The sequence below is a fragment of the Bos indicus x Bos taurus genome, chromosome 13 (assembly GCF_003369695.1).
Source record: "Bos indicus x Bos taurus breed Angus x Brahman F1 hybrid chromosome 13, Bos_hybrid_MaternalHap_v2.0, whole genome shotgun sequence".
In the NCBI taxonomy this organism is placed as follows: domain Eukaryota; kingdom Metazoa; phylum Chordata; class Mammalia; order Artiodactyla; family Bovidae; genus Bos; species Bos indicus x Bos taurus.
This window is the reverse complement of record NC_040088.1, coordinates 10,557,829-10,614,192: the sequence shown is the minus strand read 5'-3', so window position 1 is coordinate 10,614,192 and position 56,364 is coordinate 10,557,829. Positions and strand designations below refer to the sequence as shown.

At 46.1% G+C, this 56,364-nt stretch overlaps 1 protein-coding gene, 1 long non-coding RNA gene and 1 other non-coding gene across 5 annotated transcripts; 2 read left to right on the top strand and 1 right to left on the bottom strand.

Annotated features, from left to right (window-relative positions):
- The first annotated feature begins 16,381 nt into the window (after positions 1 to 16,381).
- LOC113903777 lies at positions 16,382 to 16,484 on the top strand. Its single transcript, XR_003514314.1, has one exon. It is a non-coding gene; the product is annotated as a U6 spliceosomal RNA (small nuclear RNA).
- A 15,157-nt stretch (positions 16,485 to 31,641) lies between these two features.
- On the bottom strand, positions 31,642 to 32,824 carry LOC113902770. The gene is made up of 2 exons (XR_003513909.1): positions 32,295 to 32,824; positions 31,642 to 31,790 (listed from the first exon to the last, which is right to left on the bottom strand). It is a non-coding gene; the product is annotated as an uncharacterized LOC113902770 (long non-coding RNA).
- Positions 32,825 to 35,674: 2,850 nt separating this feature from the next.
- On the top strand, positions 35,675 to 50,394 carry TTPAL (alpha tocopherol transfer protein like). Of its 3 annotated transcripts, none has more exons than XM_027558479.1 (6): positions 35,675 to 35,777; positions 39,604 to 39,641; positions 40,225 to 40,684; positions 44,004 to 44,197; positions 45,845 to 45,955; positions 48,698 to 50,394. In XM_027558479.1, exons 2-6 carry the CDS (start codon positions 39,627 to 39,629, stop codon positions 48,974 to 48,976), a joined length of 1,059 nt encoding a protein of 352 aa, XP_027414280.1. In that variant the 5' UTR covers positions 35,675 to 35,777; positions 39,604 to 39,626; the 3' UTR covers positions 48,977 to 50,394. The 3 variants fall into 3 exon arrangements, with proteins under 3 accessions (XP_027414280.1, XP_027414282.1, XP_027414281.1); XM_027558481.1 differs by lacking the exon at positions 39,604 to 39,641 and adding an exon at positions 36,579 to 36,805; XM_027558480.1 differs by lacking the exon at positions 39,604 to 39,641.
- The last annotated feature ends 5,970 nt before the right edge of the window (positions 50,395 to 56,364 follow it).

Genomic DNA, 56,364 nt, shown 5'->3' with positions numbered 1-56,364 from the left:
GCCCTGTTCTGGGTCACTGCCAGGGACCTGGGTCAACCTGCCAGCAACGAGGAACAAGCAGGCATAGGAAATCTCATAAAAGTAAGCATTGTTTTCAAAAAAGAATAAATGTATTTAAAAGAGATAATCAAGAAGGTCCTACCATATAGCACAGGGAATGCAACTCGATATTCTGTAATAGCTTAAACGGGAAATTCAGTTCAGTTCAGTCGCTCAGTTATGTCCAACTCTGCAACCCCATGGACTGCAGCACACCAGGCCTCCCTGTCCAACTCCCAGCGTTTACTCAAACTCATTTCCATTGAGTTGGTGATGCCATCCAACCATCTCATCCTATGTCGTCCCCTTCTCCTCCTGCCCCCAATCCCTCCCAGCATCAGAGTCTTTTCCAATGAGTCAACTCTTCGCATCAGGTGGCCAAAGTACTGGAGTTTCAGCTTTAGCATCATTCCTTCCAAAGAACACCCAGGGCTGATCTTTAGAATGGACTGGTTGGATCTCCTTGCAGTCCAAGGGACTCTTAAGAGTCTTCTCCAACACCATAGTTCAAAAGTATCAATTCTTCGGCACTCAGCCTTCTTCACAGTCCAACTCTCACATCCATACATGACTACTGGAAAAACCATAGCCTTGACTAGACGGACCTTTGTTGGCAAAGTAATGTCTCTGCTTTTTAATATGCTATCTAGGTTGGTCATAACTTTTCTTCCAAGGAGTAAGGGTCTTTTAATTTCATGGCTGCAGTCACCATCTGCAGTGATTTTGGAGTCCAAAAAATAAAGTCTGCCACTGTTTCCACTGTTTCCCTATCTATTTGCCATGAAGTGATGGGACTGGATGCCATTGTCTTAGGTTTCTGAATGTTGAACTTTAGCCAACTTTTTCACTCTCTTCTTTCACTTTCATCAAGAGGCTCTTTAGTTCTTCTTCCCTTTCTGCCATAAGGGCTGTGTGATCTGCGTATCTGAGGTTATTGATATTTCTCCGGGCAATCTTGATTCCAGCTTGTGCTTCTTCCAGCCCAGCATTTCTCATGATGTACTCTGCATATAAGTTAGATAAGCAGGGTGACAATATACAGCCTTGACATACTCCTTTTCCTATTTGGAACCAGTCTGTTGTTCCATGTCCAGTTCTAACTGTTGCTTCCTGACCTGCATACAGATTTCTCAAGAGGCAGGTCAGGTGGTCTGGTATTCTCATCTCTTTCAGAGTTTTCCACAGTTTATTGTGATCCTCACAGTCACAGGCTTTGGCATAGTCAATAAAGCAGAAATAGATGTTTTTCTGGAACTCTCTTGCTTTTTCCATGATCCAGTGGGTGTTGGCAATTTGATCTCTGGTTCCTCTGCCTTTTCTAAACCCAGCTTGAACATCTGGTATTCACATACTGTTGAAGCCTGGCTTGGAGAATTTTGAGCATTATTTTACTAGTGTGTGAGATGAGTGCAACTGTACGGTAGTTTGAGCATTCTTTAGCATTGCCTTTCTTTGGGACCTAAATGGGAAAAGAACTTCAAAAAGAATAGGTATGTGTTTAACTCAATCCCTTTGCTGTACACCTGAGACTAAGACAACATTGTCAATCAACTGTACTCCAATATAAAATTTTGAATTCCCAGCCAGGTCTGCACCCACCTTGTTCCCCGGATAATCCAGGAGGCTGGGCTTGTACCTCGGCCACCACAACCTTGCTTTTGCTCAGGGGTGTGCTGGAGCTGGCCTGAGAGATTTGATTTTTTAGTTGCTCTTTCCAATTCTGTGATAGGCGATGCTACACGGATAGCAATGGTGGAAGCATTTACACCACAAAAAATGGCAAACACTGCAATTCAAGGTGTTTCCTGGCTGGCCAATTGTTCACCATTCACCAGCACAACACAGCATTTGGTGATGGTGGGATGGAGGCTTGCTTATGGCTGGGCAGTGGATGCCTAGGTGTGGTCAAGGGTGACGGTAGAACAGGGTGACCCTTTCTGTTTTACAAAGGGAGGGGACCAAAGCTCTGAGCTGGGAGTCACATATCTCGGTGATTGACTTTCAGGTCACTCCTCTCTGAGCCTCATCTCTAAAACGGAAATGATCCCTCCCTCCAGGGGTGTTGTCAGGATTGAACTGAATGAGATCACAACAGCTATGACAGCTGCCATGTATATAAGGTGTACAGAGTGCCCGCTCAGGAGGGGCTTTGTGAGTGTAGACTTCACTCAGCTCCTGTCTAGTGAGAAGCTAACCACTGAGTTCTCCAGCCTCAAAAGCACACTTTCGCTGCAGCCTGATCCCCAGGGCCACTCCTACCGTCCCCTGGGCCTTTCCTCTACTCACGAGCACCAGGAAGTAATCTCTCTAATGTTGCATCAGAAACCTCGTCCATGCTGCTGCCAGCATGGACGCGGGGGTGGGGGACAGAGCAGGCTATTGCAGTCCTAGAGCGTGCTTAATAAATCCATATCAAAACCATAAACCCTGGGCTGCCATAAATTCCTCTGGCCTTGGCTCCTCCAACCTCATCAGCCCTTTGCCCTCGTTAATCTCAAATCTCCACCTGGGCAGCCAGAGTCGCAAGCTTGGTTTCCATTTTCGTTGCAAAACAACATCAGCTTGAGTGGCAAACACCACATCCCATGATCACCATTTTAGACATGATGAAACCGAGGTTCAGAGAGGTGAAGGAACTTGTCCCAGGCACAAAGCCAGGGAGCAGTTGAGCCAGGACTCAAACCCAGCCTTCTTCAACCAACCCACGTGGGCCCCCAAGAATTGGGAATTCACCTACCCACTACAGAGGCTCCTTCACCAGCCATGACACTGGGTGCTTTGATCTCTTTATCCCAGATGGAACCCCTCAATAAACGGGAAGAAGTGGGAGGGACTCTGGGTGATGGGTTGTGTGACCATCCAAAGGAATGTCCATGCAATCACCCCAAACTGGTGGGACCACCCTACTTCCTCTTCTGTGGAACCCAGATCACCTTTGTCCTACGTTTCTTGGATCAGTGCATCATCTGTAAATTCCAAGGCAAGACCCAAGAGACCTGTCTTACAGGATTCTCTGCCACCATCTAATGATGGAGAAGCTACAACCACATCCTGTTTCAAGACCCACATTTATTGACCACTTCCTCTCTGCCAAACATTGTTGGGCATATGTTCATCCCCATGACAACACCCTGAGTCAGGTGTTCCTATTGTTCTATTTTACAAATGAGGATGGCATTTGTCCACGGTTCAGAGCTGGCCCAACAGCCGAGATTCAAACGTCCATTGTCTGACCCCAGGAGCCACCATGATGGGACCTGGGAGGATGAGTCAGTCACTGTATGCTGACCACAGAAGCAGTGCGAACGGATAAAAGTTCATTATTTGACAAATACTGAGGGGCGGAGCCTTGTGCCAAAGCATCCTGGGGTTTACGGAGGGGTAGAACCATGAGGTACCTCCCTCTTAGTTTACAATTTTTTCTTATAGAAGGGAAAATTACAAGCAGGGACTTGTAAGCAGGGACCCGGGTGGTCCAGTGGTTAAGAATCCACCTGCCAACACAGGGGACACGGGTTCCATCCCTGATGTGGGAAGACCCCGCATGCAACAGAGCACACTTACCATACACCGCAACTACCGAGCCCATGCGCCTAAAGCCTGAGCACCGCAACGAAGAGTAGCGCCCTCTCACTGCACTAGAGAAAGCGCGTGCACGGCAAAGAAGACCCAGTGCAGCAAAGTCAATCAACAATTAAAAAAAAAAATTACAAGCAGTTGAATATTAAGAGCCAAAAGAGAGTGACAGCAGTGGGGGTGGTCCTTTGAATGGGGGGATGACGGCAGTCTGGGAAAGTCTCATTTGCTGGAAGATTTAGAGGCAGGGGTGAGGCAGAGAAAAGATGGGTGTGTGTTTAGGGAGAAGGAGGGAGATGGAGCAGTGAGTCATGGCAGGCAGCAGGTGGATGGGAGGAAGGATGGAGACCAGTGTTTCCCAACCTGCAGTCACTGTACTCGTCACATCTCCTCCACACCCGAGTACCACTGCACCTTACTTACCATTTTTCTTTATTTTTTAAAATAAGGTAGTCTGATTTTACTTAATTAATGATTTTTTTGGCCACACTGCGAAGCCTGGAGGATCCTACTTCCCTGACTAGGGATTGAACCCCAGCCCTTGGCAGTGAAAGCTCAGAGTCCTAACCACTGGACTGTCAGGGAATTCCCACTGTGTTTCTTTCAGTCAACTCATAAGCATTCTCTTTACATTGATGACTGATGTAAATGGAAAACCAGTATCACTTTGCCATGTAGATAGACGATGACTGCAAAATTACAGCAAAAAATAAGTGATTTATTTTTAAGGTGGAGCCAGAGAGGATCACCCAGGGGAAGTTCTGTACTCTCCTCTTCAAATGGGAAATTGACAAATATTTAAAGAGATGTGCTATCCAAACTTTCTCTGTAAAGTTTTTGAAAGGGAGGAAGACTTGTAAAGAGACAGGCTTTGGTGGCAATGGCATTGAATGCCATCTCTGTGTAACCCTGAAGTCACTAAGCATGCCCACTGAAGTCTTCAATCCACACCTGGAAGCATGCCATGTTGGATGGTCTGGGCCAGGGGGTGGGGACCTCAAACACTGGGCACCTGGAATTTCTTTAGGGGAAATAGAAAAATCACTGGAGATAGGAGACTGGGGGAAGGTTGTGGCCGGATCTGTGTTTTTTAAGGGGTCACTCTGGCAGCTTTGTCAAGGATGGATTGGATGGGGTGCAGCTGTGAGGAGGAAGACCAGTGAAGATGCTCGTGTGCTGGACCAGGTAAGAGATGGTGAAGCTGGTACCATATGGAGGCAATAGAGATGTAGAGGAAGGGACCAATCCAAAAGAAATGGTCATTCATTCACTCACTAACAAATATGTAGTGAGTGCCCATTATGTGCTGGGTCACTGTCTAGGCACCAGGTACACAGGTGGGCAAGACAGATAAAGTCCCTGACTTCATGAGGTTTACGTCCTAGAGGGAACAGACAGACAATACTTGAGTGAATACATTTAAAAAGGTAATTTGAGGGACTTCCCTCATGGTCCTGTGGCTAAGACTCTGTGCTTCCAATGCAGGGGGCCCAGGTTCAATCCCTGGTCAGGGAACTATATCCCACATACTGCAACTTAGAGTTCATATGCTGCAACTAAGACCCAGAACAGCCAAATACATAAATAATTTTTTTAAATAGAAAAATGCAATTGCATTTTTTAAATTAAAAAAAATGCAGTACTCTTTTAAGATAATTTGAAATAGTCAAGAGCTGTCAGACGGTCCAACAGTCAAGTTCTTTGAAAGTAAAACAAGGTATTGTGAATGAGTGAACAGGAAATAAAAAGTTCAATTGAAAGTGCTGAGGATGCGATGACATCACGTTAGTGGGTCAGGGAGAGCCTCCCCAAAGAGGTGAATCTGGGCTGAGATCTGGAGGCTGAGGAGGGGCTGGGGGAAAGGAACGCCAGGTAGCCGCAAGTGTAAAAGCCCTGCAGCAGGAGCCAGCTGGGCATCTTAGGGGCTGAGCACCATGGTCCATGTGTCTGGAGCAGAGTGGGAGGCAATGGAGTCTGAGAGGTGGGCAGGACCAGGTGGGGCCATGAGAATGAAAACTCTCAGACGTTTTCCAACAGGGAAGTGATGTGATCTGATTCACGTTTTTAAAAGATCACTCTTCACTGTGTAGCGCACAGACTCCAAGGAACAAGAATGGAAGCAGAAAAGCCCAGTGGTGCTTCTGTGCGGTGGTTCAGGGGAGACACAATGACAGCTTGGATAGGCTGGTGTGGTAGGCGAAATTCTAAGGTGATTCCCACCCCCTGGTCTCTGCGCACTTCTCTATACTTCTCAATCAGACACAAATCTAGGAGCTGCCGTGAAGGGATTCTGCAGACGTAATGAAGGTCCCAAGCCAGTGACTTTATGATGTATAGATTATCCTTGTTGGGCCTTCCCTAATCAGGCAAACACTTGGGGTTAGGAGGTCCTGGGGAGCTCTTTCTGGCAAATAAAATTAGAAGCAGGAGAGGGATTTGATGTGAGGGCAAAAGCTCTTGGGACAGACACTGTGGTTGCCAGGGGTGAGGGCTGGGTTGAGGGGTTTAAATACAAAGGAGTATAGGGGAGGGGTCTTGGGGTGATAGAAATGCTCTGTATCTTGACTGTGGTGGGGGTTACATCACTATATACAGTTGCCAAAACTTGCAGAGCCATGCATGAAAAGAAGTCAGATTTAGAATATGGAAATTAGTACCTTAGTTTTTTTTTTAATGAAAGAAAAAAAGCCAGAGTCTCTTGAACTTATTTAAAAGAGGATGTATACGCAGTAGAGCACTGTAGTGGTGACTGTAGTCTGGGTCCCTCCACCATCCTGGTCAGAAAGAGGAAAAGGAGGACTTCCCCAGTGGTCCACTGGGTAAGATTTAGCCTTCCAATGCAGGAATATGGGTTCGATCCCTAGTCAGGGAGCTCAGATTCTACCTGCCTTGCAGCCCCAAAACCAAAACATAAAGCAAAAGTAGTATTGTAACAAATTCTTTTCAAAAAATACTTCTAAAAAATATTTTTAAAAAATACTTTTTTAAAAGAAAGAAAGAGAGAAGGAGGAAAAGGGACCAAGGACAGGTGAGACAGATGTCGATGGAGAGGGAAAGCAATTCAGGCAATGTTGGTTGCGGGCCTACTGCGTGCTGAGGGTGCTGCCTTACTCCCTGTCTCACGTGGCTGGCTTAACAGGCAGGTTCAGTGAACCGTACTTGATTTACAGATGAGAGTAAGTGACTTGCCCTGGGTCCACACAGACCGTCACAGCGGTGTGCCTTGCACTCTCTCCTCTGTTTGTCGAATGAATGAATGAACACGTGAATGAACGAATGAATGAATGTCACTGTGCTCCAGGTGCTGAGGTGTCACCAGCAAGTTCAAACTGAGGATATGAGAACACAGTGTTTTTAGAGAAGTCGGGGCCATAAAACCTGTTCCGTTTCCCCGACTTGTGCAACACTGGCCCCTCCCCCTGTGGCTCTGAAATTGCTCCCCGGCCTTGAGAAGGGCTCCCTGAGCTTATCTCAGGGGAGAGTGAAACTGTAAAAGGCCTTTATGGCTTTGAGATCACGTCTGGCGGCAGCAGCGATTGTCGCCATAAACCTGAGCAGCCGTGCTAGGGCGATGCCCCAGGCAGGAGAGTCAGGGGACAGTTGAGAGCTGCCCAGGGATGGCTTCTGCAGAGCTGGTCCCATGCTTTCCACCCTTCATCCTTGCAGAAACCCAACAGGCAGCAGTGGCTGTGATTTTTTTTTTTTAATTCTTCAATGCATCTTTTTTTTCCCCATGACGTCTCTGAGGTTAGGATATGTCTTTAAATCAATCATATCTGACTTCACCGCTGGTCAAATCAGGTGGCAGTCATACCTGGTTGGTTCTGGTCATCATTTCTGGTGGCCTGACTGACCCACTGCCCCCTCTGTGTATTCCTCACAAACCACTGATTTAAGGACCGTTTGAGTCCTGGTTGCTTCCTGAAAACCTTCCATTGACATCTTCCAATAAGAGCAAGAAAGCCCCAGGGTCAAACCTGCAGAATTGGACTAAACAGGTTGGAAGAAGGTCCTGAAGACCGTCGTGGAGCCTTCTTTCAAGGAGTGGTGGGTGATCAAATCTTTCAACAGTAATACAGGAAAAAATATGGACAAGGAAGGTGTTGTGCTGAAAAGTTATCTAGGTGAGCTGGATGCTGACTGGAAAGAAGTTTTAGGAGTTCTTAACTAATTTATTTCACTTAGATTCTCCTTTATATCTATGTGCAAGGGTGTTGTATGCTTTTAAAGATAACATCTAAATAAGTCTCAGAGCTCTTTAATAAAAATAAAATAAAAATTCTAAGTGATGAGAAAGCATTATGTCATAACTTACTTGTCAGTGTGTTTTCTTTCATGCTGCTGCTAAGTCACTTCAGTCGTGTTCGACTCTGTGTGACCCCATAGACGGCAGCCCACCAGGCTCCCCCGTCCCTGGGATTCTCCAGGCATGAACACTGGAGTGGGTTGCCATTTCCTCCTCCAATGCATGAAAGTGAAAATTGAAAGTGAAGTCGCTCAGTCGTGTCCGACCCCTAGCGACCCCATGGACTGCAGCCTTCCAGGCTCCTCCATCCATGGGATTTTCCAGGCAAGAGTACCGGAGTGGGGTGCCATTGCCTTCTCCGGTTCATAATAGTACACAAAATGCTAGGGCCTCTTACAACCGTAAAACATCTTAGGTTGGATTCTACCCATTTCACAGGTGAGAAAGCTGGGGATAAAAGAGGGCATGGGTTAAATAAGGGGGGAGGGGGGCTCTCTGATAAACAGATCCTGTGCTCTGTCTAATATCCAAAGCTGACTTGTACATGGACACTGATTTCCCATCTCTATCCACAGTCTCGCCCCCAGGCAAAGTCTGCCATCCCTAAGGGGATCTGGGAGGCAGCAAGCTTCCCTGTTGTTCAAAATTTAATCAGGAAAGGGCTTGCCAGAAGCCTTTTGCCCAATGGACCAATGGCCTTTTTTACCCATCACCCAAGTCAGCAACCTCAGCCTGACCAAGCCCACCCCATTCTGGGCCAATACATGTCCTTTGGGCTCGGCCTAGAACTATGGTGCATGTGTCCAGCACAACCCCACCCTTAATCACCTGTCTTGCCCCAAGCAGACCGGACTCTCACTTATTTTACAGAAGAGAAAACTGAGGTCCGGAGGGTTTTCCTGATTCTCTCATGGTCACAGGTAAGTCAGTGTCAGGAAAAGTCTGGAATCCAGGACTCAAAACTGAATGGCCTTTCCAATTTCACAGATGTCCTAGATCCAGAAGAGGCAAGCTGGGATGAGAGATCAGAGACTCCAAGCAGGTCAAGGGAGAGGACTTTCTGGCCAGAGTGATTCCTGAGCCCTGAGCATGTAGTTAGTAAAATACACTGAAGGTCTTTACCTGGATCTTCTAAGACCCACAAGTTCTGGGACAGCTGCGCTTACAGGAGCAGTAGAGGCACTGTCTTATTCAGAGGATGGGGCCAAATTATACTTGTCATCTTTCCCTTTCACATCAGATCCAACCTCTCCCTCTTAAAAGCCTCCAATGGCTTCCCATTATTCCTAGAACAAAATCCAACCTCCTCACTAGGGCCCCAACATTCTACATAAAGTGGCTCCTGACTGTTTATCTGAGATCCTCGCTTATCACCCTGCCCCTTGTTCACTCTGTTCCAACCCCTTGGCCTCCCCTTTGTTCCTCAAAACACCAAAACTGTTCTCATCTCACAGCTTCACAGCCTTTACCCTGATGTTCCATTTTTCTGGAACATTCTTTCAGCTCTCCTCCTGGCCAGTTCCTTTTAACCATTCAGGTCTCTGCTCAAATGTTGCCTTTGGAGTGGCCTTCTCTGACCAAGTTAGCTAAATAGATGAAGCATTGCAGGCTAGATGGTCTCAGTTGCAACTACTTAAATCTGCTGTTACAGAATGAAGGCAGCCATAAACAGTATGAAGGTGAATGGGCATGGCTGAGTTCCAATAAAACTTTATTGACAAAAGTCGGCAGCAGGTCAGATTGGGCCAGTGATCATAGTTTGCTGACCCTTGCTCTAACTTATCATCTTGTTTGATTTTTGTCATTGTGCTTACCACTATCTGAAATTATTCCTTCGTATAACGATCTGTCTTCCTCTATTCTTTCTGCCCAAACTGTCAACTCTAGTCTGCTGTCAGTCTTGTTCAACACTGCTGTGGAAGCCAGTCTCCAAGATGGCCCCCAATGAGCCCCGCTTCCTGGTACGCACACTGCTGTGTTGTTCTCTCCCAGACCGAATAGGACTGTCCTGTGTAATCACTAGGATATTGTGGAAATTTAAAAGTGTGACTTTGAAGGCGAGGTTATAAAAGACGTGGTGGTTTTCATTTTGCCATCTTGGATTACATGCTCTGAGGAAGCCAGCAGCCACGTTGTAAGGAATCTCAAGCAGCCCTGTGGTGGGGTCCACATGGAGAGGAGCTGAGGCCCCCTGTCAGCTGCCAGCCATGTGAGGGCACCATCTCAGAAGTGGATCTTCCAGCCATGGTCAAGCCCTGGCTGCCAATTTGATTGCAACCTCATGAAATACCCATACCATCGAGGTAAGCCACTCCTGAAGCCCTATCATACAAAAATTGTGATGTCAAAAATGTTTGCTGTTTCAAACTAGGATAATTTATTATACAACCATAGATTAAAAAAAAAAAAAGTTGCCCAGCACGATGATTGGCTCAGTAAGTATTGAATAATAAAAAACTAGGTGTTTAATAAATATTATAGAACACATTTACATAAATATTTAAAAGGTATAAGTATAATATTATATAAACATATGTAAAAATGTAAACTCAATAATATAGAAGGGCACAATTAAGACTTTCCAAATTCACTAATAGTCCTTGGACAAGGTGCCTATGCAAGAATTCTTCCAATACTGAGATGCTAAGCTTCTTGAATTCCCAGTTTGTGTGTTTTTAATATTCTGTGATTATATGACTCTGAGATTTTAGGTTTCTGTCTCACCAAGTCCATGATTCTAAGACTCAGTGATTCTCTGATTCTGACATACTATGAATCATCTATCAATACATCTCATCCTCTCATCCTCAGTCACCTCCTGAGATGGTTAGATGGCATCACTGACTCACTGAACATGAGTTTAAGAAGACTCCAGAAGATAGTGAAGGACAGGGAAGCCTGGCATGCTTCAGTCCCTGGGGTCACAAAGAGCTGGATATGACTAAGAACAGAACAACAACATCAACACATATTTTTGTTCAGAAACTCTTCTTTTCCAGGCACAATGTCAGGAGCTAGGGGCGTGGCAGAGAAAAGACAATCCCTGTTCCTGCCCTCCCTCTTGGGGGAGGCAAGGGGACACAGGCAAGCACATAGGCATGTATGACCCACAGTGAATTGTCATACAGGTAGGCGAGAACTGTGGGTGGGGGTGGACGTTCCAACTGTGGATTGGAAGGAGGCACCAACCCAGCCTCCTTGGGAGGGGTGTGAGCAGAAATAACTTCCCAGAGGAGCTAGGAAAAGAGAGAGAACATTCAACCAGGGAAAGGGAGTGCTAGAGTGCACTGTGTTCCAAGTGAGTGGAACAGCAAGTGCAAAGGTCCAGGGGTTAGGGAGGGAGGGAGAGAGCATGTGGCGTATCTGGTCAATTAAACCGAGGTTTGTCCGAGTTGGTGCAGAGCTGGGGGTGCGGGTGTTGGGGAGAGGCAGAGTGGCAAGAGACAGATGATTTAGTAAACCATGTCAAGGAATTTGAACTTTATCCTGAGGGCAAAGGGGAGCCAATGAAGGGTTTTAAGAGAAAGAGGGACACAGTCTGCTTAGAGTTTAGAAAAATGCCTCTGGCTGCTGCTTGTAGTTTTGAAAAGAAGAGAGACCAGGGAGGAGGCTGGAACAAGATGCGAGGTGAGAGAAGAAGAGGCCTGAATGCATGGGAAATGGACCCTAGAGAGACGCTTAATCCGTGGTGTGGTGATCAGATGCGGGTGTGGACTGTACTGGTAACCTGTGAACCCAGCCCTCCTGGACTTCTAAGGTTCTCTGACTCTGTGCTCAAAACTCCATACCTCTCCAACACAAAAGGCCTGTTGGTATCACTATATATATTTACAATCCCTGACCTCACAATGCCCTGCATCTCTCCTTTCCGAGCCTCAGTTTTTCTTGTTTGCAAAGTGGGGGTCATCAAGACCTTCTTGAATAGTAGCCAGGAACTGAAGGCTGGTGTGTGGTCAGCATCTAAAACAAGGCAGGTGGTCCATCTGTGGTAGGCAACTTTGCCCCAAGTGCTGGAAATACGGGTATTGTCAGAAAAGAACCGAGTTTTATGGTGACAAGACAGATCAGAAAGGAAAAACAGAGGTAAGGAATAACCCTGTTCTCGTCTGCTCCTGGTGACCTGGGTTGCTCTGGTTTCTGGGCTTCTGGCTGGGCAAATGGTACCCAGACTTCTTTGCTTGCTTCCACGTACCATCAGGTATACCAGTTGGCCATCAGGCTCCCTATAACTGTAGCTTGATAGCCTTCCCAGTTCCTCCTTTTGATCTTAAACTCCCCTGAGAGCTTCACACACCAGCTAGGGGTAGCCCAGCAGGGTCTAGTCTTTCCTGGGCAGCTCAGAGCCAGGCTAAGTGCCACCCAGTTGGTTGGAGCCAACCAGCTTCCAAGTCAGCCCATGCTCAAGGTTATAGTACTGTAGGCACTCTCTTCTTAGACAACGATTCTGTTGGCTCATTCAAGAGCATGTCTTTGGAGACAGAAACCTCATTCATCTCCCTAAAATGACAATACAAGGGCCTGAGAGAGACCCAAGGCTCTTTTGTTACAATCTGCTTCTTGCTAGTGGTTCAGCTTTGAAAAGTGAAAGTGTTAGTTCCTCAGTCATGTCCGACTGTTTGCGATCCCATGGACCCATGGATCCCAGGCTCCTCTGTCCATGGGATTCTCCAGGCAAGAACACTGAAGTGGCTTGCCATTCCCTTCTCCAGGGGGGATCTTTCCAACCTAGGGATTGAACCTGGATCTCCTGCATTGCAGGCAGATTCTCTACTGTCTGAGCTACCAGGTTCAGCTTTAATTCCATTTAATTCACAAACCATCAGTTGAACTACACAACTGTAGGGAAACCCCACAGAGCTGGCAGAACCCTTGGAGACACTCCTTTCTTGGAAGAGGATATGGGAAGCTGAGAGTGATGTGCCTAAAACTGCATGGTGTTTTGTGAAGGGCTGGGCTTGGGGTTCAAGGTCAGAGCTCTCCACCTGTTTCTCTGCACACCACAGGGGCTCCACAAACATCAGTGAAATTAAGTCAAATTAGGAGTTTGTGACACATGTCATATACATTACTAGCTAGTATTTGCACTGACTATTTCTAGAAGTGAGAGGAGCCTGGAGAGAAAGGTGGCTTCTGGGAGGTTAGGGCAGCTGGGGTCAGGGGTGGGAGGAAGCTCTACTTTTAATTTTATGCCTTTGTACCTTTCGAGTGTTTTAGAACAGAGTCAATCAATCAAACAAATAATCATGATTAAATAAACAGTGAAGTGGGAGCCAGGCTCTTTTGTAACTCCATGCCTTTGTACATGCTGTTCCCTCTGGGTGAAATACCCTTTCCCCATTTGCTCTACCTGGAAAACTCCTACGTAATTTACAAGACCAGACTCAAATGTCCAGTGTCTGAGGCCTGCTGCTGCCTCCCTGTGATGGTTCCTGTCTGTCCGTCCAGCACCTCCACACACCCTCATCAGCTCTGTTTTGTGCACCAGGAGGTGCCCATGCCTCCTGACTTCTCACTGGATTCCGCCAAAGAGAGCCATCAAGGGGAGATTAACAGGCAGGATGAGGAAGAAGCATGGCTATTTACGCCACGTAGCCCCTCATTTGACAGGGCCTGCACTTCTCCACGGCCTCACTTTCACAGTTCCAGCTACTTCCGGGAGCAGTAACACTGTTCCCTCTCAAACTCCTGCAGGTCTGGGGGTGAGATCAGTTCCCCATATTCTAGACCCTGGGTGTGTCACTGCTCCCTGAGGTTTCCCTTAGCCTGCCCACACCTCTGTAAACACGCCATTCATTAAATTTGCCTCAGTTGAGCCAGTGGTTCTCGACCTGGAGATCTTGCTTCTCAGGAGACATCTGGCAACATCTGAAGACATTTTCAGTTGTCATAATTGGTTGTGAGGGTGCTGCTGGCATCAAGTGGGTGCAGGCCAGGGATGCTGCTAAACATCCCACAATGAACAAGGCAGCTTCTCTCCCCAGCAGAGAATTATTCAGCCCCAAATGTTAATGGTGGGACTTCCCTGGTGGTTCAGTGGTGAAGAGTCCGCCTGCCAACGGGTTCCATCACTGGTCTGGGAAGATGGGTTCCGTCACTGGTCTGGGAAGCCTCCACATGCTATGCAGCAACTAAGCGCGTGTGCCGTAACTACTGAAGCCCTTGTGCTCTCGAGACCACGTGCTCCGTAACAAGAGAAGCCATCGCAATGAGAAGCCTGAGCACTGCAAAGAAGAGTAGCCCCCGCTCGCCCCTAGAGAAAGCTCACGCACAACAGTGAAGACCCAGTGCAGTCACAAATAAATAAGTATAAATAAATAAAATGGCTATTTTTTTTTAAGTAAGAGCCCCAGTCTGTTATGTTATAGTGAAGGGTCACTGTTAGGAAGACCAAGGGTGACCAGTTGATCCTTTTTTGCCCGGGACTTTTCCACTTTTGAATTCCATGGACTATATAGTCCATGGGGTCACAAAGAGTCAGCCATGACTGAGCGACTTTCACTTTCCAGTTTTAGCAGTGCAAGTCCTGATTCCTGAAAGCCCTCTCAAGTCTTGGGCAAACTGAGATGGTTTGTTACCTTAGCAGGTCAGATGATTGGTCTGCCCACAAAATTTAAAAATAATAAAAGCCTAACATATGTTGAATATTTATTATGTGTCAGATGCTTGTCTAACATTGTTATAAGTATTAGCTCATTTAATCTTCATAAGAACCCAGTGAGGTAAATATTAGTATCCCCGTTTGTACTGTGGCACAGAGAGGTACCACAATTACCTGAGGTCACACAGCTCCTGAGTAATAGAGCCAGGATTTGATTCCAAATCATCAGAATCATATTTAATTATGGTCTTTACTATACATTTGAATACAGTTGACTCTGAACAAAGTTGGGGTTACAGGCACCCATCCTCCGTGCAGTCAAAAATCTGTGTATAACTTATATCAGCCCACCTTACAATGGTTCCTCCATAGTAGTGGTTTCTCCAGTATCTGCAGTTCTGCACCCATGGATTCAACCAACCATGGATTGTGCAGTATTGTAATATTTACTATTGAAAAATATCTGCATAAAGGTGGATCCACGCAGTTCAAATCCATGTTGCTCAAGGGTCAACTGTATATTTTAAAAGATCTTTTGATTAATAATAATAATGATAATGGGTTTCCCAGGTGGCACTAGTGGTAAAGAATCTGCCTGCCAATCCAGGAGACATTAGAGATGCAGATTCATCCCTGGGTCGGGAAGATCCCCTGGAGGAGGGCATGGCAACCCGCTCCAATATTCTTGCCTGGATAATCCCATGGACAGAGGCAGCCTGGCCGGCTAATGGTCCATAGGGTCGCAAAGAGTCAGACACGACTGAAGCAACAGCATGCATGCATGAAATAATGATAATAACAATAATCATGAAATGTATTTTAAAACTTTTTAAAATAGTAATAATGATAATATATATACGTGTGTGTGTGTGTGTGTGTGTATGGACTTCCCTGGTGGCTCAAAGGTTAAAGCGTCTGCCTCCAATGCAGGAGACCCAGGTTTGATCCCTGGGTTGGGAAGATCCCCTGGAGAAGGAAATGGTAACCCACTCCAGTATTCTTGCCTGGAGAATCCCATGGACGGAGAAGCCTAGTAGGCTACAGTCCACAGGGTTGCAAAGAGTCAGACACGACTATATATATATATATATATTTGGCTGCACCACTAAGAGACCTATGGGATCTTAGTTCCCTGACCAGGGATTGAACCTGTGCCCCTACAGTAGAAGTGTAGTCTTAGCAGCTGAGTGCCAGGGAAGTCCTAAATTTTTTAAGCATTCAAATATACCTTCCAAATTTTAACCCAGTGGAGACAATTTATATTCTAACTTGAATGATCAGATTTTCCTGTAGTGTAGATCACAGAATAAAGCATGTTGGGGGCCACTTCTGCTAAATTAAAGCTGGAGTGGAAGACTCACATGTTTACAGGACCAAACAACAAGGTCCTACTGAGTAGCACAGGGAACTATATTCAATATCCTGTGGTAAACCATAGTGGAAAAGAATATGAAAAAGAACGTATATACATATGTGTGTAACTGAATCACTTCGCTGTATAGTAGAAATTAGCATAACATTGTAAGTCAACTATACTTCAATAAAATAAGTTTTTAAAAATAGAGGTCATATGTAACTAACAAAAAATAAAATGCTTACAGGGCCAGGTGGGCAATATTGGTGGGTAAGGTGGGCCTGTGCAATAGGGGGTGGTGGGGACTGTGGCAAAATGGGAACAGAAAGCATTGTTGAGAAGGGGCAGCCGGGATTCAGCTCCAGGCACTTGAGATCGGGGGCCCAAAAACAGCAGATCTTCTAAGAGAGGCCAGACGTTGATTTTTAACAGCAGCCAAGACAGTGAAGACAAAACAGAAACACTAGGTGCATAAACCGAAACTTACCTGTGGGTCAGACCCAGTCCCTGCCCACTACCCCTAGTGACCTGTTTTTTTTTTTGTCTTGTTTTTTTTAATCACTATTTGGTGCTTGCTTCAGCAGCACATACACCAAACTGGAAAAAGACAGAGAAGATTAGCACGACCCCTGTGCAAGGATGACGTGCAAATCCATGAAACTTTCATATTTGGGGAAGGGGATATATGTAACATATAGCTGACTCACTTTGTTATACAGAAGAAACAAACACAACATTGTAAAGCAATTAAATGCCAATAAAAAAAGAAAAAATAATAATATATGCAAAAACCATTTAAACATTTTAAAAATCGCTTTTTGAAACTGTGGAATATTCATACAATGGAACACTATACAGCAATGAGAATGAACAGACAGACTCCAGCTGTAAAAAATACAGATGAATCTCTCAAACACAAGCCAGATACAAATGAATATGCCCTGTATTTCATGTCTGTGAAAGTTCAAGAGACCAAAATAACCTAGGGTGTTAAGGGTCAAGATCATGGTTACTCTGTAGAGAGGTGAGCTGTGAATGACTGGAAGAGACACAAGTAAGGCTTGTGGGGCTGGCCAGGGTCCCCGTCTTCATCTGGGTGCCAGGGACATGGTGGTGTTCTCTTTGTGAGTATTACTGAGCTGTACACTTAGGCTTGGTGCATTTTTTAAAAATGTATGTTGTATACTTTAATTATATAAAAATTTTGAAACATACACATACACAGACTTTTACCATTTGGAAATACTTCTATGGATGAAGCAGGATTGTGCTTGAATACAAACGAAACCAAATGCTGGAATAATTGACTTCAGAGGCTGGGTTTCCCTGCAGAAAGCCTCTGAGAGCTCTTTGTTGGGTATATAAAAAGAACACATTGTCAGGAATGCCCTGATTTGAAATTATGGCATTCAATAAAACAGCTCCATTTTTCTCAAGGATCATTTGTATATCAATAACTGCTGAGAATCCTGTCGATTTTCTTCATTTCTTTTACTCAGATTATTGGGTGTTTGAAATTATAAAATAACTTTCTATCTCATTTACATATCAGGCTTCCATGGGAAAGGGGTTTCGTGGCTAAGAAAAGACGAGAACCTGAAGGTTGAGCTTCTAAAATCCTGCCTATCAGAAGCAGGATGTGCCTGGAGGTGATTCAAGGACAGGGATGATGGGAGGGGAATGTCCGTAAGGAGGGAGGCAGTGGGGAGGGGAGGCTGCAGCCATTTCTCAGAGGGCGTGTCTCCATTTACAAAGGGCCTTTCTTTCCGTTAGTCATCTCTTCAGCAAACACGTCCCAAGTGCCCACTCCGTGCCAGGTTACAAGTGTGCAAGTTAACCTTAGAATCACAAAGACGGGACTCCTAACACTGCCAAGACACCATCAGAGCCTATGACTGGGACACTTGCTGGGTTCCACCGACCTCCCAAACAACCCAGATGGACCCCTCCTCTCGGCCTCCACCCTCCGCCCTGGCCCTGACCATCCCCAACTCCATGGGCGCCACCTCACTCATCTCCCTGCCCCTCTCAGGCCCCTAAATCAGCTCTCCTCAGAGTGTTTCTACGAAACACAAGTCAGAAGATGCTCACTTCTGGAGTTCCCTGGTGGTCTAGCCGTTAAGGAATCACCTGCCAACCCAGGGGACGTGGGTTCGATCCTTGGTGCGGGAAGATTCCACCTGTTGTGGGGTACCTAAACCTGTGTGCCGCCACTACTGCAGCTCATATACCCTAGAGCCCATGCTCTGCCACAAGAGAAGCCGCTGCAACGAGAAGCCCGCAAACTGCACCTAGAGAGTAGCCCCCACTTGTTGCAACTAAAAGTCCACATGCAGCAGTGAAGACCCAAGAAAGATCTGGCACAGCCACAAATAAATAAATAGATAAATTTTAAAAAGAAATTTATTTATTTAAAATTAATAAAAAAGAAGACGACGCTCACTTCTATCTTAGCCAACTCGAAAGTTATACCCAGGCCACAGAGAGTAACATCCGAATTCCTTCCACGGCTCCCAGGCCCCACATCGATCTCCTCTGCTCCCCTCTCTCCAGTAACGCAGGTCCATTTCAGGGCCATTGCTCTCACTGTTTTCTCGGCTTGGACATCTCTTCTCCTACCTCTTCAAATGTCTGCTGATTCTTCTTTTTTTTTTTTTTTTTTGAGACTTTTTGATGTGGACCATTTTTTAAGGCTTTACGGAATTTGTTACAACATCACTTCTCCTCTATGTTTTGGATTTTTGGCTGCAAAGCCTGTGGGGTCTTAGTTCCCTGACCAGGGATAGAACCTGCGTCCCCTGCATTGCAAGGTGGATTCTTAACCACTGGGCCACCAGGGAAGTCCCTATCTACTGGTTCTTGCGATTCAGATGTCACCACAAATGTCAGCCACCCCCAAGCAATGGGCATCACAGGGTCCTCTCCACGGAGGACTGCAAAGCTGGGGACAGGAAGATGGCAGGCAGAACCACCCTGGGTGATGCTGTGTACTCTTTGAATTTTATACCATGTGCATATTCAAAGATTATTAATTTGAAGCAGAAGTATCTCCTTTGGGAGGCCTCTCTGGAAAGTGACCTTTCCCATTTACTTCCTCTTACGGTGCTCTAATTCTCCTTTATGAAGTGTTTAATACCATTTGTAACTGCCTTGGGTTTTGTTTTACTTTGACTCTTTTAACATTTTTTTTATTTTTGGCTGCACATGGAGGGGTTCTCTAGTTGTGGTGACCAGGGGCTACTTTCTAGTTGCAACCTGCCGGCTTCTCATTGCAGTGGCCTCTCTTTGTTGCGGAGCACGGGCTTGGGGCACACAGGGAGGCTCGGGGCACACAGGCTTTAGTAGCTGCAGCTTGCCGGCACTAGCGCTCAGGCTCAGGAGTTGTGGTGCTCGGGCTTAACTGCCCTTACTGCGCACGGAATCCTCCTGGACCAGGGATGGAACCCGCGTCTCCTGCATTGGCAGGTGGATTCTTAACCCCTGGACCATCAGGGAGGTCCTTGACTCTCTTTTTAGTTTATTTCTATCTTCCTGTCACGAGCACAGGGACTTTGCCTGTCTTCTCTACCACTTAGCACAATCTGGGTAGACAGTAGGTCTTCAAAAAATATTTATTGAATAAGTAAAGAAGAGAAGGGAGGGAGAGAAGGAAGGATGCCTGGGATGATAATAGAGTTACCCAGGCAAAACTGGGGCTGGGAGCGTTGGGGCTTGAGGACCTGAAGAAGGTCAGGCCGATGGATGGACGTGTGAGAGCAGAGAGTGAGGCAGGCAAGATAATGTCCATTTTACACATGAGGAGTCTAAGACTCAGAGAGGGCAAGGGACTTGCCTAAGTCATCTAGGAGGCCAGGGTCTCAATTTGGAATCTAGGTCCCAAGTCAAGATTAAATAGAATCTCATCGGTTTGAGCACTTATGTCTACTGACTTATGAGTTGGGTATTGTTATCACTTCCCCATTTAACCAATGAAGAAACTGGGGCACAGGGTGGTTGAGTGACTTGCCCTGGTCACACAGGAAGTAGCTGAGCCTAAAGCCTTTCTCTGGCTCTCAAGGGCTCCCAGTTTCCAACCCCCAGTCTTCCCAAGCCTCTGGCCTCACAAAAACCCCCACTTAGCCCCTGGAGGAGCTGTGAGTTCAAACCCTGACCTGCTCTAGAGCTTTGGACAAAGCCAGGAAACGCTGTGAAACGCTCTGGGAGCCGGGTTCCCCCCAACTCCAAACTGAAAGAAGGCAAAAGTAGCCTTGCTGTGAGAAAAAAGTGATAAAAATAATTATACAACTTGTTAAGTGATAAAAAATAATTGTAGGGCTCCTGGCAAACAGCCTGAGCCGTAGAGATATGGTCTAATGATAGGAATTTATGGCTCTGTGGGTGCAGCCTTTTTGAGGTGGGGGTGATAGGAGGTGGGGTCATGAGTGGGGTCACAGGCAGAAAACTCCCAGCAGCCCCTTCTTGGGGTGAGGCCTGAGCCCCTCCCCTGCCATCCTGGGCAGTGATTTCTGGGGCTCTCTGACAGCCACATCCCCCAGCCCATGGGCCCCATTAGTCATCCATCTGGTTGTGGCTTGGGTCTCTTGCCACTTGCCTTCTTGCTGCTACTACTGCTAAGTCGCTTCAGTTGTGTCCGACTCTGTGCAACCCCATAGACGGCGGCCCACCAGGCTCCCCTGTCCCTGGGATTCTCCAGGCAAGAACACTGGAGTGGGCTGCCATTTCCTTCTCCAATGCATGAAAGTGAAAAGTGAAAGTGAAGTCGCTCAGTTGTGTCCGACTCTTAGCGACCTCATGGACTGCAGCCTACCAGGCTCCTCAGTCCATGGGATTTTCCAGGCAAGAGTACTGGAGTGGGGTGCCATTGCCTTCTCCAACTTGCCTCCTTAAAAACCTATAAACTAGAGGACTTCCCTGGTGGTCCAGCGGCTAAGACTCCTTACTTCCAATGCAGGGGGCCTGGGTTCGATCCCTGGTCCAGGAACAAGACCTCACAGGGTGCAACTAAGATCCATGTGAAAAAACCCTATACTATCAGCACTTCATAGTGACTTGGTTCAGTCACTAATTCTCGGGGTCCTGGGAGAAGGTAGGGAACAACTTTTGGAGGTGGAGTGAGATCCTGAGGGCACAGTGACCCGTTCCTTCTGCATCAGAGGATGTTTACTGAGGTCCCAATCTGTGCCTACTCTAAGGTGGCCAGGGGGAGGTGATGACTAGATACTGACTTGCCCTGGGTCAGAGTGCCCTGCAGGGGGACCTCAGGACTGGGCAGTGGGTTCCAGGTCTAAGGACTGCAGTCTCCCCACCACAAAAAAGACTGGGAGTGGCTTACCCCTAGAAGCATCCACAGCTAATTCTTAAAGACATCAAATTAGAACTCTAGTTTTTACGAAAAACAAAACCTACATACCATAAAAGCTCAGATAATGCAGAGAAGCATAAAGAAGAAAATTCAAAACACTGATGTTTTATCATCCAGAGGGAAAAGAAAACACCCATAGCAGAAGTGGCAGAGCTACGGGGTCAAGAGCACACAGCATCTGAGGCCAAAGTGCCCCGATCCAGGTGGCAGCTCTGTGCTACCTGGACAGCCTAGAGAGTGTTAACTCTGCTTGCACAATCGTCTAAGGAGCACCTGCCACACACGGCTGTTAGGAGCACTACTTCCAGAGGACCTAGCACAGCACCCACACAGAATGAGTGCTGCTACCTAAGTGACTGTTCAATGAATCCTTCTCACGCATGCTCCGTACATACAGCTACACCCATGAACTGGATTTTTAAATATACTCAACGAGATAGTCTAGGCATCTTTCTACGTCTTTAAGTTCATTTATGTAAGAAAGGCTTTCCATTTTTTTACAATAATCAGAATTTTTAATTAATCGATTGACTTATTAATTAATTTATTGGCCACACCATACAGCACGTGGGATCTTGGTTTCCTGACCAGGGATCAAATCCATGCCCCCTGCAGTGGAAGTGTACAGTTCTAACCACTGGACCGCTAGGGAATTCCCTGGAAGGAAGGTTTGTTTTTTTTTTTTTTTGGAAGGAAGGTTTTGATTTAAGCGCTGAACAGCTTACACATTCAAAAGCCCTTTCCTGACTGCAGATCCCCACCAACATCCCTTCAGAGGTGTTTGTATCTGCAGAGAGCTTTCTGCAGATGCCCAAGGCAATTCTGTGTAGCAATACGGAAACTAGAGCCCACAGACAGCAAATAACATGCCCAGGGTCACAAAGCTGGGACTTGAATCTCTCACATCTGGACTCCAGAAGCAGAACTCAAGACAGAAAAATTCGCCAGGAGGGTTTTAGAGTCAAATGGATGTGACGTTGAATTCCTGTTCTGCCAGTACCAGCTGTGTCACCTCGGGCCAGTCTCTTAACCTACCTGAGCATCAGTTTTCTCATCTGTAAAATGGGGCTGCTGAGTCCTATTACACACTGTTGCCATAGAGATTGCTGTGCTCAGTCACGTTTGATTCTTTGCAACCCTATGGACTGTAGCTCTTGAGGAGCCCACAGGCTCCTCGGTCCATGGAATTTTCCAGGCAAGAATACTGTTGTGGATTGCCATTTCCTACTCCTGGGGATCTTCCTGACCCAAGGATCAAACCTACGTCTCTTGCATCTCCTGTGTTGGCAGGCGGATTCCTTACCACGGCACCACCTGGGAAGGCCCATAGAGATTGCTACTACCTGGGTAATCGCTGTTGTTTCTGGAACAGTGATGCCTGAGGGGCTCCATGCTAAGTGCCTTTCACACTATATAGTTATAGTTCAGTCTCTCAGTCGTGTCCGACTCTTTTCAACCCCATGAATCGCAGCACGCCAAGCCTCCCTGTCCATCACCAACTCCTGGAGTTCACTCAAACTCATGTCCATCGAGTCAGTGATGCCATCCAGCCATCTCATCCTCTGTCATCCCCTTCTCCTCCTGCCCCTAATCCCTCCCAGCCTCAGAGTCTTTTCCAGTGAGTCAGCTCTTCGCATCAGGTGGCCAGAGTATTGGAGTTTAGCTTCAGTATCAGTCCTTCCAATGAACACCCAGGACTGATCTCCTTTAGGATGGACTGGTTGGTTCTCCTTGCAGTCCAAGGGACTCTCAAGAGTCTTCTCTAACACCACAGTTCAAAAGTATCAATACCATATAACTAATGAGAGGCCCATATAAAGCAGGCAAACAGCACTGTGAGAGCCCTGAGGATGTATATTTCACAACAGGAGGGGCTTTGGCTCTTTTGCTCATCGTGTTACTTCAAGGCCTGATGCATAACGGGTGCTCAAAAAAAATTGATGATAAAACTAATTTAGCCAATATTGATGACAAAAGGGCTCTGTGACTTACCAGGTATATGACTTTCGGCAAGTCTCGTAACACCTCTGTACTTCAATTTTCTCCTAGGTCTAATGGGTACCATGACACAGGCACCATTCATCAGGTGCTAACTCTGGTACTGGGCCCTATTCTGAGAGATTTATATGTAATATCTCCTTTAAACCTTACAACACCCTTTGAGGTACCATTACTAACCCAATTAAAGTCAAACCAGCTGCTATCAAGTCACTAGGTTAATGTCTTAGAAGTAGTAAGAGGTGGAGCTAGGATTTAAATCCCTCAGGACTCTGATGCCAGACTACACTGTTTAACACTATCTAGGCTGCATTTCTGAGGGTAACCCTTCCTTCTCCTCAACCATACAAAGAATAAATGTATCAAGATACATTCATGGAGTGGAATACTACACAGCAATGAAAAAGGGTAAGTTATAAATAACGAAAACAATGGAGGTGAATCTCACAATTATGTTAAAGGGAACCAGGCACAAAAGAGTACTAGAGTCATCAGAAAAAAATATAGGATATTTGGTTAAATTTGAATTTCAGATAAACAATGAATTTTTTTAGAATAAAAATATTCCAGCTGAGCTATTTAAAATCCTAAGAGATGCTGCTGCTAAAGTGCTATACTCTATGTGCCAGCAAATTGGGAAAACTCACAAATGGCCACAAGACTGGAAAAGGTCAATTTTCATTCCACTCTCAAAGAAAAGCAATGCCAAAGGATGTTCAAACTACTGTACAACTGCGCTTTTTTCACATGTAAGCAACATAATGCTCAAAACCCTTCAACTTAGACTTCAACAGTACGTGAACCAAGAACTTCCAGATGTACAAGCTGGATTTAGAAAAGAGGAACCAGAGATCGAACTGCCAACATTTGCTGGATCATAGAGAAAGCAAGGGAATTACAGAAAAACATCTACTTCTGCTCCATTGACTATGCTAAAACCTTTGACTGTGTGGATGACAACAAACTGTGGGAAATTCTGAAAGAGATGGGAATACCAGACCACCTGACCTGTCTCCTGAGAAACCTGCATGCAGGTCAAGAAGCAACAGTTAAAACTGGACATGGAACAACAGACTGGTTCAAAATTGAGAAAGGAGTACATGGAGGTTGTATATTGTCACCTTTCTTGTTTAACTCACACGCAGAGTGTATTAAGCGAAATGCTGGCCTGGATGAATTACAAGCTGGAATGAAGATTGCCAGGGTAAATATCAACAACCTTAGATATGCAGATGATATCACTCTAATGGCAGAAAGTGAAGAGGAACTAAAGAGCATCTTGGTGAGGATAGTGAAAGAGGAGAGTGAAAAGTTGGCTTAGAAATCAGCAATCAAAAAACTAAGATCATGGCATCTGGTCCCATTACTTCATGGAAAATAGATGGGGAAAAAGTGGAAACAGTGGCAGATTTTATTTTCTTGGGCACCAAAATCACTTTGGATGGTGACTGCAGCCATGAAATTAAAAGACGCTGCTCCTTGGAAGAAAAACTATGACAAACTTAGACAGCATATTAAAAAGCAGAGACATCACTTTGCCAACAAGGTCGGTATAATCAAAGCTATGGTTTTTTCAGTAGTCATGTATGGATGTGAGAGTTGGACCATAAAGAAGATTGAGTCCCAAAGAATTGATTCTTTCAAATTATGTTGCTGGAGAAGACTCTTAAAAGTCCCTAGGACAACAAGGAGATTAAACCAGTCAATTCTAAAGGAGATCAATCCTGAATATTCACTGGAAGGACTGATGCTGAAGTTGAAGCTCTAATATTTGGCCACCTGATGCGAAGAGCCGATTCATTGGAAAAGGCCCTGATGCTGAGAAAAATTCAGGGCAGGAGGAGAAGGGGCGACAGAGTATGGGATGGTTGGATGGCATCACTGCCTCAATAGACATGAGTGTGAGCAAACTCTGGGAGATAGTGAAGGACAGGGAAGCCTGGTGTGCTGCAGTCTATGGGATCACACAGAACCAGACACGGCTTAGCAAGTGAAGAACAGTGTCCCATAGGAAATTCAAATTTAATTGGCATCCTGGCTTTTTATGTGATAGACCTGGCAACTCTAAACATTATATATGTATAATTTGATTTATATGAAGTTTAAAAATGCCCAAAATGAATAAATGGTGATAGCAGTCAGGATAGTGGTTGCCTTGGGTGGGGGGTGAGTGGAAAGGTTGTTATAGCAGTTTCATACCCTCATCTGGGTGCGGGTATCTGTGTATGTACACTTAGAACAATTCACCAGGCTGTACACTCAGGGCTTGTACATTTTACAAAGTAGGTGAATTGTGACTCCATTAAAACATTTTTAAAATTCTCAACAGCAATACACCCTATCTTTAAAATCTTCGGTAATAGCATCAAACTAATGAGGTGCTTGGAATGAGATAATGAGATAATGGAATGACAAAATGAGATAAAGTTTGTGAGTCTGTTAGCACATTCTAGGAGCTCATAGCAAGAACTCAGTAAATAGAAGTGAAGTGAAGTGAAGTGAAGTGAAGTCGCTCAGTCGTGCCCGACTCTTTATGACCCCATGGATAGTAGCCTGCACCAAGCTCCTCCGTCCATGGGATTTTCAAAGCAAGAAGTACTGGAGTGGATTGCCATTTCCTTCTCCAAAGCCACTGTTAATTTGAAGATTGGCATTACTATCATCCTCTTGTTATTTTCTCTAATGCAGATTGACTGGAGCGCCACCAAGTGTCTACCTTTTGTCATAGCACCTCAGTTACTGCAAAGAACATTCTTTATCCAAGCTTGGAGTCTTAATTCCAAAGGGCAATGCTTTGCTTTTCTTTTGCTCCAGGATCACATAAGAAAGTACCAGAATCCACAGGAGACCAATGGGTCCCAAGTCTAACTCCAGTCCTGTCCACGATAGCCCCCGGCAGTGCGTCAGAAGGAAGGCAGAAGGGATACACCGGTGTGCCTCTCTGATTCACTGTTGAAGTGCAATGACAAACAGCATCTTGTTTTACAGAAACTCGCATGGTAAACCAGTCCGTCCTAAAGGAAATCAATCCTGAATATTCATTGGAAGGACTGATGCTGAAGCTGAAGCTCCAATAATACTTTGGCTGCCTGATGCCAAGAGCCGACTCATTGGAAAAGACTCTGATGCGGGGAAAGACTGAAGGCAGGAGGAGAAGGGGGTGACAGAAGATGAGATGGTTGGATGACATCACCGACTCACTGAACATGAATTTGAACAAGCTCTGAGAGATGGTGAAGGACAGGGAAGCCTGGTGTGCTGCAGTCCCTGGGGTCACAAAGTCAGAAATGACTGAGTGACTAAAAAACAAAAACAACAACAAATGGTAATATTTGAAAGTAGCATTGGAAGGGTTTTCACATTAATAATAATCACAACTGTCAGTGAGCTCATCACCTGTGCAGGCACCATGCTAAGAGATATGTATCCATTTTCCCCTTAATCTTAAAATGACCTGTGAGGCATATATTGTTTTGTAGCCTGCTTTTTGCCTCTCAAGAGTACACTTTGGGCATCTTTCCATGTCAATAAATATAGCTGGGGCGGTAAGTACTTGATTCAAAGGCTGAGAAACTTAAACATTGTCAGCAGCCACTGCCCAGGTGAAGATCAATAATAGTTAACATTTATTGAGTGCTTTATTACACACCAGGCCCTATACTAATTGTTTAACATGAACTGTCTCTCATCTGGTCCTTGAGGCAATCTCGAGGCTATTGTTGTTCAGTTGCTCAGTTGTGTCTGACTCTTTTCGACCCCATGGACTACAGGCATCAGGCTCACAGTAGCTTCTATTGTTATTCAGATGAGGAAGCTGAAGGTCAAAGAGGGAAACAAACTCTCCAAGGTCAGACAGCTGGTGTAAATGTCCACGCTGTGCTACAAAGCCAGGTCTGTCTGATTCTGGCTCTGGGCTCTCAACCAGGAGGACAATAGTGGGGAGGACCCAAGGGAAGGGAAGATCCCCTTGGGTGGATTCCCATGTGGAGAAAAGGAGCCACTGACAAATCCTGAAGGTGGGAGGAGGGAAGAATGGGCCAAGTCCACAGGAGATGCAGTTTCCAAAAGCCACAGTTCTTGGAGGGAATAAGAAGGCTTCCTGGAGGTGGTACCATTTGGACTGATTCTATGAATCCAGCCTTTTAATAACTTACCAGCTCCTGAGTGATTTCACCCCAGGCATGCTGCTGCTAAGTCACTTCAGTCGTGTCCGACTCTGTGCAATCCCATAGACGGCAGCCTACCAGGCTCCCCCATCCCTGGGCTTCTCCAGGCAAGAACACTGGAGTGGGTTGCCATTTCCTTCTCCAATGCGTGAAAGTGAAAAGTGAAAGTGAAGTCGCTCAGTCGTCTCTGACTCTTAGTGACCCCAAGGACTGCAGCCTACCAGGCTCCTCCGTCCATGGGATTTTCCAGGCAAGAGTACTGGAGTGGGGTGCCATTGCCTTCTCCATCACCCCAGACATACAGGGGTTCAAATCCTAACTGTGCCACTCTCAGTTTAAAAAAAAACAGCATTACTGAAGTGTGACTGATAGACAATAAATGATACCTATTTAAATCATATAATTTGATGAGTATTGATATATGTATGTACCCACGAACTCATCACCACAATCAAGATGATGAACATTTCCATCCCACCAGAAGTTTCCTCAGGCCTCTTTATAAGCTGGATTCTCATCACATCCCCATTCTCAGGCAACCATGGTCACCATAGATGACTTTCTTTCACTGTGGATTGCTTTAAATTGTCTGGAATTTTACAGAAATGACATCATACAATTTGTACTTCTCTGACTTCTTTCATTCTATTTTGAGATTCATCAATATTGCTTACATATCAATAGCTTCTTTTTATTGCTAATATATATTAGCAATAAATATATATTATATATAATAATATATATAATAATGTTATACTATATATTAATATAACATATATAAATATAATATATAAATTAATATATATATTAGCAATAAAAAGAAGCTATTCCAGTAGTCATGTATGGATGTGAGAGTTGGACTGTAAAGAAGGCTGAGCGCCAAAGAACTGATGCTTTTGAACTGTGGTGTTGGAAAAGACTCTTGAGAGTCCCTTGGACTGCAAGGATATCCAACCAGTCCATTCTAAAGGAGATCAGTCCTGGGTGTTCTTTGGAAGGAATGATGCTGAAGCTGAAACTCCAGTACTTTGGCCACCTCATGCGAAGAGTTGACTCATTGGAAAAGTCTGATCCTGGGAGGGATTGGGGGCAGGAGGAGAAGGGGATGACAGAGGATGAGATGGCTGGATGGCATCACCAACTCGATGGACGTGAGTTTGAGTGAACTCCAGGAGTTGGTGATGGACAGGGAGGTCTGGTGTGCAGCAATTCATGGGGTCACAAAGAGTCGGACACGACTGAGCAACTGAACTGAACTGATTGATATGTATGGGCTTCACAGGTGGCTCAGAGGGTAAATAATCTGCCTGCAATATAGGAGATGCATAGGTTTGTTCCTTGTGTCTGGAAGATTCCTTGGAGGAGGGCATGGCAACCCATGCCAGTATTCTTGCCTAGAGAATTCCAAGGACAGAGGAACCTGGCGGGCTACTGTCCATAGAGTCACAAAGAGTCAGACACGACTGAAGTGACTTAGCATGCAGGCTCTCACACATATCTACTCTGTGATATGTATATACATACATATACATATATAGTAATACATATACAAAAAATGGATGAACATTTTTTCCCCAGTTTTTTTGGCTATTAGAAATAAATAAGAACATTCATGTACACATTTTTTAGTACCCAAATGCTTTCATTAATCTTGGGTAGATAAACCTAGGAGTATGTTTGCTGTGCATGCTAAGTTGCTTCAGCCATGTCCGATTCTTTGTGATCCCATGGACTGTAGCCCACCAGGCTCCTCTGTCCATGGGATTCTCCAGGTAGGAATACTGGATTGGGTAGCCATTTCCTTCTTCCAGTGATCTTCCTGACCCAGGGATTGAACCTGCGTCTCCTGTGTCTCCTGCATTGCAAGTTGGATTCTTTACCCACTGACCCGTCAATTGCTGGTTCATATATTAATAAGTGTATGTTTAACTTTTCAAAAAATGTATTTATTTGACTGTTTCGGGTCTTAGTTGTGGCACACAGGATCTTTTTTAGTTGTCGATGCAAACTCAGTTGCAGCATGTGAACTTCTGGGTTACGGCATGAGGGACCTAGTTCCCTGACCAGGAATTGAATCTGGGCCCCCTGCATTGGGAGCGTGGAGTCTAAGCCACTGGACCACCAGGGAAGTCCCGTATTTAACTTTTTAAGAAACTTCTGCAAACTATTTTCCAAAGTAATTATACCAGCTTGCATTTCCACCTGCAGTGTATGGAAGTTCCGGGTGCCATAGTCGGTCTTTTCAATTTTAGCCATTCTAGATGTACTAGTTTTTTCTTTTTTAACCTATGGCCCCCAGAGAAAGTTTCTCAGACTTTCTGAGCCTCTGTTTTCTCATGTATAAAATGGAAATAATCATGTCATCTTTGAAAGGTGGCTCAGCAGTAAAGAATCTGCTTGCAATGCAAGAGACAGGGGAGACGAGGATTTGATCCCTGGGTCGGGAAGATCCCCTAGAGGAGGAAATGGCCACCCACTCCAGTATTCTTGCCTGAAAACCCCCATGGACAGAAGGAGCCTGGGGAACTACAGTCCATAGGGCCACAGAAGAATCAGATGTGAGTGAGCACAGCAGATCAGCAAGTTGGAGAGGTAGTGAACACATAGTTAAATGGCACATACAGAGATAAGCACACAGTAAACGCTTCGTAGAAGGTGGCTATTTTATTACAAGTGAACCCCGGCCACTCTATGGTCCGGTGATGTATCCCAGGACACAGCATCCTCAACTAGATGCAACGACTGCCACCTTTGCGCTGAGTCGGTGCTGTTAGCCTGGAGGAATAATGATAGTGGCATTGATGGTGCCAGGCACTATTCTTGGTGCCTGTGTGTGTTTGATCCTTATAAAGCCCTTTGAGGTGGGTAATTGTTTCCTTCCATTTTACAGATGAGAAAACTAAGTTGTAGGAGCCAGATACTGGTCAAGGTCGCACAGCAGTTCATATGATTGTGCTGGGTTTTGAACCTAGGTCAGTCTGATTGGGGGTCCACAGGTCTTGTAACGAAGGACCTGGCTCAGGACTAGCAAGATGGCCCCATTGTAAAAGCGTGTCTCAGACTTCTCTGGCGGTCTAGCAATTAAGACTCTGTGCTTCTACTGCAGGGGACAAGGGTTCCATCCCTGGTTAGGGAACTAAGATCCCACATGCCATGTGGCACAACCAAAAAATGAAAAAAAAAAAGTTTTTAAAAGAAGGAATAATAAAAGCAATAACTGATAATAATACACACATGCATGCTAAGTCACTTCAGTCATGTCCGACTCTTTGTGACCCTATGGATTGTAGCCTCGCCAGGCTCCTCTGTCCATAGGATTCTTCAGGCAAGAATACTGCAGTGGGTTGCCATGCCCTCCTCCAGGGAATCTTCCTGACCCAGGGATCAAAACTGAGTCTCCTGCATTGCAGGCAGATTCTTTACCGCTGAGCCACCAGGTAAGCCCAATTGGTAATGAAAGGTATCTTAAAAAATAAAACAATGAGACTGGGCTGGGCAGGCTCTTTGGCTGATGCTGGTGGGGAGGGGTTGTGATGTCTCACGCCCCTCCGGTCTCCTCACCATTCCAGGCCCTGTTTGGAAAATGCTTCAGTCTGGCTGCCCACACCTCCATGCAGTCATCCTGACTCAGGTTAGAAAATCAATGCGTGACCAGAAAAACACAGCTGGGCTCTCACCACTTCTGAGAAATCCACACAACCAGCCCACACCATGTCTTCATTCCAAGTCAGAGAGCTGACCAGCTGTATACTGGGTCCTGATTCTGAGGCTCTCAGGAGCAAAAAAGTTTGGCACACAGAGAAACAAATCTCTGGCTCACTGGGGCCATGGATCACAAGCTCTGTATGACCCCCTCATGGGGTCAGGCATACCTGGCACTTGCCAAGCCCCTGACTTCTCCCAGCCTTGGTCTGGACAATTGTCTGGACACTTGTCAAGCCAAGTCAGGCTCTGGACGGCTGGTTGAGCAACCCGTGACCTCACACTGGGTCAGATCCATCAGGTGAGCATCTGGTTAAGAGCAGGGAACATTTCGTTCTTCAGAATCATGGGGCCAAAGAGTATGAACCTGCCCCATCCACAGTTCAAACCCCTGACACAGCCATTTCCTTCAGGTAAGTTCCTTCACCGCTCTGAGTTCCCATCTGCTAAATGCAGGTTAACAAGCTTCTCCACCTTCCAGGACTGTTGTGAAATTCAGGTAATGAGTGTCAAGGGAAGGCACAGACATTGGCAGACACTCAATAAGGGGGAGTTATTATGACAAATGGGGGCACTGAACACCAAATAGAAAACAGAAAGTTATACACACAGTGGGTTTTTCTTCGTTTTCTGAATGTTGAGTCAGTGGGTGAGAGCCACTGGGAGCCAGGCTGCCCAGGTTCAAAACCAGGCTGCTCCATCACATTCTGCGTGGCCATGAAAACCTTTCTGAGCCTCAGTTTTCTTCTCTGTAAAATGGGGATAATAATAATAGGGTTATGAGGATTTAGTTAGATTCAAAATACTGGGAGCAGTGCCTGGCATATTATAATCACTTGATAAGCATTAACTATTTTTGATTAGTCACACAAGTTAGTTGTGGCACTAAAATCACACCGGTAAGGGTGTTTGACAGGATTAACAGGGATGGGAACTCATATTTAGTGAGCACCTTCTATGCACCCGGTGCTCCCAGAAGCCATATATTCAGAGATGTGTATTTGTACATACATCATTAACACGCAGTGAGGTGGGTGCTTCTAGTTTCATTTTTTCAAAACTTTCTATTGTAGAAACAAACCACAGATGCAGAAAATCATGCAAATTAATTTTGTACCTTAGTGAATTATCACAAGGAAAATGCCCTTGTAAGCACCACTCGGGTCACAAAACAGAACTCTGCAGTTGCCCCAGAGGACCCTCTGGGTACCCCATCCTAATCACAGCCCCTCTCCCCACAAATAGCCACTTACCTGACTTTTATAGTAATTATATCCTTGCATTTCTTAATGGTTTAAGCATCCAAGTGTGCATCCCTAGACAGTATAGTTTTGCCCATTAAAAAAATTTTTTTGATATGTCTTGTAAGCTTCTTATAATCCAGAGTTTCCCTTTATATCTCTTTCTTTCCCTTGCAGTTTATCTGTTGAAGAATTGAGGCTGTTTGACCTGGAGAGTTTCTCAAAGTTCTGGATTTTGTCAATTGCATCCTCATAGTACAGCTCAACATGGCCCTTTGACCTCTTCATTTCCTGCAAATTAGCCACTGGATCAGACCCAGGCTCCATCCCATTGGCATGATTATAAGTGGTTCTGTGTTCTTTTATCAAGTAGCATGCACCTGGCTGGAGCTTTGCTTTTGCTTTTTTCTTGATGTTAGCTGCTATTGTGAAAAATGGCTAAATATATTAATATATTACAGTTTGCAAAATGGCAATATTGTGTATCATTTAGGTTTCATGTATTCAGTTCAGTTCAGTTCAGTTGCTCAGTCATGTCCGACTCTTTGTGAACCCTTGAATCATAGCACGCCAGGCCTCCCTGTCCATCACCAGCTCCTGGAATTCACTCAGACTCATGTCCATCGAGTCAGTGCCGCCATCCAGCCATCTCATCCTCTGTCGTCCCCTTCTCCTCCTGCCCCCAATCCCTCCCAGCATCAGGGTCTTTTCCAGTGAGTCAACTCTTCACATCAGATGGCCAAAGTATTGGAGTTTCAGCTTCAACATCAGTCCTTCCAATGAACACCCAGGACTGGTCTCCTTTAGGATGGACTGGTTGGATCTATTTGCAATCCAAGGGACTCTCAAGAGTCTTCTACAACACCACAGTTCAAAAGCACCAATTCTTCAGCGTTCAGCTTTCTTCACAGTCCAACTCTCACATCCATACATGACCACTGGAAAAACCATAGCTTTGACTAGACGGACTTTTGTTGGCAAAGTAATGTCTCTGCTTTTGAATATGCTATCTAGGTTGGTCATAACTTTCCTTCCAAGGAGCAAGTGTCTTTTAATTTCATGGCTGCAATCACCATCTACAGTGATTTTGACACTGTTTTCACTGTTTCCCCATCTATTTCCCATGAAGTGATGGGACCGGATGCCATGATCTTCGTTTTCTGAATGTTGAGCTTTAAGCCAACTTTTTCACTCTCCTCTTTCACTTTCATCAAGAGGCTTTTTAGTTCCTCTTCACTTTCTGCCATAAGGGTAGTGTCATCTGCATATCTGAGGTTATTGATATTTCTCCCGGCAATCTTGATTCCAGCTTGTGTTTCTTCCAGTCCAGTGTTTCTCATGATGTACTCTGCATATAAGTTAAATAAGCAGGGTGACAATATAGAGCCTTGATGTACTCCTTTTCCTATTTGGAACCAGTCTGTTGTTCCATGTCCAGTTCTAACTGTTGCTTCTTGACCTGCATATAGGTTTCTCAAGAGGCAGGTCAAGTGGTCTGGTATTCCCATCTCTTGCAGAATTTTCCACAGTTGATTGTGATCCACACAGTCAAAGGCTTTGGAATAGTCAATAAAGCAGAAATAGATGTTTTTCTGGAACTCTCTTGCTTTTTCTATGATACAGCTGATGTTGGCAATTTGATCTCTGGTTCCTCTGCCTTTTCTAAAACCAGCTTGAACATCTGGAAGTTCACGGTTCACGTATTGCTGAAGCCTGGCTTGGAGAATTTTGAGCATTACTTTACTAGCGTGTGAGATGAGTGCGATTGTGTGGTAGTTTGAGCATTCTTTGGCATTGGCTTTCTTTGGGATTGGAATGAAAACTGACCTTTTCCAGTCCTGTGGCCACTGCTGAGTTTTCCAAATGTGCTGGCATATTGAGTGCAGCACTTTCACAGCATCATCTTTCAGGATTTGAAATAGCTCAACTGGAATTCCATCACCTCCACTAGCTTTGTTGGTAATGATGCTTTCCAAGGCCCACTTGACTTCACATTCCAGGATGTCTGGCTCTAGGTCAGTGATCAGTACATCCCCAAAATTGCATACTTAAAAAGGAATTCTTTTTTGTATGACAATATTCAACTTTAATTGAGCCTTCTGTCCTTTATCCCAGAAGTGGTAGAGTCAGAGCAGGAACGAAAACCCCTAACTCCCCAGACCCTTGCACCCGCTCCCAGCCCATTTAGCACCTAGCAGAGACTTCTGTGTCCTGCTGGTCCACGTGTGTCAGTCCTCATCTCCCTGGGACTCGTCTTGCTCCAGGGGTAAGAAAGGGGCTAGATTGTTTAACGCCATCTCCTGGATACTGCTTTGAGCTCTTGAGTCCTCCTGGACCACACAGTTTCTCTCCTAAAAGCGTTTCACTGTCTTTACCAGGACATCAGTATTATTCTGCTTGAAAGAGGGACCTAGGATATTGTCTCAAAAACTGTACAAAATATATGGGCGGGGAGGTGGAGGGCGCTGAGGATTTTAATGGACTGCGGTCAGAAGCGGAGAAGGCAATGGCACCCCACTCCAGTACTCTTGCCTGGAAAATCCCATGGACGGAGGAGCCTGGTGGGCTCCAGTCCATGGGGTCGCTGAGTCGGACACGACTGAGCGACTTCACTTTCACTTTTCACTTTCATGCATTGGAGAAGGAAATGGCAACCCACTCCAGTGTTCTTGCCTGGAGAATCCCAGGGACAGCGGAGCCTGATGGGCTGCCGTCATGGGGTCGCACAGAGTTGCACACGACTGAAGCGACTTAGCAGCAGCAGCAGCGGTCAGAAGGCTAGTAAAGCCTTTTTGAGGTTACCACTTTCTGAAACGGACTTCATGAACACCAAAGCAGGAAACAAAGAACTACTGAATCAAGATTCCAGAGCAAGAATTATGCACAAATGAGGGAAAGGAGGCCTAAGGAAGAATGGAAACTCGCTCAAAGTCACTTGGCTAAAGACAGACAGATGTCGGTCCCTGTATTGTAGTTTTAACCTTTGGAGCAGCCAGTCCTGGCGGCAGCTCTGGAATTTTGAAATGCTAACCCTGAGGTCTAGGTTTGAAGACCTATACTTCATTGGTTGACTCCGTTTCCCTTTCATAAAATAGCAGGATCCGTTTGAGAATCTAATGAGGTGACGGATGTAATACACCAGATGACATAGTTAATATGTTCTTGGCAAACGGCAGCTCCTTTCCTTCCTTCTCGAGGCCCCAGCTTCCCCAGCTACGCCACCGAAACCTGTGCCTCGCAGCCAGCCTCTCCCCAGATTCAGGAACCCACGGCGCGGTTTCGGCCACCAGGTGGGGACTGAATGCTTGTCCCTCAAGGAAAGGTCGCACATGCGCACTCACGGGGGCGGCGCCCCACCTTCCCACGCTCTGTGTACGTCACTTCCGGCGCGAGCGGCCGGGCCGGCTGGGCAGGGAGTGCGGGTCTGTTCTGTGCGCGCTGCCGGACGAGGCTCCCGCCGCCGATTGACCCGCGCTCCGCCCCGTAGCCGGGCCGGTGAGTGCCCGCGAGCCCGTGTGCCCGGGGGACGGGGGAGAGGGACCCCCGAGAGGGAGGGATGACCGGAAGTGGGGCACCCGCGTAGGGAGAGACCCCAGGAAACGGGGACCCCTGGGGAAGGGGTGACAACCGGAAGTAGGGGGCCTCGGAGGGTTGTTGACGCGGTGAGGGGGCTCTTGGGTCTCCAGGAACGGTGGATTCCTGACCTCTCCTGGGGGAGGGTGGGGAGGAAGGTGATGCTGGAAAAATGTTAGGCTCCAAGTGAGGAAGGTTCTCGGCTAACCCCTAACAAATCGTGTTTGCACCCATCTATATGCCCACCCATCGATTCCTTCACCAGATTGACCGAGTCGTGCGCTGTATTCGATACCGCCAGGGCCCTGGCTAGGTGCAGCGTGGAGCCCAGTGTGGAGCCCACGTCTTTGCTCTGCCTCACGCGATGGGTACCCTTGGGCCCTTAACCTCTCATCCACTGTTATTTACAGAGCACCGTCACTGTCCAAGCATTGGGGAGAGCAGTGAATGTGAGAGGCAATTTGTCTGCTGCCTTGAAATTCACATTCCAGTGGGCAGATCCCTCTTTGTAAAACAGTAACAGTATTAGTGTTCTCACCAAATATTGTGAAGATTAAACGAGAGATGGATGTAAAGTGGTTATCATAGGGCGCCATACATGGTAAAACATGCATGAACATGTTATCTCTTGTCATCATTCCACTGAGTTAAATTTCATAAAGCAAGCAATTATATTGAACGTTGCTGTGTGCCCAGCACTTCTAAGCATAGTGCCTTCCACAGGTGATCAGTAATTATTTGATAAATGAATGGATGGGTAAAACTGACTCAGAAGAGTTTCGGATAAACACACATGACACTGGACTGCAGTTTCTAAAAGAGAAATAGGAACCGAGTGCTGTGGAACACTGGAGTTAACCTGGAGAAGTCAAGGAAGGCTTCATAGAGGAGGTGACTTTGAAGCTAGGCCTGGTTGGAAACAAATGAGGTGAAGAAACTCCCAGACAGAGGTATCAGAAATGCATGAGGTGTTCGTTAGTTTGTTTTGACTGACATTTAATGTGCATTGAGAGGAGGAAAGGTGGGAGAGGGGCCGGAGAGGGACTTTGAGTCTAGTCTGTAGTCCATGGACATTACAGTCAGTTTTCGGCCAAGTAATGGATTGGAATTGCGGGCATCTGTTGGCGACTCCCAAGAAAACAGAGCCCAGGGTGGGTCCTGTGAACCATGATTGTTGATCTGTTCCTCACTCAGCATACCTCTGCCAAGCAGATTAAACTCATTCAACAAATATTTATGCAGCGCAGGCTATGTGTCTGACACCCTGTTAAGTGCTGTGTTTAAGATGATAAACAAGACAGTTGTGGATATTGCACACAAATTGCCTACAATTGCCACAGTGAGAGAAGTGCTATGCCACAGAGTTCCTGCAGGGGGCGCGGGGTGCTCCTAAACTGACCGGAGTCGGAGAGAGATGTCTTCCCTGCTTCAAAGTGGTCATCCCTGACCTGGATTATTTCAGTAGCCTCTAAATGGTCTCTTTGCTGCTGTCTTCATCGTCTTACAGTCATCCTCTTACATTCTCGAGACAACCCAGTGATCCTTTTAAAATCTAAATCCGATCATATCACTCTACTCAAAACCCTCCAAAGTGAGTAACTAAGCTCTTACTGGCCTACAAAGCCCAGTACCAGTTGGGACCCCAGTTCCTCTCTAAATCCATCTGCTAATATTCTCCGCCTTGTGCATTTGGCTCTTGCCATACTAGTCTCCTCCCTATTCCTTGATAAAGCCGGGCATGGTCCTGCCTCAGGCTTTGCACTTTCCTACCCCCACAGACCTACATGGCTTGCTCCCTCATCTCTTTCATCTTTGCACACATGTCACTTGATCTGGGTGAGGACTTCCCTGATCACCCTACTTAAAACTGCAGCTCTTATCTCCAGGTATATCCAACCCCCTTACCTGCAACCTCTTTGCCTGCGACCCCCTTGCCTGCTTTATTTCTCTCCATAGCCCTTATCATCTTCTAGTAGACTATACAATTTATTTTGCTTATATTCTGTCTCCCTAATGAAAATGTAAGCTCAGTGAAGGCAGGATTTTTTCTTTGCTCACTGCTGTATCCCCCAGTGCCTGGTCAAGGGCCTGGTACCTATTAAGTGCTTGGTATCTGTTGAATGCATGAAGTGACATCTAATAGGGTGTTGGCCAGAGGCACTGAAGGAAGAGCCTGCTAGTCAGAGAAAACAGGATGTGCAAAGACAAGAAGACCACCTTTGGGAGAAAATGAAAGAAGCTGGGCAGGGCTGGAGGTTAGCACACAAGCGACAGAGTGGGCAGACCTAAGAGTTGGAGGAGGTAGCCTGGTCACTGTGGCTGCTGTGGCCTGTGGGGAAGACTGGCTGTGTATGCACAGAGGCCCCAAGACAACCCCTGCCTTCCTTGTGGAGCTCAGAGTTGGGGAAGAGTGACAGCCCATGGACAGAGAGCTTGGGCTTCAAAACTGGGCAACCTTGCTGGAACCTTATTTGTGGAATATCTAAGGCAGCTATTTTTTTTTTTTTTTCATTTAGTGTGTTAGTTCAGCTCTTCTAAGAAGCAGACACTAGGGTGAGATTACAAATGGAAGAAATTTAATGGTGGCAACACATAAAAGGGAGGGGAAACTGGAGAAATCAGGGAGAGCTGCTGACAGCTATGTGAGCCTGGTCCCTGTGCAGGAGGTTTGGGCAAGAAGTCTTGGACTGCAGTAAAGGCTCGGCCAGGCTGATAGGGGATCCTCAAGGTTAAAGTTGCCTGTTGGAGGAGTCCTACGTTTCACTAATTCATTGGCTGGAGCCAGTCTGGAAAGTGTACATCCCCTGGGTGGTGGATCCAGAGGGACAGCAGCTGGGAACACCCATCAGTTATGTTCCACCCCCGCAGGAGATCTGGTCAGTTTTACAGCCGCCATGCCAAGTCATGTGTGGGTATGGTAAAAAATTTTAAAGGACAGTGAAGAGTCTCCTTTTCTCTTAAATGTTCAGTGTCTGGTTCTGTTGCTTAAAGGGAACCATGGTTAACAGTTTTCTTGTACTTTTCTTCCAAAAATTTTAGGTGCATTCACAAGTATATATTGTTAAAATATAAATACAAGTCTTTTTTTTTCATACTTTCCTGCAACCTGCTTTCTTTTTCCTTAACGTCAATTCATAAAGAGCTATCTAATTCCTTTTCATTACCAAATAGTATTCCGGGCATATGGTAATATTATTTAACTAGTCTCCAACAAGGAGATGGAGGTAAAGTATTTTCAGTCTTTTGCCATTACAGTTAATACTTGTAATGATCATCCATATTTTACACACACATATAAGTACATAAAAATGGAATGCTGGGCCAAAGCATAGTTTTTTTTTAAATCAAAGTATAGTGAATTTATAATGTTTCAGGTATATAGCAGAGTGATACAGTTATACATATGTATCTATTTTCAGATTCTTTTCCAGTACAGGGTATTATAAGATACTGAATATAGTCCTTGTAGTCTTATTGATTATGTATCTTACATATAGCAGTGTGTATCTCTTAATCACGAATTCCAGACTGGCTCCAGCCAATGAATGAGTGAAACGTAGGACTCCTCCAACAGGCAACTTTAACCTTGAGGATCCCCTATCAGCCTGGCCGAGCCTTTACTGCAGTCCAAGACTTCTTGCCCAAACCTCCTATATTTCCCCCTTTGGTCACCATAAATTGGTTTTCTACGTCTGTGAGTCTATTTCTGTTTTGTAAATAAGTTCATTTGTGTCCCTTTTTTTTTTAGATTCCACATGTAAATGATACCATATGACATCTGTAAGGGTATGTGGTTTGGAATCTTGATAATTGACACACTGCCCTAAAGAGGCTATGTCAGTTAATTCTCCCAACAACAAGCCCATCAGAATCCCTGTTTTGTGTTTTTGCTAATCTGACATTCAAAGGTGTTTTAGTTTCCATTTCTTTTATTACCAGTAAGGTCAAGCACCTGTTCATACCTCTGTGAGCAAGGGGTGTGTGTGTGTGTGTGTGTGTGTGTTCATACCTCTGTGAGCAAGGGGTGTGTGTGTGTGTGTGTGTGTGTGTGTTCATACCTCTGTGAGCAAGGGGTGTGTGTGTGTGTGTGTGTGTGTGTGTGTTCATACCTCTGTGAGCAAGGGGTGTGTGTGTGTGTGTGTGTGTGTGTGTGATGAGCGGTGTGTGTATCCTGCTGGAGCTGCCCCGGGGCTGGGTTGTACTGGACCTGACTGTGATTCAGATACTCCTCCAGGAGAGAACCACTGTTCTGAGGATTTGGGCTTGAGGATAGCATCTCTACCCACCTCCCTCACGCCACTCAGGGGTTTGGAGTGACCGATGCCAGTGCCGGGCTTTCTCGGCATCAGGCAGGGCTTCTGATTCGCAGGGATCCTGGGAGCTAATGTCAGAAGAAAGTGACTCGCTGAGAACCAGCCCTTCCGTGGCCTCGCTTTCGGAAAATGAGTTGCCGCCGCCTTCCGCCCCCGCCGGCTACGTGTGCTCGCTGACCGAGGACCTGGTGGCCAAAGCCAGGGAGGAGCTGCAGGAGAAGCCGGAATGGAGGCTCCGCGACGTGCAGGCCCTGCGGGACATGGTGCGCAAGGAGTGCCCCAACCTGAGCACCTCGCTGGAGGACGCCTTCCTGCTGCGCTTCCTCCGCGCCCGCAAGTTTGACTACGACCGGGCCCTCCAGCTGCTCATCAACTACCACAGCTGCCGGAGAAGCTGGCCCGAAGTCTTCAACAACCTGCGGCCTTCCGCCTTGAAGGAGGTCCTGGCCTCCGGCTTCCTTACCGTGCTGCCGCACACCGACCCCAGGGGCTGCCACGTCCTCTGCCTCCGCCCAGGTACCGCGCTTGCTGGGGGCGCGGGGGAGGGATGGGCGTGGGTACAGTCTGGGATGTGTCTGCCCAGGATACTCTGTGTGTGTGTGTGTGTGTGTGTGTCTTATTCCCTTTAGTCCCCTCCTGGCCTTAATCAAGGCTGCTCTGTGTGTGTGTGTGTGTGTGTGTGTGTGTGTCTGTGTGTGTGTCTGTGTCTGTGTCTGTGTCTGTGTCTGTGTCTGTGTACAGTCTGGGATGTGTCTGCCCAGGATACTCTGTGTGTGTGTGTGTGTGTGTGTGTGTGTGTGTGTGTGTGTCTGTGTCTGTGTCTGTGTCTGTGTCTGTGTCTGTGTCTGTGTCTGTGTCTGTGTACAGTCTGGGATGTGTCTGCCCAGGATACTCTGTGTGTGTGTGTGTGTGTGTGTGTCTTATTCCCTTTAGTCCCCTCCTGGCCTTAATCAAGGCTGCTGTGTGTGTGTGTGTGTGTGTGTCTGTGTGTGTGTGTGTGTCTGTGTCTGTGTCTGTGTCTGTGTCTGTGTCTGCCTTATTCCCTTTTGTCCCCTCCTGGCCTTAGTCAGAGCTAGACCCAGAATCCTTCTTAAGAGGACAGGAGCCGAGACCACCATTCTCCTGTCTCTGCTTCTGCCTGTCTGTCAGTCTGTGTGTCCCTCTGGGCCACGTTTTCTGCTGCCCTTTGCACATCTTCACACTTCTGTCCGAGTACTGGCTTTTGATCCCTCTGTACACCCCTCAGCTTACCTGGCCACCCAAATAAGTTCCTTCAGTGCAGATTCCAGATTTCTAGGGTTGGGAATCTGGTGAGCTTAGAAAGCAACCCAGGGCTGCTGGGACACCCCCACTCCTACCCTGTCACTCCTTAGTGAGCAGGTGAGGTACAGATATCAATGTCTGCCTGCCTCCTCTGACTTCTCCCCCCTCCCCTCTGCTTTGTGAAGTCAGTGAAAAGCTTCACGTCAGATGCACTTTTCCATCTCAGCAGTGCATGATGGTAATTGAAATGCCTGACATTTCCATGATGCAGTAGTTTGCAATGGGGGTAGTTTTCTCCCTATTCCCTCCCCCACCAAAGTATCAGAAATGCGAGAGGAGGCTTTTTGGTTAACATAGAGACCAAGGGGTCCTAGAACTCAAGCATTCTGATTCTCTGTCTTCTTTTCCTTCTTTCCTGACCCTAAATACTTAGTACACTCAGGAGAGTTCTCTGCTCTTCCCCCTGCCTCAATATTTTCCGTCAGAGCCGAGCTGAGAACAAATGTGAAAGTCAGATGGCTGTGTTCTTCTTCCCAAACATGCCAGGAACATGAGAACCTGCTGGGCACCCTTTCTGCTCCTGTGCAAATAACTTCTTAAAGGGACAGCTGATGGGGAGTGGAAGCCTCCCTCTGTCTTGACACCCCCACGTTACCATTTCCTTTAGTCATTTACCAAAGCTTGTTGGGAGACCAGCCTTTTCTGTGTACCAGGCACAGTATTAACTGCTTTACCTGCTGTTTTAGGTGTTTTCTAAAATTAGGTGGTGTTCATATTAAAACAGGGCTTCCCAGGTGACTCAGTGGTAAAGAGTCTGCCTGCCAATGCAGGAGACATGGGTTCCACCCCTGGGTTGGGAAGATCCCCTGAAGGAGGAAATGGCAATCCAATCCAGTATTCTCTTCTGGAAAATTCCATGAACAGAGAAGCCTGGCTGTCCATGGGTTGCAAAGAACTGGACATGGCTGAGCAACAGAGCATGCATGCACTCATTTTACAATAAACAAGGTGGTCAAGCAGTCAGGGCACCAGGAAACCTAGAAACCAGTCAACGGGACTTTCTGCTGCTCCTCTGTACTCAGCTCATATGAATATTACAAAACAATCAGATGTTACCACACTGGTTTTGCCTGTTTGCGTGCTTTCAACTCTTAGCTCCTGAGATGGATTCCCCCCCCGCCATATGTCTGGAGCAGATTTGAACACCTCCCCACAAACTCATCATTTTAGCAGGAGGCAGACAGATTTTTGTTCTCAACTAGCTCCCCTGGTGGCTCAGCTGGTAAAGAATCTGCCTGCAATGTGGGAGACCTGTGTTTGATCCCTAGGTTGGGAAGATCTCCTGGAGAAGGGAACCGCTATCCACTCCGGTATTCTGGCCTGGAGAATTCCATGGATTGTATAGTTCATGGGGTCGCAAAGAGTCGGACATGACTGAACGACTTTCACTTCACTTCAATGTGAAATAAATCTGGAAGGTGTTGGGTTTGCATTTTTGTAAGCTCTTTTGAGACATACGTGATTGTAAAGGATGACAGCCAGTCTGTAGAAGCAGATTTAATTGGCAGCACTACAAATAGCAAGCTGGCACAATTTTTACACAAAGATTTTTTTGTATAGAATTATTGAACATGTCACAAATCTCATTGCGGACAATCCAGTAGAGTTTTATCTTTCTAAGATAAAAGAGACACACGTGTCTTGGTGGGATTTTCTTGAGAATAGTAGATAACACTCAAAAGTTGTCATTCTCATCTTTTCCCCAAAGAAAGAAAGACTCCTCAATCATATGGGGAGCATTAAGGGAGCAACCAGCCTGGAAAGGGGAGTTTGTTCAAGCTACACCATTGGGAAACCATCTCCATCTCTGCTGTCCTTGGTCTGGGCATCATCCTCGGACCAGCTCTTGCCTCATGGGTCCCTGGGTCTCAGGCTCCCAGCCTCACCACTACAAGACAGAAGAGAGATCTTCTCTTCCTGAAGGGCCCAGGTCCTTTGGGGCCAAGAATTGAGTCCCTGTGCTTCTTCTTGACCTCACTTGGATTACTTGCTGTGGCCAGGAGGATGCTGTGCCCACACTGGCCAAGCCTACCTCTGGACCCAGGAGTGAAGTCACTTTACACACTCAGTATGGCTAGCATGGGAAGAAGTGGTTCCCCCCAAGGAAGATGAGGGTGGTCTTACGAAGATAAGGGCACTTGTGATGGCAGAAGGCGCACATGTCCATTAAGGCAAGCATTATTATCCCATTCGACTTAGGAGGAGACGTAGGCCCAGAATGAGGAGAAAACTTACCCCAGGTCACACAGCTAGGAAGATGCAAACCCCAGGTGAGTCTGACTTCAGAGCTCACGACTTCATCTTCAACACTCAATTGCTTTTCCATTTCAGAACGTGCTGCTATGTTTGGAGTCAAGAAGCATCAGCTCCCACTTAAAGATCTAAATAGTCATGCCAGTAGAATTCTTTTCCATTTTTAAGCAACGGTTTAGGAAGGAGATAAATCCTGGCCTATCTGATTACGTGTTTGTATTCATTTCTGTAACATACTGTCCATCTTTTACGACCTTAGACAGGTGGATCCCGAGCAACTATCCAATTACGGAAAACATCCGAGCCATATACCTGACACTAGAGAAACTCATTCAGTCTGAAGAAACCCAGGTGAATGGAATTGTAATTCTTGCAGACTACAAAGGAGTGAGCTTATCAAAGGCATCTCATTTTGGCCCTTTTATAGCCAAAAAGGTGATTGGCATCCTTCAGGTATGGCTCCTATCTGTCATGTACCTGTCCTGTGGCTGTTTGTCTTTCCCAGGGCCCTGTCTACCTCCAGTTCCACGTAATACACAAACCCCACCTCCCACGCCTCCCCACAGTCAGGACAATACAAAAGCATTATGGGAAGAAATGTAAAAGTCCAGTTCACCACTCATTCTCATCAAGGTCTCCAGTAGTTACTGGGCAAAATCAACTTTAGGACAAGAGCCCAAAAACCAGAGAAATGCTTTCTGCTTTGTTTGTTTGTTTGTTTGGGGGTTTTTTTTTTGGCCCAGAAGACAGAGAAATTCTTGACAAATGGAACTGAGATGTTTCTGCTGAGGTGATGGAGCCTCTCCTTTTTTCTGTAGAACCTGGGCTCAGGGAACCCTGCTGGGCTGTTTTGGTCAGATGCTTTTCACACCTCATGTTGTGCATTTCAGAACACAAGTCTCTGGGAACCATAAAGTTCCTCCTGCGTCTGCAGTGTGTGAGATGGTTTGCACATGCAAAGTGCTTGTTTTTTTAATTGAAGTATATACTTGCTTTACAGTATTATGTTAGTTTAAGGTGTACAGCAGAATGATTCAGTATTTTTATAGATTATACTCCATTAAAAGGTATTACAAAATAATGGCTATAATTCCCTGTGCTGTCCAATATATTGTTGTTGCTGCAAAGCACACTTACAGTCATGGTAAGCCATTCAGTCCTTCAGGGAATTCTCTGAGATACACAAGGTAAGAGTTATCTTTCCTTGTTGATAGAAGAGGAAACCTTCAGGATGTAGTCTGGCAGCCTGGACCCTCATTCATCAGACCCAGTCGATGGGGTGCTGTCTCCTGTGAGCTGTGGGGCACCAGTGATCCCACGATTCTCCCCCATCAAATTCCATGGTGTTTGAGCCTGTCTTGTGCACCAGGCTGATTATTTAAACATTTAAATGTCACTTCCAGTCATTATCAGAAATGTGAATTCTTGTGTGGAGGTAATACTTGGGCTTCCCTTAGCTTCCACTCTTCTTTGCTTCTGCCAAATATTGTGCAGATTCAAGTGTCAGGATAATGCATTCAATCAGTGGTTTTCTAGTCCTGTAAGATGGTCTGGGGGACAAAAAATGTTCCAGGGTCAAGTATGTTTGGGAAATACAGCATAGCATGCCCCTTTCTTGTGAATTTCAACATAAACATTTGCATACTAAAAGCCTGACCAGTCCCGCAGTTAAGGAAACCTGTTTGACTGTATTTAGTCTACTGTTTCTCAAACTCAGTTGCTTACCACAGAACCCTTTTTGCATCACAGGCTAGTAACATCCTGAGAAATACACTTTGGGCAACACTGATCTAGAAGGCCTGGTATTTGTTAGATCTGACCACACAGGCTCAGACTGTTTTTTTGCCCTAAGAAGGGCAGCTATCCACCTGCTTGCCTAACCCTTTCCTAAGCCAGCTCTGGGTCCTTAGATAGACTCTTTGCCTGAGACCCATCTTCCTGTCTAGCCCTGACTTGGGCTGTCTTTGAAGAGACTGGGAGAATCAGACCAGACTGATGTTGGGGCTAAAAATGGGGAAGGCAGGCTGTGGTAACTGAGTTTTCAGATTCTTAACATCGGGATTCTAACATTCCCTTCCCTTCCCTTCCCTTCCCCCACAGGATGGTTTCCCCATTCGGATCAAAGCAGTCCATGTAGTGAATGAACCTCGAATATTTAAAGGTATTTTTGCCATCATAAAACCATTTCTGAAGGAGAAGATAGCAAACAGAGTAAGTGATGATCCTATCAAAGATACTTTACTTTTTTTTTATGCTTCCTTTTCTGTGACATCTCTAAGTTTATTGCAACAACTATAAACTTATTATTCTTTTTTTTTAAGATTTACATATTTATTATTTTTTGTTTCACTGGGTCTTCATTGCTGTGTGTGGTCTTCTCATTGCAGTGGCTTCTCTTGTTGCAGAGCACGGGCTCTACGCACATGGGCTCAGTAGCTGTGGCTCGTGGGCTCTAGAGTGCTGGTTCCGTAGTTGGGCCACATTTAGTTGCTCCACGGCACATGGGATCTTCCCAGATCGGGGATCAAACCCGTGGTCTCTTCACTGGCAGACAGATTCTTAACCACTAGACCACTGGAGAAGCCCAGTTTATCATTCTTGCCTGGGACTACTAAGTTGGAAAGTACGAGGTTTCAGATAAAATAAGTGAACAGTCTTTTCTGTGAGGGGAAGATGAAATTAATGGGAAAATAATACTTGACTGTAGAGAGAGCAGACCCAGGGTTGTTTTTGTAGGAGCATCTCTGCTCCATGATCATTTAGGCTTTTTAATATCCTGGTCTGGGCATTGTGAACCAATATCATATTTTATGTATGCTGCTGCTGCTGCTGCTAAGTCGCGTCAGTCGTGTCCGACTCTGTGTGACCCCACAGCCGGCAGCCCACCAGGCTCCCCCGTCCCTGGGATTCTCCAGGCAAGAACCCTGGAGTGGGTTGCCATTTCCTTCTCCAATGCATGAAAGTGAAAAGTGGAAGTGAAGTCGAATAGTCGTGTACGACTCTTAGCGACCCCATGGACTGCAGCCTACCAGGCTCCTCCGTCCATGGGATTTTCCACACAAGAGTACTGGAGTGGGGTGCCATTGCCTTGAGGACGTGGCAAAGGGTGGGCATTGGGTGGGCAGTTAAAAAGAGTCCTGGCAATTTCTGACTGTAGCTCCTTGTGCTTTAAAACTGTTGTCTATTTGTCGCTCAGTCGTATCCAACTTCTTGAGATCCCATGGACTGTAGCCTGCCAGGCTCCTCTGTCCATGGGATTCTCCAGGCAAGAATACTGGAGTGGGTAGCCATTGCCTTCTCCAGGGGATCTTCCTCACCCAGGTATTGAACCCAGGTCTCCTGCATTTGCAGGCAGATTCTTTACCATCCAAGCTATAGGAAAGTCCCTGTAGCTTAAATTGTTTAAGCCTTTCCATTTACTTAATTTGTTGTCTTACTGTGTGAAGTTTGTAGAGTAATTCAAGGTTTATGAGATCTGTGAGTTTATAGTTTAATTTTTATGTTAGAGAGGATAGGTGACACTTTAAAAAGACAGTCTGGGGACTTCCCTGGTGGTCCAGGAATTAGGACTCTGAACTTTCACTCCAGGGGACCTGGGTTTGATCCCTGGTTGGGGAGCTAAGATTCTGCAAACCGCAAGGTGCAGCCAAAAAAGAAAAAAACAATAGTCTTCCTCTGACCCTGAAGAGCCAGTGATCTTTTAAACTTTCCGAGGACCATGACTGAAATGTGATGGGTGGTAGGCCTAGGAAAATGGTTATGGTCACTCACATACTCTTCAATTTTGTTCTCGCTTTCAAAGAGGAAATGTAGAATCTCATTTGTGAGGGAGGGAACTTGAAATCCAGATTCCCAGGCCTTTTCCCCAAAGATTTCAACTCGTCAGTTCAGGGGTAGAGCCCAGGAACCTGTGCTTTTAAGACTTCCTTAGGTGATTCTGCTGCACTGTTAGGATTGAGGACCTCTCAGTGTGGCCTCCCACCCTGGGTTTGAACCCATGTTGCTTCCTGGAGCTTCTGTTTGGAACCTGCTTTTACCAAAGCAGTCTTTGGGCAAGGTCTTTTACATCTACAAAATGACCTTACTGGTGTCCAATAATCTGTTCAATTGGTCCATCGTATGGTAATTCATCCACTCAAAACTATTTTTTTATCAGCTTTGTGCAGATATGGTCTCAATGAACAAAACAGACCAAAATCTCCGCCCCCAAGAAGCTTACGTTCTAGAGAGACAGACAGTGAGTTATGTCTGTTATCTAGGATGAGAAGGTGCTAATGCTATGGAGAAAAATAAAAAAGAGAAAGGAGACAGCAGGTTCTGGAAGGAAAGGAGCGATAGTATTCCGTAGGATAGTCAGAGGTGGTGTCATTGAGAAGTTGGCGTTTGAGCGAAGACGTGAATTCATGAGGGAGTGAGCCTTACAGGGATCTGGGGGACTCTGAGCCGGGCGGGGGGCGGGGGAAGCAGGCCTGGAGGAGCCCCAGCGGGGCATGGGAGGAAGGGGAGGCAGAGGTGTAACGGGCCAGACCGTGTGGGCCATCATGTGGACTCTGGTGTTTAGTCTGCGTGAGATGGGTGCACTGAAGTCCATGTGTTTTAGAGGAGTGACTTGATCTGACCTACATTGACGAGTGCTTAGGCTGTGGTGGGACAAGGGTTTAAGCACAGAACGGAGGAAGACACTCAGAATCCAGGAAAGAAGGGATGGTGAACTGGTCCCACTAGGGTAGCAGGGAGGTGCCAGAATGCTGGAGGTATTTTGAAGGACCAGCTAACAGGATACAGGGTGTGAGGAAAAGAGGGTGAAGGATCCTCAAGCTTTTCACGGCACTGGAAGAGTGGAGTTGGCATCAACCATTCCCTTATTCATTCAATAGATGTGTGTTTGAACACCTTCTAGTAAAGGTTATGATTAACCCAAGGACTTGTGTGCTTTCCTTTCATTCTCTGTAGTTTTTCCTTCACGGGTCTGACCTGAACTCTCTCCACACAAACCTTCCAAGAAACATCCTCCCCAGGGAATACGGGGGCACGGCTGGAGAGCTGGACATCACTGCCTGGAACGCGGTGCTGCTGGCCTCGGAGGAGGACTTCGTAAGGGAGTTCTGCCAGCCGGGCCCTCCCTGTGACAGCATCCTGGGCCAGGCCTTGCCGCCCGAGGGGCTGAGCTCAGAGGTGCCCTGTGATGACTCCATGCGGGCCATGAAATCGCAGCTGTACTCCTGCTACTAGGCAGTCCCCCGCGAATGTCACCATCTTTACAACCTTTCCTTCTTTCTTCGGAGAGGCCCAAGGAGGATTCGAGGTGCCAGGGATTGTCTTGCTCCTTGGAACGGAACTGTAGCATGGAGGAAAATCCTGGACAGCTCTGAGCCATAGGGTGAGGCTTGGGTGGCTTGAATGACTCTGTGGAAGACATGGAGAAAGTCCCCCAGCAATTCCAAAATATTTGGAATCCCAGTGTGCAGCCATGAATGTGGAAGCCGTATCTGGTTCTTAGAGAGCTCAAGGCAAGAAAAATGAGGACCAACGTCACTTTGATCCCACATTCCAGGAGAAAACCCCGATTGGCCAGGCAGTGCATTCCTGTGAGACGGTTTGGCCGAGCCTGCCAGGGGGCCACATGTGAGATGATGAGATTGTCTTGAAAGAGACTACAGACCTCTCTCATCTTGAAAGTCAGAGGTCCATCACTGGGTCTGGAAAGCACCTTCACTGAATCATGCAAGAGGACAGAAGCAGCACCTCCTGATCAAACTCGGGAACCAGGGGCCTTATGTACCTCTGGGATTCATGGGTTGAATCTTGCAATAGAACCTTAAAGTTTTTCCGAACCCATAAAGCCTTAGTCCTGGTTCTCAAAAGAATCATACATGATCCTAGACGCACGTGATTTTACTCAACCAAGAAGCCTGGACGTCAGTCCTGTGTAGCTAAAAGAATTCTGGCCTAAGAATTATGAGACTTGGGCCCCAGCCTTAGATGTGTTTCTGTGGACAGGACACACGAGCCTCTGTGGCCTCCAGCCTTCTCATCTGTAAAATCAGGCTGAATGAAGTGACGATGAGGGCCCTTTTGTCCACTAACGGGGCTCTGCAATTTGGTTATTTATTGAATGTTAGACATTGGTTTTCTGCCTAGAAAGAGCACTCTCTAGATACCAGTGGTTGGATTCTGTATTTTTGCGGTATGCATGGGCCTTCCCAAGAGGGATGCGTCATTGCTTCGGCCCTGTCTTTATAGAAACCAGTGGATCAGCAATACCCATTTTCCTTTCACAGGGAGGGTAGTGAAGGCAGATGCGATGCCCATGATCTTGGATGAATTCCTTCCATCTCTGAGACTCTGGCTTATATTTTAAACTTGGCGATGGTAAAGGGTTAAATTAATTGGCATTCTTAAAATTTGGCCTCTGGAAATAAGGGCAAGTTATTCTGGGACACCTGCACCCCAACCCACTTGAGTTTCTATCTCTCATGTCCAGCCAGATTGAATGTTAGTTCTGCATTTTAGCACTTTAGACCCTTCCTGTCAAGAACTTAGCCTTAGCCCAGGCCTCAAATTAGGTGGTTCATCTGATGGCTTTTGACCTATTTCCTTTCATTCATTCCATGCATATTGTGGTGTTAAAAAGTGACAAGTACCATGCACTGTGTGTGTTAGCTTCTCTGTGCACTTGTTAGAGCAGCAGCAGGCAAACTGAATGACTCAGTTAGGACTAGAACAGTCCTCTGACACGTAAAGGCCAATCAGTTGTTTATAAGCTATTTTTCTCTCTCTAGCACTTTTTAAAATGTCTGGAGAAGTTGTTGGTGGAAATGACTTAGCTCATTCATGCCAATTCTAGGAAGAACTGTTTTCACCATAGATACTAACCTCGGATGCTCTAAGGACCTGGCTGGGTGGGAGGTGTCAAAATACACCCCCTGGCTGCCTCTAGTCCCATCTAGACGATGCCATGACAACGATGGCATGACCACCACTGCCGAAAAGGTCTAAATGGGACAAGCGGGATGGCTGTAGTAATGAGTGCAGAACCCAGCTGCCTGGGAGAATCGGTCACAGGTTTTCTTAGGTCCCAAAGAGGACAGAGATTAAAAAACAAAACAGAAAATTTAGACATGAATCATTCAGCCCCAAATTTCCAAGGTTTAAACTGTGCATTGCATTCCTGGCCAGTTGACTTTGTCCATGTGTCTTAACGTGGGGACGGCCAAGCTCACCTCCAGAAATTCCTCAAAGACCAGGGAGGGTGTTGCCCATTTCCCAGACCTTCCCAGTTAGATCAAGGAGCTGTTTCGTTCGGCTTCCGAAAGGATTCAAAGCCAAGGGCTGTTCTACCTTCTGGAGCTGCTGGAGCTGCTGTGTTTTATGTTGGCTCCAGGAAGAGCAAGTGGTTTTGGCACTTCAGGAGGCTTGGTCCGAGCTGTGAAAGCAGGATCTCCCTGGGTGAAAGACGTGGGGGTCTCTGCCTGGCTTCTCTCTACAGCTGCCTCAGCAGGGCAGGGGAATGACCACAGGGGCACCCCGGGAGTTTCACTCAGCAGTGGGAGCAAGTAACTGAACACCAGGAGAACTGAGTGTTTTCCTTAAGGTAAAAGTTTTGACTCATTTCAGACACCTGAAAAGGAACATTTCCTGCAATTCAGGGCTGTGTGCTGTAGGCAAGAGAAAGAAATAGTAAACCAGGAGACCCAAGTTCCAGCTTTACTTTGCCACATGACCTTGGTCAGCTGCTGAACATCCCTGAATCGTCTTATGATGAAGGGGGTCTACACTTGGGAGCCCTGAACCCTCTGTTCCTGGCATCAGGGATTTGTTCTCCCCCACCCACCCCTACCCCCGCCATCTGAATGACTTTTTAGGTAGTTTAGGTCTGAATGAACTGACACCTAACGCTTCCAAATGAGTCTGTAAGCTTGGGTAATGGGGAGGGGGGTTTTTCCTTCTCTACTGTACAGAATTCTGGAAAATTGTGCTTCTTCCTGGAATTCTGTTCTTTCATGGCCAGAGGCTGGGAGTAATCTACAGAAATAGCCAAAAGTGCAACAACCCTGGCTTCCCCTCTCGAGTTTCCTATTTTCTGTCGGCAGAGGTGGCCTCAGCTCCCTAGTACTTCATCCTGCTTTCACAAGGAGCAGCCTGTCCTTCAGTCAGTTCAGTCACTCAGTCGTGTCCGATTCTTTGTTACTCCATGAACCACAACACGCCAGGCTTCCCTGTCCTTCACCAACTCCTGGAGCTTGCTCAAACTCATATCCATTGCATCGGTGATGCCATCCAACCATCTCATCCTCTGTCATCCCCTTCTCCTCCCGCTTTCAATCTTTCCCAGCATCGGGGTCTTTTGCAAGGAGTCAGTTCTTCGTATCAGGTGGCCAAAGTATTGGAGTTTCAACTTCAGCATCAGTCCTTCCAATGAATATTCAGGACTGATTTCCTTTATGATTGGCTGGTTTGATCTCCTTGCAGTCCAAGAGACTCAAGAGTCTTCTCCAACACCACAAAAACAAAAGCATCAATTCTTCAGCGCGCAGCTTTCTTTATAGTCCAACTCTCACATCCATACATATGGAAAACCATAGCTTTGACTAGACGGACCTTTGTTGGCAGAGTAATGTCTCTGCTTTTTAATATGCTGTCTAGGTTGGTCATAGCTTTTCTTCCAAGGAGCAAATGTCTTTTAATTTCATGACTGCAATCACCATCTGCGGTGATTTTGGAGCCCAGATAAAGTCTCACTGTTTCCATTGTTTCCCCATCTGTTTGCCACAAAGTGATGGGACTGGATGCCATGATCTTCGTTTTTTGAATGTTGAGTTTTAAGCCAACTTTTTCACTTTCTTCTTTCACTTTCACCAAGAGGCTCTTTAGTTCTTTTTCGCTTTCTGCCATAAGGGTGGTGTCATCTGCATATCTGAGGCTATTGCTGTTTCTCCCTGCAATCTTGATTCCAGCTTGTGCTTCTTCTGGCCCAGCGTTTCTCATGATGTACTCTGCTTATAAGTTAAATAAGCAGGGTGACGATATACAGCCTTGATATACTCTTTTTCCTATTTGGAACCAGTCTGTTGTTCCATGTCCAGTTCTAACTGTTGCTTCTTGACCTACATACAGATTTCTCAGGAGGCAGGTAAGGTGGTCTGGTATTCCCATCTCATTCAGAATTTTCCACAGTTTCTTGTGGTTCACACAGTCAAAGGCTTTGGTGTAGTCAATAAAGCAGATGTTTTTCTGGAACTCTCTTACTTTTTCCATGATCCAACGGATGTTGGCAATTTGATCTCGGGTTCCTCTGCCATTTCTAAAACCATCTTGAACATCTGGAAGTTCATGGTTCACATACTTTGAAGCCTGGCTTGGAGAATTTTGAGCATTACTTTGCTAATGTGTGAGATGAGTTCAATTGTGCAGTAGTTTAAACCTTCTTTGACATTGCCTTTCTTTGGGATTGGAATGAAAACTGACCTTTTCCAGTCCTGTGGCCACTGCTGAGTTTTCCAAATTTGCTGGCATATTGAGTGCAGCACTTTCACAGCATCATCTTTTAGGATTTGAAATAGCTCAACTGGAATTCCATCACCTCCACTAGCTTTGTTCGTAGTAATGCTTCCTAAGGCCCATTTGACTTCACATTCCAGGATGTCTGGCTCTAGGTGAATGATCACACCATCGTGGTTATCTGGCTCATGAAGATCTTTTTTGTACAGTTCTTCTGTGTATTCTTGCCACCTCTTCTTAATATCTTATGCTTCTGTTAGGTCCATACGAATTCTGTCCTTTATGGTGCCCATCTTTGCATGAAGTGTTCCCTTGGTATCTCTAATTTTCTTGAAGAGATCTCTGGTCTTTCCCATTCTAGTGTTTTCCCTTATTTCTTTACATTGATCACTGAGGAAGGCTTTCTTCTCTCTCCTTGCTGTTGTTTGTAACTCTGCATTCATATGGGGGTATCTTTCCTTTTCTCCTTTGCCTTTAGCATCTCTTCTTTTCTCAGCTATTTGTAAGGCCTCCTCAGACAGCCATTTTGCCTTCTTGCATTTCTTTTTCTTGGGGATGGTCTCAATCACTGCCTCCTGTACAGTGTCACGAACCTGACATTGCTCAATGTCACGAGCCTGTCCTTAGAGCTTTACAAACACTTCAGTTCACAAGATACTACATTTTTGCCAGAAAGAGAGTCAGGGTAATAAGAGATATTTTCCCTGAATTCCTGTGAGATGTTGAGCCTTCCAGAAATCTCCATGTGTGGGCAGTTACTTTAAATGCCATCTGATTCTCAGATCAGTTATGGGGTCGCTTTTTCATTTGCGTAGCCAAAAGCTATGGTACTGTTGTGGCATTATCATAATACCTCATTTTAAGGTTTTCCTTTGAAACCACTTCTTTCATTTAGGAAGTAAAATGTCCGCTAAGCTAATGATGTGTGGCTGTCCTGTGCCATGAGAGGCGTGGAGATCACAAACAGAAAACATGGCAACTGTTCAGGAAAGATGTCTAGTCACGCTGGACATCTGAAAAGTCACACTTTTCAGTATTGAGGTCTGTGAGTTTTGTAAATCTCGACTAAATTCCCTCCTGCTCTCCTGACGCAGAAATGGCTTGAAATACAATACATAATGTCAGAGTCAGATATTCTTCCTTCACGGCGCTTGCTCCGTGCAAAGGCCCAGGGTGATTTGTGAATGGCCTTGCTAGTGACCGTTCCGCTCTCTGCCAATCAGCCACTCATCTTTTCGTCTCACTGGGCACCACGTTTTGCTGGGCAGTTAAGTAGCTGCCGTCCACTGGGATTCTTAGGGATATGCCTTGACCTCTTGGCATATCAGGTGGGAACCAGTTACAGGTAAAATACTTAAAAGTTCTCTGGGGCCAAGAGCCTCTGACAGTGACTCTGAAGGGGTTAGAGATGGACTAATTGGGACCAGATTGGGGCATCATTTCGGCCACTGGTTGCCTTCCTTGCTTCAAACTGAAATTCAGTTTGGCTTCAAGTATAGGGACACGTGGTGGTGGATTCATCTACTTCAGTGTTTGTTTTGACCAAAAGTTTATTTTTCTAGTGCATTTTCTAAGTCAAAATGGTGAAAACATGTAATTTTAGTATGCATGACTGGGTCTTAAATAATAAAAAATCTCTGTAAGGCTGTGTGTGGAGTTCTTTTGTGACTATGGCAGTTTGGGTAAAGGTTCTAAGTGTTTTATTTTTCATGGCCAGGGCTTCCAGCTAGTAAAGAGTCCACCTGCAATGTGGGAGACCTGGGTTCGATCCCTGGGTCAGGAAGATCCCCTGGAGAAGGGAAAGACTACCCACTCCAGTGTTCTAGCCTGGAGAAGTCCATGGGCTGTATAGTCCATGGCGTCACAAAGACTTGGACACAACTGAGTGCCTTTCACTCCCTCACAGTGGCCTGGGGACAGCCTCTCACCTGCTGAGGCCGGAAGGGGGCACTGTGGCAGCACGTGCATTTTCCAGGCAGCAGGCCAGCTGCCTCTGAAGATCAGATGCGGTGAGAGGACAGCAGTGTGAAGAAAGGAAGTGGAGCGAGATGTCCACAGTGACACAGAGGGCCACTCGCGAGGCCCAGGTGTACTTCCCAGACTGGCCTTGAACCCTGATAGCTAACAGTCCCTGAGTGCTCTTATGGGCTGTGCATCCATCTTGTTAAGTGCTTCATGTACAAAATGTCATTTAATCTTCAAGCACCCTGAATTAAATATTATTGCCCCTGGGGGAGAAGTAAGGTACAGAAAAGCAGCTTGTCCAAGGACCCACAGCTATTAACAGTTAAGTAGCACTGGGATTCAAGGCCAGGCACTCTGACTGGAGCCCACAATCTCCTCCTGATGGCTGGAGTCAGCCCCCAGACAGACCATAGAAAGAAGGGAGGTATTTATAGAGTCAGAAAGCGTCAGTGTAAAAAGTGGCTTGTTTTCTGGCTTCCTGGAGAATAGAAAGCAGAAGTTCCTAATCTCTTGAGGCCCAAATTGTAACTGAACACTTTATTCTGGAAGCACCTACAAGTGAACACAAACTCCTTGAGGGTGACTTGGGTGTGGCCTGCTCAGCTCTGGTCCCCTGGTGCTTAGCTGTTTCTCTGCCCTCTGTTCATCTCCCCAGAGGAGACAAGAGCTAGGTCCCCGTCTGTGGCGGGTCTGGTGTGTTGGGGATGGGCCAGTTGAGAAACCCTCGGAATATCCATACGTTTACTGCTGGCTTTGATGATGCAACAGTTAGTACTTAACACTGCAACATACCAGCTCTTCAGGTCAGCATTCTCAAAGAACTTAGTCTGTTTCTCACGTCTGGAAAGACAGAGTTCATGGCTTCAATTCTTTTTACCTCCATAACAGTGTTAAAAGGATCAACTTAGGTACTTTAGAAGCCATAGGAGTTTTTTCTACGAGTTTTCTAAAATACCCCTTAGTTTTCTCCAGTGCCCACGCCTCACAGTACTTGTTCAGCACTTCTACACAATAAATGGCACCAAATGTTTCATGGTATTGTGTTTAAAGCTGCTGAGTATGGATGAGGACCTCCCTTGTGGTCCAGTGGCTAAGATTCTGCACTCCCAATGCAGGGGGCCCAGGGTTCAATCCCTGGTCAGGGAACTAGATCC

Excerpts from the sequence above, each read along its gene's own strand:
- TTPAL (XM_027558479.1), top strand. Across the intron at positions 44,198-45,844 it reads AGGTGATTGGCATCCTTCAG|GATGGTTTCCCCATTCGGAT; the intron begins GTATGGCTCCTA and ends CTTCCCCCACAG. Across the intron at positions 45,956-48,697 it reads AGGAGAAGATAGCAAACAGA|TTTTTCCTTCACGGGTCTGA; the intron begins GTAAGTGATGAT and ends CATTCTCTGTAG.